The 72089-nt window shown below is 37.6% G+C and overlaps 1 protein-coding gene and 1 pseudogene across 2 annotated transcripts in view; both read left to right on the top strand.

Moving 5' to 3' along the window:
* LOC107770981 (putative transcription elongation factor SPT5 homolog 1) overlaps positions 1 to 9487 on the top strand; it is an 11558-nt gene extending 2071 nt beyond the window's left edge. Inside the window, exons 2-22 of one of the 2 annotated variants that reach the window (XR_012697284.1) lie at positions 1913 to 2151; positions 2245 to 2391; positions 2517 to 2675; positions 2755 to 2838; positions 3123 to 3193; positions 3279 to 3633; positions 3750 to 3905; positions 3996 to 4093; positions 4186 to 4234; positions 4305 to 4457; positions 4550 to 4693; positions 4805 to 4901; positions 5090 to 5248; positions 5498 to 5546; positions 5620 to 5714; positions 5809 to 5878; positions 6289 to 6402; positions 6485 to 6602; positions 6702 to 6845; positions 7847 to 7947; positions 9032 to 9487. Coding sequence is in view for 1 of the 2 variants with exons in the window: in XM_075226466.1 (XP_075082567.1) it covers positions 1913 to 2151; positions 2245 to 2391; positions 2517 to 2675; positions 2755 to 2838; positions 3123 to 3193; positions 3279 to 3633; positions 3750 to 3905; positions 3996 to 4093; positions 4186 to 4234; positions 4305 to 4457; positions 4550 to 4693; positions 4805 to 4901; positions 5090 to 5248; positions 5498 to 5546; positions 5620 to 5714; positions 5809 to 5878; positions 6348 to 6402; positions 6485 to 6602; positions 6702 to 6845; positions 7847 to 7947; positions 9032 to 9277 (2789 nt within the window). In the remaining variant the exon portion in view is untranslated. The remainder of the gene's footprint in view (positions 1 to 1912; positions 2152 to 2244; positions 2392 to 2516; positions 2676 to 2754; positions 2839 to 3122; positions 3194 to 3278; positions 3634 to 3749; positions 3906 to 3995; positions 4094 to 4185; positions 4235 to 4304; positions 4458 to 4549; positions 4694 to 4804; positions 4902 to 5089; positions 5249 to 5497; positions 5547 to 5619; positions 5715 to 5808; positions 5879 to 6288; positions 6403 to 6484; positions 6603 to 6701; positions 6846 to 7846; positions 7948 to 9031) is intronic. The other variant, XM_075226466.1, reaches the window with a different exon arrangement.
* A 25487-nt stretch (positions 9488 to 34974) lies between these two features.
* Positions 34975 to 60067, top strand: LOC107816595 (putative transcription elongation factor SPT5 homolog 1; annotated as a pseudogene).
* Positions 60068 to 72089: the final 12022 nt, after the last annotated feature.

The raw sequence follows: 72089 nt of genomic DNA, 5'->3' as shown, positions 1-72089 counted from the left end.
AGAGAAAAATCCGTATAGGTGATACCTACTAGTTGGGAATATGTTTTAGACTGGATAGAAAACTTCTATTGTTATTGTGATTGTTATTAATATCATTACCATTACCATTACCATTATATATATTGGTTACTTGTATTTTTATTTATTTTGGTAATGATGATGAGTTGAGCTAAATGAAGGAATGAGGATTCATATCGCCGACCCCAACTTGCTTGGACTGAGGCGTAGTTGTTATTACTGATGTATAGGAGAATTGGGACTAGTGGAATATGGTGCAAGCGTGTGGAAAGGAATTAAGGAGAAGGCAGTAATCCATAACTATTATGTGACTGCAACTACAACTTGAGAAAGAAAATTCAGCTTTTCTGTAGTTAGTACAAGGATTTTGTGGCAGACAGTTCTTGTCCATTGACTGTAGAACAAGGATGGATGCTGAAGGCCAGAAAACAGGAAATAGAGAAGGGTACACAGATTTATCATTGAGGTGTTTTACCTATAAATTTGTTAGCAAAAAATAAATAACCCCTAAAGACAAGGTACATAGGTTGAATAAGTAGGCGTTTGGACATAGAAAAATGTACAATTTGAAAAAAGTAATTTTTGAAGTTAAGTTGAGAAAATGTATTTGAAATTTGAGATTGTGTTGACATGTATTTGACTTGGAAAAATGTTGTACTTTTGTGAGGAAAAACATTGTTTACTTCACCACATTTTCAAACTTGAAACTCATCTTCTAAAATTTCTGAAGCTCATTTTCAAAACTTCAGTCCAATTTACAACCAAACAATAATTTGAAGATGAGTTTTGGAGAAAAGGACAAATTTTTTATGGACAAGTGGATTGTTAGAGTCCGCAAGAAGTAACACATGTTTCACAAAGAGGAAACTACTTTAGATAAATTAGGAAAAAAACTACATTAGTTTTGTCATTGAGGTGTTTTCCCTATAAATTTGGTAGCAAGAAATAAATAGACCCCTCAAGACAAGGTACAAAGGTTGAATAAGAGTATGCAAGAAGTAACACATGTTTCACAAAGAGGAAACACCAACTCTAGATGAATTAGGAAAAAACTACATTAGATTTATCTTTGAGGTTTTTTGCCTATAAATTTGGTAGCAAAAAATAAATAACCCTCAAGACAAGGTAAAGGTTGAATAAGAGTGCAAAAGAAGTAACACATGTTTCACAAAGAGGAAAAAAGTGTTGGAGATAAATTAGGTCCCAATTTGAGCAGAATAAACTGAAAGAAGAGGAAACAGTAAAGAAAAAAGCAGCCCTGGATTGTAAATTTGACATTTCCAAGACTGACCGCTAAGGTAAAGCTTTATAAAGCACCTAAAAATCTGCAAAAATTCACAAGACAACATTGAAGATCAAACCGTAACTCTTAGCCTCTTATTATTATGAATTTATGATTATGGTTATTTGGGAAAGCCGAGTTTAAGATAAGACCATGGAGCTTTGAGATTGGGTACCCTGAGTAGATTTATCTGAAGCTTAGTAGGTCCAAGAGAAAAAGCAAAATGCATGCATAATTGTCAGCAAAAAGGGAAAAAGCCATAATTACCGGGGTCCCTGAAAAGAATGTTACTAAAATATTAGGGACATGAAGTAAAGGACACTAGCTCGAGAATTGAAAACACATTTTAATAAGCGCCATATGAAGGGAAATCTTCAGTAGGAAATACTCCATATAGTTTATGTGCAGTCCACTTTGTGGTTGCTGAAGTTCGTTTTCCAATTTATGAGCTCCAAGCTAGTGGGGCTTGAATTTTTGTCTGTCTAGAATGAACTTATCAGACACTTTGTTGTTAATTAATGTTAATAGGTATTAACTTTTTCTATTCTTCTGTATCTCTCTCTGCATGGCTTTTTTTGGTTGGTGTTGATTGTTAGATTTTTCGGTTTGCAGATTTCATAGTAGATGGGGGAGCGGAGATACCTGACGAGGATGGTGCCAGACGTGAATATCGTCACCGGATGTTGCCACATGATGACCAAGAAGAAGACCTTGAGGAGCTTACGAGAAGCATTCAGCAAAGATATGCGAGGTCAGCTCATGTGGAGTATGATGAGGAAGCAACAGATGTTGAGCAGCAAGCTCTCTTGCCATCTGTCAGGGATCCTAAGCTGTGGATAGTGAAATGTGGGGTATGGTATTGGTTATCTTTTATTTTATTTTTTTTATTTTTTTTAACCTTAAACATTTAATCTTCTAATTTATTTCTACATCGTATTTTGTAGATTGGTCATGAGAGGGAGGTCGCTGTTTGCCTAATGCAAAAGGCGATTGATAGAGGATCAGAATTGCAAATTCGATCAGTTGTAGCCCTCGATCATCTTCAGGGCTATATATATATAGAAGCAGACAAAGAAGCCCACGTGAGGGAGGTACATTATAAGAGGATACATTATGCATTGTTATGACTCAAATTAGAGCATTAATGTTCTATACAAAATAATGCGTCTGTTGAGTAACAATAACCGATTATTTGTACGCTGCCTATCTGCTATAGGCTTGCAAGGGTATGCGCAGTATATATGCCCAAAAAGTAACACTAGTTCCTATCAAAGAGATGACTGATGTCCTTTCCGTTGAAAGCAAAGCGGTTGATCTTACGAGGGATACTTGGGTCAGAATGAAGACGGGAACTTACAAGGGAGACCTTGCGAAGGTTGTCCAGTACTCTACATTATGTGTTTCAATGAGTAAATTTGACGTCTCATCTGACATTCAACGATTCTGCTTTGTAGGTTGTGGATGTATATTATGACACACAGAGGGTCACTGTAAAATTAATTCCACGGATTGACTTACAGGCTCTCTCTAACAAGTTGGTATGTTTACTTGATGGATTCTTGTATTTTGACATTTACTAGGTCTTTATTTGGCTGGAGAGACTGATAGGTTCAGTATTCTTGAGATACATGATTGTTAAATGTCAATGTTGTAAGAACTTTTTGACTTCCTAATCTCATTATAAGGATCGTTAGTACCTGGCCGACTTATACACCTTTTGTAGAGCATTACTAAAAATTTTGCTTACCTGTTCAAAAGAAATATTGATGTCCTAAGAGCCAGTTGATATGCCGCCTTGCATTTGTTGATACTGTTTTTGTAGGAAGGAAGGGAAGTTCAAAAGAAAAAGGCATTTATTCCTCCGCCACGCTTTATGAATATTGATGAAGCTAGGTAATTGTTCCTTGGCGTCTCTTGTTTCAACAAGAGCACAACCCATGGTCTTTATATTGTTAAATTTGTTTCTCATTGGCTGCAGAGAAATGAATATACGTGTAGAGCGTAAGCGACACCAGTCAGGTGACTATTTTGAGAATATCGGAGGTATGCTGTTCAAAGATGGTTTCTTATATAAGACAGTAGCTATGAAATCAATCAGCACCATGAACGTACAGCCAAGTTTTGATGAACTTGAGAAGTTTCGCCAACCTGGTGAGGGTGGGGATGGTGATATGGCTAGTCTATCTACTTTGTTTTCCAATAGAAAGAAAGGTCATTTTATGAAGGGTGACCGCGTTATTGTGGTGAAGGGGGATCTCAAGAACTTGAAAGGATGTGTTGAGAAAGTTGAGGAAAATACTGTTCATATCAGACCAAGTGTGAAAGAACTTCAGGTGGATAGTATTCCCCTTCTTTAAATACGTGTTAAATATGTGTCATTCATTCATCAAGTGTCTCAGAAGGAGTGAGTACTATATTTTTCATCAACATGTTTCCCTGACTTTGGCAGGACACTCTGGCTGTTAGTGACAAAGAGCTCTGCAAGTACTTTGAGCCCGGAAATCACGTGAAAGTAATATCTGGTTCATCTGAAGGTGCAACCGGTATGGTTGTTTCTGTTGAGGGGCATGTGGTAAACTTGGTATCAGATACAACCAAGGAGCTTGTAAGTCGAGCAAGTCTGGCAATTTGAGTCTCTAATCTGAAGTCCTTCATAATAATCTGATATATACCATATATTTTTTTATATCTGCAGCTCCGTGTATTTGCTGATAATGTTGTTGAGAGCTCTGAAGTAACATCTGGTCTCACTCGTATTGGGGAGTATGAGCTCCATGACCTTGTAATACTAGAGTAAGCACTTTCTTGTTATAAGAGTAACATTAAACAGTTTAGTCCTTTTCGAACCAATAGCTAATTTTCTAAATTGATTTTTTTTTGTGCAGCAATAAGAGTTTTGGTGTGATTATACGTGTAGATAGTGAAGCCTTCCAGGTGAATACTATAATTTTGAGGTTGGAATTATTCTGTTAATTGTGTTGCTCACATTTGAGTGATATTATAGGTCCTTAAGGGAGTACCTGATAGACCTGAGGTAGCACTTGTTAGACTTAGAGAGATCAAAGGGAAAATTGAGAAGAAAGGGAATGCCCAAGATCGGTTTAAGAACCAGTTAGCGGTGAAAGACGTGGTAAAAGTTCTTGAGGGTCCATGCAAAGTGAGTAATTGGCGTTTCAAAAGATTTTCTAGTTACTAACATTGTTCATATGTGGTGTTTGTTTTCATCATAACCATTCCTGTTACTTGTAGGGAAAACAAGGTCCTGTAGAACACATCTTCAGAGGAATTGTTTTTATTTATGATCGCCATCACCTTGAGCATGCTGGTTATATTTGTGCCAAAACACAATCTTGTGTGTTGATTGGTGGCTCGCGGGCAAATGGTGATCGAAATGTATGTCTGTATTTTCTTGCTTCTGGAAGTGTGAGCTCATCTGATCTTGCACATCTATCTTAACTATTGTCTTGCGGGCTGAATTTTGTGCTTACAATGGAACTCCTTTAGGGTAACCCCTTCTCATCAAGATTTGCGAATCTCAGAACTCCACCACGTGCTCCTCAATCTCCCACAAGATCTTTTAGAGGTGGCCCACCTATGAGCTGTAAGTTTCTGATAATGGTGCTATCTTGATGTTTTAAGTTATTTCTTTTTAAATTTTATTCCCCCCTGTGGAGTCCATCTGATCATCTGGCTATTATATTAAATGCTATTTGTTACATTTGTGATCTTTATTTTGCTGTTCTCCGTTTAATCATTAGTCTCTGAGCTATCATGTTTGGTGTGCTCTAGATGGAAGAGGGCATAGAGGTGGAAGAGGGCATGATGCTTTAATTGGAGCTGATGTGAAAATTCGTCTTGGGCCATTTAAAGGTTGCAAGGGGCGTGTTAAAGATATTAAAGGAACTTCAGTCCGTGTTGAACTGGAAGCCCAGATGAAAGTTGTTACAGGCAAGTGTTTCTTCAATGTCAGTAATTGCCCTCATTTATTTTTTTCCTTTTTTTGGGGAGGAGGGGGGCAAAAGTGATTCATTATAAACAAAGGGCCCTTTTTGTAATTTTTGTGGAGGGAGGCTTTGCTGAATCTGCATTTTGGACAGAATCATCTAAATTTAGGCAGAAATTTCCTTTTTGATTTTTTTTTTGTTTTTCCAAGTTTTGATTGCTTACATTCATTGCTGACTGCAATGTTTCCTGCAGTTGATCGCAATCATATTGCGGATAATGTGAACGTGACAACACCATTCCGGTAAGTATATTTCCGATTGCAAACTTTGAGTTATTGAGTGTTCATCGTCTTACTGTTGTTCTGTTTATTATAGGGAACCATCTAGATATGGTTTGGGAAGTGAAACACCATCACATCCTTCAAGGACTCCACTCCACCCATTTATGACACCTATGAGAGATCCTGGAGGTCCATTTTTCTGCTGTCATGTTTCAATGGTGTTTTTCATCTCTTTTTTTCCCACTTGTTTGACTTTAGCTCTTTTAATCAATTTCCTCTACAGCAACACCTATCCATGATGGCATGAGGACGCCAATGCGTGACAGAGCATGGAATTCAATGAGTCCGCCTAGGTATGTTATATCACTGGCGAAAACAATCCAAATGGCTTAAGCTTTTGAAAATAGAAGTAGTGAAGGCCATGTATCTGTCTAGTTCTTACTTTACATGAACTAATTGATCTCAGGTTTGAAGAAATGAAAAAGAGCTTTTTCTTTACTTGAAGTATGACATTATGGAAATAGGGATCTGTCCATGTACTTTGATGCGTGACTTTCTCCTCTTTGTATGGCTGAAATTCTTTTCTTTGTATATAAAGGGGTGAGGATCGGGCTTGGTCTTGAACTTGAAAGCCTTTGTGTGTTAGCTAGATAGTGAGTGCTGATTTTTGGTCTTCATTTGTGTTCATGATTACACTTTTAAGTGGCATGCTCTCCCTTTAGATTAGTCTTGTTATTTCAGTTTGTTGCTTTTACTGTCATAGATTTAGTGAGCTGCAATTCCATTCTCTTGATGTTAAATGGTTGCATGGCAAAATACCAGGGACAATTGGGAAGAGGGAAACCCTGCTTCCTGGGGGTCAAGTCCACAATATCAGGTTTTCACTCTTTCCACTTTATTTCCATATAAAATGAAGTTTTCTCTTTTAATGTGATTATGACGCTTCCTTCATGTTTCAGCCGTCTAGCCCTCGTTCAAGGGCTTATGAAGCACCTACTCCTGGTTCTGGTTGGACCAACACTCCCAGCGGTAATTACAGTGATGCTGGGACCCCAAGAGACAACGGTTCTGCATATGGTAATGAACAGTTTCCGTTACAGGAGTGAAAACCTATTACATTGTCTTTTTCAGTTCCTTGTTGGAGAAAATAATGCCATTTTCCTTTATTCCATATAGCTAATGCTCCAAGTCCTTACTTGCCGTCAACTCCTGGTGGACAACCACCAATGACACCGAGCTCAGCATATATACCTGGTACTCCTGGCGGGCAGCCAATGACTCCTGGAAGTGGTGGGCTGGATATGATGTCACCTGTAGGAGGTGAATCCCCTGCTCGACACCATAATTTGTGTATTTTTTGGAATTACAAATTACTATAATATATCTTCATTCAAAAAAAAGAAATTACTATAATATCAAAGATCAAATGAGAAACATTTTATTCTATTGAGCTAGTAAACTTGTGATCGCTGCAGAATTAGTTATTTACCCATAATCTCTTGCATTCTAGGGAAAGAAAACATTTTATTGAGATCAGCTGATCTCGTTTCCACTTCCGAAGGATGAACTAGTGGGCGTTGTAATTCATGTTCATGCATTTTAATTTAATGTTTTAGCGTGTAGACGTCTTCCATGTTTTTGATGGTATTTATAGTGTGTGTTTCAGTAATAGACCTTTGCAGTATTAGATTGAAAATTTGTCTTTTAGCTTAATGTGCTAAATTTTTGCATATTCACAGTGATATTTGTTGAGTATTAATGTCAAAATTGCTCTAATATTAATCAAAATCACAATGTGGGTAATACAAAGAAGTCCCGACAGTTGTGTATTTACAGCTTGAAGCTTTAGGCATAAGAGGAGAATGACCTGTAATGCTGTTCATTATTGCAAATGCATCTTATTATTTAAGCTTTGGGTGTATAGTTTGGTAAATTCAATATATGTGGATTCTCTTGGAATTAGTCGAGTTGCGCTCTAGCTGGCCCGGACACCATGGTTATAAAAAATATATATATCTGGATTCTCTTGGATAGTTCTATACAAATTTTTACTTTATTGGCTTGTGTTTGACCTGTTATACAGTAGGAAGAGAGTTGCATGAAAATGTCTGATGTTACTGATGATGTATCTCTATAGTCAAATGTGAGCCCCCAAATGTAAATCATAACATCATTGTAATTGGATTTGCTTGATGGTTAGTTGAAGAACCTGTCTTATCCTTGATTGAGACTCTCGTGCAACTTCACTCTTGTCGTCTAGTAGAGTGTTAGATAATGATGTTTTCAACTTTCAGCAATGGTTGGTAACTTTGTAATTGCAGGTGGGGATACCGAAGGTCCTTGGCTCTTGCCTGATATCTTGGTCAATGTACGGAAGTCCAATGATGATACTGTCACTGGAGTTGTCCATGACGTGCTAGCGGTATGTATATTCTATGATGATTTGGCTTCCCTTTAGAAGGCATTTGCTTCATAAACTATGGCATGGGGTGTGCATGTTATAAATATTAACATGTAGAGGGTGTTAACTTTGGGAAGGGCATATATACCTCTTAACCACTTCCGAGCAGATGCATTCAACGTGTAAATATTAATTTGGAAAGTGATTATTAAATATATATTCAAGGTATCCTAGGCAATGGTAGTGAAAATGGCGAACTTATAATTTATATTTGTATTTGAATTCGTACCTTTTAATTGCTGGTTCGATGTTTATGTTAGAAGAATGAATTTTAATCATCTCTGATTTTGCTGGATTAGATCTTGAACTTTGTAATATACCATCTGCTCCACTTTGCTTACACTCTCGAGTCGTATCAAATGATTGATATCATTCTATTCCTATACAATATTCACAACTTTCAAGCATTTAAATTCATTAAACTATTCACGCTTCAACTTTGATGAGATCATGAGATGTTTTTCTTTCAAGGCACTTCTTTTTATATTTTCTTCCGTCATCAGTAATATATATATACATACAAACACACACACAAAAGCCAATAAGGTTAAGCAGACTGTTTATTTTAGCTTATACTCTCTCTGTTGCAGTTTATGTGAACCTATTTCCTTTTTGGTCCGTTCCAAAAAGAATGACCCCTTTCTAAATTTGGTAACAATTTAGCTTAAACTTACAATTCTACCCTTAACGAGAAGCTTTTATAACCACACAAATACTCTGGGCCCCTTTTTAATTTGTTTAGGACCACAAATTCTAAAAGTCTTCATTTTTTCTTAAACTCCGTGTCCAGTCAAATAGGACGGAGGGAGTATAAAAGTATGTTAATGGCTACACATGTCATAGCATACCAACAGACTTGTGCACTTGTTATACATATTCCTGTGAAGGTGATTGGTTGATTACGTTGATTGACTTCAAGAGGTTTTTTCTTCTGCTTCTTGGTCTTCTGGCTGCGAACCTTAGTTAAAACCTCCTTTTGAAGGAGAATAATTTGTCTTTTTCCGCGGAAATTAATCCAACATTCTTTAACTTGCCGCTGGAGCAGGATGGTTCTTGTAGCGTTGGTCTTGGATCGAGCGGCAATGGTGACACTATCATTGTACACCCAACTGAAATTGAGATAGTTGTACCAAAGAAGTCGGATAAGATCAAGATCATGGGTGGTCCCCAACGTGGTGCCACTGGTAAGCTTATTGGTGTTGATGGCACTGACGGGATTGTAAAGGTTGATGATACTCTTGATGTTAAAATTTTAGACATGGTACTTTTGGCGAAGTTAGCGCATGCATAGGGACTATTCAATTCTAGTTAGCGAGCACATTGTGGTCAATAGCAATAGTTTGCATTTGTATTATATTTTTCATGTTATGCTAATCATGAGTTCAAGGCTCAATCTTTATGTGTAAATCTTTCCTTCAGAGTTACTGTCCTTTCAATTTGGTCTGTTATGTATGAAAGGACGATATAAATGCATTTCAAAAGAAAAAAATGTTTAAAAGGACACTATTAGTGCAGCTCACATTTTCTCTCATAGTTAAGTGTAAGACGTGGAAGGTCTCATTCAACATCATAACTGATGTGTTCTTTATTTGGGTTTTAATTGAAGGCCTTAGTGATCTTGTATAGAATTCGTTCTAGTTATTGCTTTTCTCTGGCAGTTGTATGGTTGTATTTTTAAAAACAACAGAAGACGATCGCTGACATCTTATTTCATGTTTACTGCGAATTTCTGTATGGGGCAGGCCTCTTTATTCTTGGCTAATTTTAGACACTAGCACAAGGTTATCTTCACATGGTGCTTTGCTCCTGTTGCTACTTGGTTTCGACTTTATAGGGTGAATGTGGGGATGAGGGATGCGGCAAAGTGAAAAATTCTATAGCAAAATAGATGAATAGAGAATAAGAAATGATTGAATTTTGTTTACATCCAACGCTGCTTTCAGTAGGTGGGAATCATCTGTAGGAGCGTGGATGGTAGTAGCGGTCGATTATAGATTTGCAAGCGGAATGCAGATTTTGCACCGTGTGTTAGTAATATGATGTTGTGCTATCTCATTATTTGGAATTATTTTTGTTCTTTTCCCTAAACTAGTAAACTGTGTAAAAGTCCAAGCACGTGAAACCAGCGGAATTTATTGCGCACAGGAGAATTTCATTTATTTTCGCGGATCAACTTCTATAATTTGCTGACTATGACAAAAATATAATATTAACTAGTTTATGCTTCACGGTGTGTGTTTTTCTCCCCATTCAAGGCTATGGACAAGTAAAAAAAAAGACCAAATTCTTGCTTGGCGTAAGATAATTTGCATGCCCTGTGACAGATAAAGCGACAAGGATTAATTAGAATAAACAATTTATTTAGTGCACCATAAGTTTAAGACTAACATGAGTTCAATTTATAATGAGAACACGGAGATAGAAATAGGACCAATTAACATCAGAACTTCATCGCAAAGAGGATTAGGAAACATGAACCATCGTAAGCCTGGGACATGGACTCGGTGTAACGATCCGGCCGGTCGTTCTGACTATTGCAATCTCGTTCCTCCATTTACTGCTCAAATTATGAATTACTATTGTTATTTGGCTTGTTAGGGTAATTGGTTTGGGTTCGGTGAGGCTTTGAAATGATTTAGAGCGCTTAGTTCCAAGGTTTAGAATTTAAGTTGAAAAGGTTGACCGGATGCTAACTTATGTGTAACGACCTCGGAGAAATTTTGCTAAGGAAATTAAGTTTTGGTGGTGCCGAGGTAGATCAATTAGTACAAGCTCGCCGCGGCTCGGACTTTCTGGGTTGAACAATGCACCAAAGTGTAAAGGAAACTTTTATCGGAAAATGGTCATTTCTGTGACCACTATGCGGTCGCAGAATCACTCTTCGGACCGCATAATGGTCGCAAAGTGGAACAAGAGGAGGGCAAGATTTGAGGAAAATCTGCGGCGCACTATGCGACCGCAGAACAAGTATGCGGACCGCATATTGACCGCAGAACAGGTCAGTAACGCCCAGCTTTGGAGGCCAAATTATGCGGACCGCATACCTGTTATGCGATCGCATAACTGCGTCGGAGCTTCCATTCTTTCTAATTTTTGACCTGACCCAACTTCAATTTATAGCCCTTGAAGCTCATTTTTGAGCCAAAAATCTGATATTTTAGAGAGAGGTGAGACCATTTTAGAGAGAGAAAGTGAAGACATAGTGATTTATCCATCAATTCTTGTTCAAGGTTTGAAGATTTCACAAGGATCTTGCTAGGGCTTCAAAGAGGTAAGAATTTCTTTCCCTAATTCTTCAATTTCGGGTTTGAAGTAAAGATGGGTGATTGATAGTATGATTCTTGGGTGTAAGAGTATTATGTATACATATCAATAAGGTTGTGGAAAGATTGTTAATTCAAATGGGTAAGGATTGGGTTGAAAATGTTAGAAATTTTTATAGGCTTTAATTGAAGATTTGAGGGTCGAGTTGGTGTCGGATTTTGGTGAAATTTGTATGGTTGGACTCGTGGTTGGATAGACGTTCATATTCTGTAACTTTTGTTGGGTTCCGATACGTGGTCCCTACGGTCGATTTTTGAGTTAATTTCGGATTTTATTGGAAAAATTAGTATTTTCTTATGGAATTAATTACAATAATTTATATTGACTGAATCGAATTAATTGTGGCTAGATACGAGGCTTTCGGAGACCAATTCTCGTGGCAAGGGCATAGCGGAATAAATAATTACACGGGTTGAGGTAAGTAACAGTTATAAATCTGGTCCTGAGGGTATGAAACCCCGAATTTTATGTCATGTGATTATTTTGGAGGTGACACACATGCTAGGTGACGGGCGTGTGGGCGTGCACCGAATGGATTGTGACTTGGTCCATCCCGTGAAACTGCAAGGTTGAATAACCTTTTGTTAGCTATAAGCTCTCCTTGTGTTGAAGAAATTTGACTGTAAATCATGATTAAAATCATGCTTAGGTTATGTGTTAGTACTGTTGGGACCACAGAGGTCGCGTACTTGTTGAATTATTTGCTAATTATTATCATGTACTCAGTCATGATTTTTCTTGCGTATTCTACCTCAGTCTTTCTGGATATTTATTGATATACTATGTTATCTTTGTTTGGACTGATCTTTGTGATTTCTGAGAGCCCGAGAGACTTGAGAGGTTGAGGACTGAGTAAGGCTGAGGGCCTGTCGGTGAGGTAAGTATATTATGGCACGTGAGTTGTCCGTGCAGGATATTATAGCACATGAGTTGTCCGTGCAGATTATGGCGCTTGGGCTGTAGGAGCCCCTCCGGAGTCTGTACACACCCCCAGTGAGCGCGAGTACCCATTGAGTGTGAGTGCTGAGGGCTGAGAGCCGAGTGGTTGAGCTATTGTGATGAGCTGAGTGACTGTTGCCTGAGAGGCTGTACTTGCTTTGAATATGTTGTTGCACTTGGTTGCTATTTGTCATTGTTGTGAAATCTATGAAAGAATTTATATCCAGATTACTTGAAATTGAACTGTATAAAATTGATTTGACTTAAACTGCCGGATTTGAAAGCATGTCTATTCTTTGCTGGAACTACTGAAAGTGAACTATGACTGTGTAGCTCGTCATTATCTTCAGTTCCTTAGTTATTATTGTTACTGGCTGAGTTGGTTGTACTCATACTACACCCTGCACTTCTTGTGCAGATCCAGGTGTTCCTGAACATAGCGGGTGTTGATCATTTCGCGCAGTTGATTTTCAGGAGATTTTGAGGTAGCTGCCGTGTTCCGCAGACCTTGTCTCTCCTTCTCTATCTCCTTGTTTACTATATTTGGTCTAAGACTATTATAAACCGTATTTTCCAGACTTGTACTCATATTAGATGTTTATGTACTCAGTGACACCAGGTTTTGGGAGTGTTGTATCGAAAATTGCTAGATTTTTTGTATTGTACTAAACATTACGTTTTTAAATTTAAAGGAAATCGTGGGTTATCGATGTTGTCGGCTTGCCTAGTACTGAGATAGGCGCCATCACGACAGGTTAGGATTTTGGGTCGTGACACTCGGCCTAACCAAATTACATCTAATCATCAAATATTTCATTTTCTGGTTATATTACATCTGATGAATTTGCACTTGGACTCGACCTAACCAAATTACCATGTTGAGCTATATATGATAAAGCAAACCATAATTTTGAGAAATAGTGCAAAATTTATATGACTCTATTGACTGATTAATTAGGTTTTTGGTTATATTCGAGTAGTTCACTAATCAACTGTTTATTGTACCTTGTCAAGTCGTGACAGATTAGTAATCACTAACCATCCATTAATTTGTTGTCATATTTACAAACATCATCAACAAGAAAAAGAGATGTATAATACTCACGGATATAACTTCCTTAACAATTCAACAGAAATGCAAAAATGTAACGATCCGACCTGTCGTTTTGAGCTTTAGCAATCCGTTCAGTTGTTCGAGGTCTTGAATGACTTCATATTGTGTATTATGACTTGAGTGCATGGTCGGATTTGAATTTCGAATGTTTCGAGACGAATTTGGATGAGTGATTCTCACTGTAGAAGCTTAAGTTGAAAATAATGACCGAGGTTTGACTTTTGTGAAAACGACACCGTAGCGGTGTTTTGATGACTTCGATATGTTCGTATCGGGATTTTGGACTTGGGCATATGTCCATAATCGAATTCGGAGGTCCGTAGGTATTTGTGTTGTTTTGTTGAAAGTTGGCAATTTAAAGACTTATAGTTTTTACAAGTTTGACCGTAGGTTGATTTCATAGCTATCGTGTTTGGATTTCTGTTTTAGGACTTGGAATAGATCCATTTTTTCATTTGGAACTTGTCTGCAAGTTTGGCGTCATTCCGAGTTGGTTTGATTCCATCAGACGCGCGATTGTGTTTTTAGAAGTTCTTGAGTTTCATGTTGTTTTCATGTGTTTCGGATGTCCGATTCATAGTTTCGGATGTTATTTTTGATGATTTGATCGCACAAGTGGTTTCAGATGTTATTTTTAATGATTTGATCGCACGAGTGAGTTCGTGTTATGTTTTTAGACTTGTGTTGATGTTTGGAGCCCCGAGGGCTCGGTTGAGTTTCGGACGCGTTTTGGAATGTTTGGAATAGTTTGGAAATTGCTGGTGTGATCGGGTGTTGCAGGTCTCGTATTTGCGAGATATATGTCGCATTTGCGATGCTAGGCTAAGTTTGCCAGGTTCTCATTTGCGAACCCATAATTCGCATTTGCAATGGGGGGCCTGGGCGAGCTTGTTTGTAAGGCCCCGTAAAAAATTTCCTAAAAATCGAGGTTCCATGATGACGGGATAGGTGTAGAGGTTAATAATAGTAGAAAGTTCGAACTTTTTGGATTGAACAGTGCACTGGGGAGTTGAAGGAAAATATTTGGCAGAAATAGGCATTTCTGCGGCCCATTATGCGGCCGCATAATCACTCTGCGGGCCGCAGAATGACCGCAGAATGAAGCAGCTATTTGGGACATTTTTGATGTCAATTTCGCGGTCGGTTATGCGACCGCATAACCATTTCGTGGGCCGCACTCTTGTCGCACAATCAACTTTGGAGTTTTTGCGGAGGGAGGTTCTGCGGCGCATTATGCAACCACAGAACAAGTCTGCGAGCCGCATAGTGACCGCAGACCCAGTCAGTTGCTTTCCAGTTTTTGGCACCAAATTGTGCGGCCGATATGCGGTCCATATATCCGTTATGCAGTCGCATATGCGATCGCATATCCTGTCCCAGAGCTTTATTTTTGGGGTTTTTAAACCCGACCCTTCTTCATTAAAACATATGCTATAGCCCATTTTGAGCACATTTCTGATATTTTTAGAGTGAGAAAGAGTTCTTAGAGTGGGGGAGTAACCTTCAACCTATTATCCATCAATTCTTGCTCAATCATTGAGGATTAACAAAGAAAATCTTCATCCTAAAGGTAAGAATCTATGTCGTAGCTCTCAATTTCAAAAATTTACAAAAATGGAATAATTAGAGAGACAATTATTGGGTGTGGGGGTTGTTGTCTTGCATGCATGTATTCTTGAAGTATGTGGGAAGGTTGTGAGCTAAAAATGGTAGAGAATGGGTTGGGGAATAATGAAATCTTTCACAAAAGGGCCTTAAAACATCGATGCACACCTAGTGTTTGATAATATGCTCAAATAAGCTAGAATCATGACCATCTTCCTAATTTTGGTCCAACTTGTTATATTTCTAAAATATATCGAAGTGCTAAGAATTCCGGAACGTTTTAGAGTTTAAAGGAAGTTCAATTGAGGTATGTTGGCTAAACTCCCTTCTTCTTAGAATCGAATCCCACAGTGTTCATGTAATTGGTGTAAGTCCCAAATTGATCATAATAGAATTGGCTATTCCGAATGTACTTGTGTTGAAGGATATATGCTCAATATGTATTGTAAATGCTTCATCATATCACCTTATCATTGAAAATGTGCTCAAAACATGGAATATGTGTTAAAGATGTTAAGATTTCAAGTCAAGGTCGAAATAAAGGTTGTTATGCCAAATTGTATGAAAAACCTCTATGTGCCTAAGATTCCCAAATTGCTCATACGTGAATTTAATGTCTTGAATGGAAAGCCTTATAGTTTTTGATAATGATAATGATGTTTGAATGTGGAAAACGGAACTGGAATTATGAAATACGGCCAAGTGCCAAGAATGACTTTATAATTGTGGCCACTAGTGCCAATGAATCGAAAAGATATGAAAAAACTCGAAAAGATATGAAAGAAGTATGATGTGAGATGATTGACTGAAAAAGGTAATGTCTTGGGTGAGACGGCCTAGCCGATCGGGTCGTGATCGGATGCCGTGCCGCACACATGGTAGTGACTGTGTTGGAAATGATAATTGAAATTGTGGTTATGGTTGATGTCTCAAATGAGACGACCTAGCCGATCAGGTCGTGATCGGACTCCGTGTAAGAATACGGTGGTATGGTGAATTATGGTATATCGGCACTAAAGATCACCCAAGCTAATAACATGGAAATTGACTTGAAAACTTATGTGATCCTTAACTTGGTGTTTTAGTGTTATTTGAAGCTCTTATTGAATTCTTCACTGTTCCCCCTTGTATTAATATTCATTCTATTGAGATGGTGTTTAGTTTTACATACTAGTACTATTCGACGGTACTAACGTCCTTTTTGCCGGGGGCACTGCATCTTTAAATGGATGCAGGTGGTTCCTTAGCAGGTAGTGTTGATCAGCGATAGCGGTGCATCCTCTTCTCAGCAAACTTGGTGGGCCCCACTTTATCCCAGGGTCACGTATTGTATCTTTTGTTCATATTATTATTATTATCACGTCTCAAGGTATAGCCGAGGCCTTGTTGCCGGCACTATCATAACACTTTTTTGTATTTTTTAAAGGCTCCGTAGACACTATGTGGGTTGTACATGAGTGTTAGAAAAGTCAAACAAGTTATGTTGTGTTTTGATCACTTGTTCCACTCAAACTATAAGAATATGTGTATTTTGAGACTTAAAAGTGAAGTAACTAATGAAATTATTTAGTATTGTATACATGATCTCCCTACTGTCTAATTAACAAAATTATTTCTTCTCTTGATCATGGGTGAGTTGGGTAGAAAATATCTAACATGCTTTCTCGACCGGGTTCACTCGGTTGAGCGTCGGTCACGCTTCCTGAGGTTGGGACGTGACATTGTTCGCATTTGCAATCTTAAGGGTTGCATTTGCGAGGTGTCCAAAGTTCGCATTTGCGATGACAGCAAGGATGTGAGGTTTTTCGCTTTTGCGATTGATTTCTCGTATTTGCGAACCCCAGTCGCATTTGTGACACCTGTGCCTGGACAAAAAGCTGAGGGACGAGATTTTTAGTCTCATTTTCATATATTGGAACCCTAGACTCAGTAGGAGGCGATCTTGAAAATGGATTTTCATTTACAATTATTGGGTAAGTGATTTTGTTCAATTTTCAACTATTTTACATGATTATATGTGAGTTTTAACATCAAAATTTTGATAATCAAAGTGAACATTTGTAAAACTTTGTCAAGTTTTTGAAAAATAAGAATTTGAGTTTTGAGAGTCTATTTGGACTCAGATTTTGAAACAAAGCACATGCATAGACTCGTCGTGTAACGACCTGACCGGTTGTTTTACTTTCTAGAATCCCGTTTCCCTAAATAAGACTTGCCGTACATGCTTTTACTGTTTTATGACTTGCGGGGATGGTTAGTTCGGGATTTGGAAGGGTTCGGGTTGAAATCGGAATACTTAGTTCCTTAAGGTTGGCTTAAAAGGCCAAGTTTGACTTCGGACAATATTTTGAGTAAACGACCTCAGAATCGGGATTTGGCGGTTCCAATAGATTCGTATGATGATTTCGGACTTGGCCGTATGCTCGTATCGGGTTTTGAATGACCCGGGAGCATTTTAGCGCCTAATAGTAAAAGTTGGTTCTTGAAGGTTAAAAAAAAAAGTTCTTTAAATTTGTTTTGGAGCGGATTTTGGTGATATAAAGTTCCAAACGGAATTCCGAGACTGGGAATAGCTCCGTAATGTCATTTAAGACTTGCATGTAAAATTTGGTGTCATTCCGAGTAGTTTTAGTACGTTTCGGCGCGTTGGAAGTAAATTGAAGAACTTGAAGTTCTTAAGTTTGATTCAATGGGTTTTGGGGTGTGATTATTAGTTTTAATGTTGTTTCGGGCGTTCCGGGAGTTCGAGCAAGTCCGTTTTATGATTTCAAACTTGTTGGTATGTTCGGGCGGGACCCCAAGAGGGGGGGGGGGGGAGGAGGGTCAATCAGACGAGGCTCGGGCTAAGTTAGAAGTTGGGAGTAGCTGCTGAAGCTCCAGTTATGTCATAACCGCACCTGCGACAGGCCAGCCGAAGGTGCGAGCCATGAGCCGCAGAAACAGAAATGCGAAGGAAGCCCAGGCACCGCAGGTGCAGAGGAATTTACGCACCTGCGTGACCGTAGGTGCGGGCACTATTATCGCAGGAGCAGAAATGGCTCACAGATGCGGCTCCTTGTGTACGCAGATGTGGAGCCCGACCAGGCGAGGAAAAGGCGCACCTGCAAAGGTCTTGCCACAGGTGCGGGACCGCAGATGCGGCCAATGCACCGCAGATGCGAAAATCGCTGGGGCAATGCATTTCATTTAATATGGGACTTAGGCATTTTTCTCCCATTCTTTACACAATTGGGCGATTTTAGAGCTTCAAAAGGGAATATTTCAACCTAGCTATGGAGGGTAAGTAATTCCTACCTTAATGTGAGTTTAATACATAGATTTTGGGTAGATTTCAACATAAACATTTGGTAGAAATTATGGGTTTAGATGAAAAACCTAGGGTTTAATAAAAATGAGATTTTACTATGAAAATGATTATGAAACTTAGTGAAAATCATATATTTATATTCCTAAGGTTATGGGTAACAACTTTCTTCAAACATTTCCGGAATCCGGACTTGTGGGCCCGATGGTGAATTTTAGGAATTCTTATAATTTGGGTTGGGTAATCATTTTAATAGTGGGGATATAAACTTTTGAGCATAGATTGATCGATTTATATAATGTTTGGCTAGTTTCGAGTCGCTTGACATCAAATTTGGATGCTTGAGCGCATTCTTGAATTGGGAAGTAAGCTTTGAGACGAGGTAAGTCTCTTTTCTAATCTTGTGAGAGGGAATTTAACCCCATAGTTGAACTTAATCAATATGTACTTCTATTTGTGGGGGGCTACGTACGCACGATATGACGAGAGTCCGTGCGTAGCTACTATTTATGCTTATGTCCAGGTAGATTTAGGCTTACACCATGCTTTGTTGATACCGTTGCTTGTTTATACTTACTAGTTGTTGGATTAAAGTGGAAGTTGAATTCCTTATTTTTAGAAAAGAATTGAGAAATACCATGATGAGTTGAGAAATTATATGTTCAGCCGCTTCGCAAATATATTCCGCGAGCGGGGTAAACTTCCACTACTCTCATGGGAGCGGGCCGTTCGCCTCGGCATGATTTATTGATATATTATATGGTTCGGGCCATTCGACCAACGACATTGTACAATATATTATTATGTATATTTGGATCTGGCCGTATGTCCTCGGCATAACTCGTGCGTAGTAATACCGAAATCCTTTCTTGTATTTAATAATGTTTCATGGACTTGAAAAGAGAAAGGAATAGAAGAGAGATATGGTTTGAGTTTTACTTGAAAGAAAGATTTACTTACTTACTTCTTGTTTTGAGCGCTATTATTATTGTATATTACCTTCTTTATACATTATTATGTTTTTGGCCCTTAGTAAGTGTCGAAGTCGACCCATCGTCACTTCTTCTTCGAGGCTAGGCTAGATACTTACTGGGTACATGTTGTTTACGTACTCACGCTACACTTCTGCACTTGGTGTGCAGGATCTGAGGCAGGTGCATCTAGTTACAAGTCCAGCGCACACGTTTGACTTCTAGCTCGAGACTATACGGTGAGTTGTCCTTCCGAGCAGTTCAGCAGCAGCCGGAGTCTCTCTTTTCGATTTATATTTCTGTGTATTTTCTTGAGACAGTAGACTAGTATTCTTTTGTATACTCTGCTAGTAGCCCACATACTTGTGACACCAGGTCTTGGCACACACTAGTAGACTTATGATTTTGGATTTATTATTATGACTTTGATTTGCACTCAGTTTCTTTTGTTTAATTACTTTACAACAGTAAATTTCTAAATCTTTTATAAATGCGAAAAATTATTACTTTGCAAATATATTAAAAGTGGAAACCACTAGATTTATCAGTGTTGGCTTGCCTAACAACGGTTTTGGGTGCCCTCACGGCCTATAATGAAATTGGGTCGTGACACGTGGGGTTATGGGTAGTCGGAATCTACCCTTAGACCCGAGTTTTGTGTTGACTTTTGTTAACTTTTGAAAAATTATGTAAAGGTCATAACTTTAATTATTGGAATTAATTTCTCTTGCATTATTTGATATTATTGAGTCGATTTCGGTTAGATTTGAGTCGAGCAGAGGTGAATTGTAAAGGAAAAGCTATTTTAGAGTGTTGATTGAGGGCTTTTGAGGTTAGTATCTTACCTAACGATGTGCGGGGGAACTACCCCGTAGGGATTGGTTTGTTTGTACTATTTGAACTACATGAAAGACGTGTACATGAGGTGACAAGTATGTACAAGGCTTATATGTGGAAATTTGACCCACTTAGATTCTTAGGTTCTCATGTACATTAAAAATGAAGCTGTCTCATCAAGTTATATCATCTATTGCTAAATTTACCCTTACATGTCTTATTTGAAGTTGATTGGTTCATGTTCTACCTTTGTTGCCAAATATACCCTTATATGCCTTAATTGAAGTTGTCGCCTCTTTTATTGACATGTTATCTCCTCCCTAATTATCCTTAATTGAAGTTATTGCTATCGCTTCCATGGTTGACTTATCTTTATCGAAGTCATTGTTATATGTTACCTCTTTCATTGTTGACTTATCCTTATTGGAGGTCATTGTTACATGTTATCTCTCTTATTATTGAGTTATTCTTATTTGAAATCATTGTTACATGTTATCTCCCCTATTGTTGAGTTACTCTTATTTGATATCGTTGCTACACACTATCTCTCTCATTATTGAGTTATTCTTGTTGAAACCATTATTACTTGTCATGTCTTTCATTGTGAGCTCGTTCTTCCATTCTTTGTGTTTAGTAATTCTTATGTTGATTTACTTGCCGTACTCCCATGTTATTATTATTTTTGTTGTTGTTGTTGTTGTTGTTGTTGTATTGAGCCGAGGGCTACGTGTGATTTTTTATTTGAAATTTATGTGGAGGAAATGTTGTGGCATATGGAAACATGTGGTGCGAGTTGTTATATTGTGTTGTTATATTTTTGGCACACGTGGTATTGTTGAGAGGATTGTTGGGGTGTTCGCATGTGAGTTGTTCGTGCTATTGTTATTATTAATATTGCACATGTGGCGTGACAAGGTGGACTATATATGTGGGTTTGCGCATGTGGCGAGACAAGGCGGGAATATTATTAAGCGCGTGTGGCAAGACAAGGCGGTATCTACTTTATTATTACGCACGTGGCGAGACAAGTGGGGTTATATTGGGGATTATTTGTGATGATTTGTGATGGCCTGAGGGCATTGTTATTGATAATATTTGTGTAGTGGTGTGCCTACTTCGTGTGAGTCATGCACTTTACGTTTTGTTGTGTTGTTTCTTATGTGTCATTCCATTCATTGCTCTTACTTGTTGACTTGAGTTGTAATAGAATATTTGCACCAACATACATGTAATTAATCACTCATATCAGTTTAAGAAGATGAACCCTGATGTTTATTGATAATTTACATGTATTCTTGTATACCTGCCTTCCGTGCGTGAGTTGTACTATTGGCACATGAGTTGTCCGTGCGGTTATGAGATATTGTTATTGCTAGCATGCGAGTTGTCCATGCGGATATGAGGTATTATCACTCTCTTAGTACGTGAGTTGTCCGTACACATATAAGGCATTTATGGTATTGGCATGTGAGTTGTCCGTGCAGCACGTGAGTTATCCGTCCAGCACGTGATTGTAATATGGGCACAAGATGCCAAGTGATTAAGGTTTGTGAATTGGGACCCGTGATTTTTGACTTTGAGGTGTAGTACCTCGGGGTAATTCTTGTATAAATCTTGAGTGAAAACGGTTGTTTATTGGGTTGTTACCAGTTTTTCCTTACTTGATTTCACCGGACTTTAACTGTATTCAGCTTATTCTACGGCGTTATTACCTCTTTGTTCCTTGCTGCTAATTGTTGCTTCTAGTTTTCTATTGCAAGTATTGTTTGTCGTTTGTAACATGCTTAGCTTTGTTTTGATATTGTTCCCTGTTAGTTTCACATTCATACTTATACATGTTATTAAGTCTAGTAGGTGTCTTAATTGTTCTTCGTTACTACTCCACCGAGGTTAGTTTTGATACTTACTGGGTACCGTCGTGGTGTACTCATGCTACGCTTGCTACACATTTTTGTACAGATCCAAGTACTTCAGAGTTTGTTGATCATTAGCTAGCTGATCGGGCATTGATGCGGAGACTCAAGGTATACCTGCCGTCGCGTTCACAGGTCTCAGAATCACCTTCTGAAGTTTATTTTGTACAGTTTATTTCTATTCCGGAATAGTTGTACTTAAAAATTTTCTAGTGAACTCATTAGAGCTTATGACATGTTCTACCGGTTTTGAGGTATTGTATATTATATCTGGTTCATGTTTAATGGTTGTTTGGTTAAAACCGATTATTAAATTCAATGAGTGTTAGGCTTACCTAGTCTTAGAGACTAGGTGCCATCACGACTCCTAAGGAGGGATTTGGGCCGTGACAAAAGATACCTTTATTATGTCAGTATTATACCATGTATATTTATTCTACAGATAAATTCTTGCAACAAATAAAAAAAAGGTAAGAGAAAGAAACATTGTTCAATTATGCAACTATGTATTATACCAGTATTATACCATATATATTAATATACTAAAAAAATCTTTTTTAGTTATGCACATACAGTGAGATCTCTCTATAAAAGCATCTATATATAACGGTCATTCACTATAAAAGCCAAGTTTTCTTCAAAACCGACTTTTTAAGTTATATTTTAACTCTATATGATAACTTTTTACCGATAACAACAATAACCATATTTATAACATAACACTCTTTGTAAATTATCCCTCTATAATAATCATATAGAATCTTTAAGATCACTAATAATAATTTTAAAAATCTGCACCCAATCTTTTTCATTGAACAAAGTTTCTAACTTGCATATAAAATAAAATTTGAAGATTTGCATATGATATCTTTTTCATTGGACAAATACCAAAAAATATTAGATAGAAGATTCAACTGTTAAACTCTTCGATTGCCTTCAAGAAAAAACTATCGAATACCCTTTTGCTGAAAGTTTGGCACAAATTTTTGCCAATTGTAGTATTATATCGCTAGTAGGAGAATCAAACATACGAAACAAACTATAATTACAAAGTTCTTTCATCAATCTTGTAAGAATTTACTTTTCTAGTAGCTTTAAATGTGTGCCTTAAAGTTTAAATCTTTATAGGTTTAGTTACAAATTTATTTATATTATATTATTTTTTAAAATAATTAATTAGTGAAATATGTATATCTATTGCGATTTTAAATTTGAATAATTTTCTTATCTTTTATATGTAATACTAAAAAAGAAAAAATATTTAATTTTTGGATAATTTTGTCTATAACAAAAAAAAAAAATTTAAACGTCAAATGTTGTTATCGGTGTATAACAACCATTCACTATAAAAGCAAAAAAATATCAAAACAAACGATGCTGTTATAGATAGGTTTGAGTGTATATTAATATACAAGATACAAGATTGGCCTTGGAAAGTGATTTGGAGGAACAAAGCTCCTGTAAAGGTTGCATGTTTTGGTTGGACTGCAGCTTGGGAAGCTTGCCTTACTCAAAATAATCTTCAAAAGAGAGGCTTTATTCTGTGTAGCAGATGTTATTTGTGTGAAGAAGAACTGGAGACTACTAATCACCTTTTCTTGCATTGTAGATATGCTAGACAATGCTGGGAGCTTTTTTTCAATTTATGTGGGATTTTTTGGACCATGCCTTAGAATGTCAGGAGCCTTTTGAATGGTTGGCAGCATCAGAAGACACATAAAGCACTTAAACAGATTTGGAGAACCATACCTCTGTGCATATTCTGGACTATTTGGCTAGAGAGAAATAGGGCTTGCTTTGATAGGTAGAAAGATCATATTTCTAGAATAAAAAATGAGTGTCTGTACAATCTATTTCTTTAGTGTAATAGTAGTTTGGTAGATAATATTAATCATTACATGAATTTTATGGAGTTACTTAGAAAATGTTGTAATTAACTGCATGGATATTCCCAGCAGTTTTGTACTCTTTTCTGGTACCATCTTGGTATTCAGTTAATAAACCTTTACCTTTTCAAAAAAAAAAAATTATATATACAAGATACAAGATATAGATTACAAAACAAGATACAACTATCATATCAAATTATGCATTCAATATGTAAAAATATACAGTAAAACTTTCAGAACACAGTGACCCTTTTCTTTTTAGGGTATATTTAATATTTTGAGAAAGAATCGGGAGGGATTCGTTGTAGTGATCTCAAATCTAATGTAACAGAAACCTAAATTCTCAACTGTATTAATAAGACTAAAGTACGATTACAACTCAATAACAGAATTACAATAGGAATTGCATGAAGTAAGGTAACTAGAAATAGATATAAAAAGAAAGATGAGAAGTTAGACTCAGAATTGGGGATGAGTGGAATCAGACATTTTCTTCAACATAATTCGCATAACCTCCAAATCACATACCATTACGCCTTTTATCATAATCGTCCTTGCGCACACAACTCAACCTCGATCCCAAATTAATTTGGCCCTATTGCTTATTCTTGGCCCAATAGCTCTTCTAAGCCCAATAGTTACATCAGTGACATTGGTCTTGGGATGATTCATAACAATATTCCCGTCCTCAATAAGAACCTTGTCCTCAAGGTTCAAGTCAAGAACAGGGATACTCACGAGCTCCCAACCAACTATATCAATACTAAGTCATTCGTTATGCCTAAAGGAAAATATAGAATCTAGTGTACCTTTAACGAACCAATCTAAACCTTGTCCTTTGTGGCTCTCGAACATTAGCAATGTTATCAACTTGAGTGCCATCATAACCTGCCCTGCGTATTGACATGATCTTGTTTGCCCTCTTCGTGAAACAGTTAGCGTAAAGAGTAATGAGTGAATCAAGGCAAACTTTTCAGAAGCAATTCCTCACAAAAGCAACCCATGTAATGTGATCAGCAACCCGTTAATTTCCCTCAAACATCTTAGTATCCTTTCTTTAGTAACCTTAGAGCAATCATGATACTTTTTGTTGAGTAATGGCCATCAAGGATGGTATCATACATCATCTCTTTTGGAACATGCTCCTTGTTAGTTATGTTTGTCAACACCCACTCAGCATCATCACATTCCATAAGTTTCAGCAGAATAAGCATCCTAACATGACATTTCTTGACGTTATACCATTTAATCTCATTGCTTCCTTCAAAATGAGTGGCTCTTCCAGATTATCATTCTTGCAAAGCCCATGAATGTAGATATTATAAGATACAATACGATAATATGTAGTTGTAGTTTTCCTTACCCTCAGGTATCGTGTAGTCTCCACATAAAAGCCATTAGAAAGCTTTACTATGCTTGAATCCACTTTGACCTTCTTCACACAAACCTTATCAACTACCTCGACCACATACTTGGAAGCAATACGTTCTCTAATGAGTCGAATGAATACGGATGTCTGGATAGCTCGTTGTTCATCATTAGCACTAGTATGTCTCTGCTCTATTTTATTCATGGTTGAAGAAAAACTATTCAAGTCTTGTGCAAATACAAAATGAATAGAATATCCAAGAGTGTTATAAAAGACATGTGGGGAACCAAACGTTTGGTTTGAGGTGGCCACAAGATCTGCAATGTGGGAAGATGACCTCAAAGGTTCAGCTGGTACCCATGTCAAGGCATTTGTTGGTGAGTGCAACCCAAACCAAGAAAGTTCGAATCCTTCCACTTGTGAATCAACGTTGTCACATTCAATTGCCTTTAGCGATATATCATTAATCTCTACGCCAATAATTATATTTCCAATTATTTCACTGACATAAGAATTCACACACCATTGTCGTCCGGGATCCCACACTTTAATTATAGAGTAAGAAGATGCATATGAGCAAAACTTGCCAGTAGATTCCAACAATAGTAATGCCTTACACTCCGGAGTCCAGAAATCCTCCATATGTGTTGTGGAAACCAGTGCACCACCAGTCCATGGATCATGGTCCCCCAATACGAAAGTTCCAGCAATTTGCTCAACTATGGGTACTACAGACTCTCGGCCACCGCAAGGGAATGGATAAGCAAGTCTAATAGAACTCGCACTGGAAGATGAGACTACCAATTCACTGCTATCAATAGAAAGCAAACATGATTCCATGATAACATCACCAAACATAGAAAGTTTTCATCCATCAAAACTGTCTCCTTAGAAGTAGCATAGCCATTTAGTACTATGTAACTCAAAACTTCAGGTCAAAAATCACATAGTGATGGCTGCTTAATTATTAACGCGAACTCTTCATCCCGGGCTATTTTTTCATAACCAACAAATAAAATTTCGTCAGGAACATACCGCTCAATATTTAAGACCTCATTAGCCATCATAAACTTCTTATCAAAAAAATTCCACTGACATGGACTCTTGTGAATGTGAAGCAATATGACACTTTCAAATGCATGTGTGAATTGAGAAGGGCCCGCAATCTCTTTCAGCACTACATCCTCTCCGCTAGTAAAAGGAACCAAAAAATTGGTTGCCGTATCAGTTGGAGAGACATAGTTCTTGTCAATGGTTCATTTGGGATTTCCATCAAGCACATTGTCCACGTTTGAGTTGCCATCTTCCAAGTCAGATACAACAGCTAGTACCGTGGAGCCGCAGTTATGTGATATTTCATTGCACAACTGGTTTTCAATATGACTACCATTAGCGATATTGTACGTGGAAGCGACATCAATATGCTTTTCTGGTAACTCACTAGTTTCAACAACTGCTTCATTATCGTGAATGGTGTTCGACATTTCCTCGAACACCTCGTATTCCAGGTTCAAGTTGTTCCTGTCAGAGTGCTTCTTCCAATATTGAGGTGAGGATGAGGTGTTAATCTTGCACCACGACGGAATAACCGCAGCTCGTGCTAGAAAATCTGCCACTGGCTTGCACTGCTGGTGAACGGCTAAGCATCCGCCACGTGTTTCTCTAGTTTGGGTGCGAAAATGCAGCTTCAGTTTCTCCTTAAAATGATTCCACTAAAAAAATTGCTTATTTCGAAACAACCAATCAAACCAAGCAAGAGCTTCGCCATCAAGGTAATGGTAAGGAAGAGGTAACCGATCCTTCTGGGAGAAGCCAAGGTAGGTGAAGTATAGCTCAACCCGAAAAATCCAACCCTCTGGGTTTCCACCACTAAATCGATCTAATACCACCATTGCTATTGGAGTACGAACGATGAAAGCACCAATGTAATGATCTCAAATCTAATGTAATAGAAACCTAAATTCTCAACTGTATTAATAAGACTGAAGTGCGATTACAACTCAATAGCGGAATTACAATAGGAATTGCATGAAGTAAGGTAACTAGCAATAGATAGAAGAAGAAAGATGAGAAGCTAGACTCAGAATTGGGGATGAGATGAATCAAACATTTTCTTCAACATAATTCGCATAACCTCCCAATCATAGACCATTACGCCTTTTATCATAATCGTCCTTGCGCGCACAGCTCAACCCGGATCCCAAATTAATCTGGCCCTACTGCTTATTCTCGGCCTAATAGCTCTTCTAAGACCAATAATTACATCAGTGACATTGGGCTTGGGATGATTCATAACATTCGTTTGGATTGGTATCAACGTGATTCTCGGTACAACTGGTATTTCTTTGATTGATTGTAATCTTGGTTGTTAATTCATATAAGGCAAAAGGGCCAAATATACCCATCTACTTTGATATATTGTTCACATTTACCCTCCGTTATACTATCAGGTCAAATCTACCCTCACCGTTAGCAAAGTTTTCAAATTTGCCCTTTAATCTAACGGAAAGCCTCCAAATCCCAAATTCCTTATATTTACTATAATTTATTCTCACAAATTACTTATCCCTGCGTGTGGTCTACCAGATAAGAAAATATCCTCGATAAGTTGATTTTTTATTCCACTTGATTATTTAGAGCAAGAAGACTTAACAAACTCACCACCTTCAGGCATGAGAACACTAGCAAATATTCATTTGAAAAAATATTCTGAAGTTGGATATAATTTAAGCAGATCATTTAATTTAGGATTTTTCAAATAATGCTAAAGAATAATATGTTACAAATTTCATGCAGAAGTGCTTGCGCAAGTAAAATTTGCATCAAATGACATGCTAAATCCAACTCCGAAAGGGAATTCATTTATATGGATACCTACGACCTTGTTATGCATGTAGTTCATAAAAATAGTAAATATTGGTAACAACTTCATAAGCGAATGCATTTCGATCACCTGAAGAATCAAATAAATCTCTTCCAAATTATCTATGATATTTCACTCATCCTCATTCCGTTGGAGACATACCCATAAGACTGTGAATTTTGCATTTCATTTATGGTTTGAACATAATCAAAGACAAGAAAAATAATTATGATGTAACTCCACACTCCCATTTCTATAATATGAATATTTTTCTTCTCTAGTGGATCACACGAATGAGATGACTGATTTGTGAGAAGAATTGCAGTAAATAGAAGGGATTTGGAACTTTCCGTTAGGTTAAAGGAAAAATTTGAAAACTTTGCTAACGGTAATGGTAGATTTGACCCGATAATATAACAGAGAATAAATATAAATAATATATCAAAGTAGAGGGGGTATATTTGGCCCTTTTCCCTTTATATAATTATTGAACAGTTACGTTTTCCCCCGCCTTTTTAGGCCTCTCTCATCAGCTCAGAACTATCAACATAGAGTTGTGAACTCCATTCAAATCAAATCTTCTCATCTCTCACCTAGGATTTAATTACACTTAATACATCTACATAACCCCTCAGTACCAGTAGACTGAAGCGCTTTCCCAATGGCCTTAGGCGGCCCGAAATTGGATTGGTCGGGCCACTGGACTGTATTGTTACAAAGGAAAAAGAGAAACCCTCTATACTCTACACTCACACCTACATGGATTTTCGAAACCTATAACTCCACAAAACTCTTCAAATTTGACCCAATTTCACTATGAAGCGGCAACAAGACATAGAAACAGAGGAGGATTTAGGCATTTTATGTGGGTGTTTATCTGGGTTATCCTTCAACACCATTTCTCGATCTCTATACAAACATGATACAAACATACAGAATTAGAAAGAGACTAAGCTTAACCTAAGGAACAAAAATGGAGAATTGTTCTTGAAGAGTTGAGCTCGAGAAAAAAAAAGAGTAAGAGCAGAGAAGAATAAGAGATTTGATTCTTATTTCTATGATTCTCAATGACCTCATACAGTTAGATTTCTGCTATATATAGAGCAATTGAGGGGAAGGGAAGATTCCAGAATCTAGTTATAACTAACTTCTTAACAGCTTTACTAACAGACTACTAACGGCTTAACAGTCTCACTAATGGTCACATGTGCTGCACATGCCACTTAACTAACAACTATCTATTAGCTAATTATAATGGTTTAGAATCTGCAATCAAAATAGGAAATTAGTAAGTGGATTCTAATTGAACTTGTATCAATGCTCCCCCTTTGAGACAATCCTTGTCCTCAAGGATTGAATTGAGGGAATTGGTGGCAAAAGGTCTCATAGTCTTCCCATGTACAATCTTCCTCAGCAACATTGAGCCACTTAATTAGTACTTGAGTTGCAGGCTTGCCATTATTTTTGACCAATTTTCTGTCAACAATTGATTCATGCATTAGGAGGGTAGGACCAACTTCAGAGTGGACCAATGGTAGTGTCACATAAGCTGTGTGAGATCCCAATTTCTTCTTGAGTTGTGAGACATGGAAAGTTGGATGAATTTTAGCATCCGGGGGTAGATTCAAAGTGTAAGCCACATATCCCACTCTTACAATGATCTGGAAAGGACCAAAAAACTTGGTAGATAATTTTTGCACGTTATGGGGCTCGAGTGATAACTGTCTGTAGGGTTGCAACTTGATGTATACCCAATCTCCTATAGAAAAAGACCTGTCAGTTCTTCCCTTGTGAGCTTGAACTTTTATTCTGTTCTGAGTTCTTCGAAGGTGAAATTTGAGACTTCATAGAGTTGATTCTCTGGCTTGCAAGCTTCTATCCACCAAGTCCAACTGAGAATCAAAAGCCATATGGGGCAGTAGTGGGGGTGTATTTTGACCATAGACAGCTTCATAAGGGGTCATATTGATGGCAGAATGAAAAGTGGTGTTATACCACCACTCTGCTAGTGACAACTAGTGAGGCCACTCTCTAAGTTTCTCAAATGTCATACATCTTAAGTAGCATTCCAAACATCTATTCACTACCTCTGTCTGCCCATCAGTCTGTGGATGGTAAGAAGTTGATGTTAGGAGAGATACTTTTTGCAGTTTGAACAGTTCCTTCCAAAACCTACTAGTGAAAACTGTGTCTCTATCAGAGATAATGGTTTTAGGCATGCCATGCAGCTTGAACACATTATCCATGAATGACTGGGTAACATCTAATGTTGAATAGGGATGATTGAGTGGCCTAAAGTGGGCAGCTTTGCTTAACCTATCCACCACCACAAAAATGACTTCCTTACCAGTTGCTTTAGGAAGTCCTTCTATGAAATCCATTGATATATATTGCCAAATTCTACCAGAAATTGGCAAGGGTTGTAACATGCCAGGATATGCAATATTTTATCCCTTGCATTTTTGACAGACATCACAACACCTAATGTAAGAGTACACATCTTGTTTCATTTTCCTCTAGTAAAAATCCTGCTTGAGTCTTTGCAATATTGTTGTGATACCAGAATGGCCACCACCTGGGCTATCATGGTAAAAGGATATTAGATCTTTTCTGAGCTCAGCCATATTACCTACCATCATCCTGCCCTTCCTTCTTAGAATGCCGGCTTGGTACTTGTAGTATGACTTGAGTTTCTTGCCTGCCTGAATGGATTGAACTAGCTTATGCAAATTGTCATCTTGATCCCACGTGTCTTTGACAACATTCAACAATTGAGATTGCACTCGTGAGATGCTAAAAAGTTGGATATGCTCATCTTTTCTGAAGAGTGTATCTGCGACTGTATTGTCCTTACCGCTCTTGTAAGAAATAGTGTAGTCATACCCCAATAACTTCACCAACCATTTCTGTTGGCTAGGAATTGAAATCCTTTATTCCAACGGATATTTCAAACTGTGGTGGTCAATTTTAATAGTGAATTGACTTCCCAACAAGTATGGCCTCCATTTTTGTATATCAGTAACCGGTGCTAATAATTCTCTTTCATAGACTGAAAGAGCTTTGTTCCTTTCAGATAAGCCTTGGCTAAAGAAGGATATATGTTTATTATGCTGGGCTATCACAGCTCCAATTCCTCCACCTGAAGCATCTGTCTCCACCATAAATTCTTGAGAAAAGTCTGGAAGAGCTAGAACATGTGCTGTAGTGATTGCTCTCTTCAGCTGTTCAAAAGCGTGTAAAGCTGTTTCATTCCATTGAAAATTATCTTTCCTTAGCAGGTCATTCAATGGTCTTGCAATGATACCAAGCCCCTTGATAAACCTCACGTGGTACCCAGCCAGTCCTAGGAACCCTCTCAAGCTCTTAGGAGTGGTTGGTTGAGGCCAGTTGACCACAGATTCCACCTTCCGTGTGTCCATGAAAACTCCTTCCTCAGAGATGATATGGCCTAGATAGTTATTTTCTTTAACTCTAAAGGTACATTTGCTTTTCTTTACATATAGGGTATGGTATCTCAAGATACTGAAGGTTTCCTTTAGGTGAGAGATGCGGTCCTGCCAGTTTGGGCTGTAGACAAGGAATCATCAAAGAAGACTAAGATAAACTTCCTTAGATGAGAGTGAAAGATCTTGTTCATCAAACTCTGAAAGGTTGAGGGAGAATTGGTTAAACCAAAAGGAATTACAGTGAACTCATAGTGACCATGGTGAGTTTTAAATGCTGTTTTTGGAATGTCTGGTTCAAACATCCTAATCTGATGGTAGCCAGATCTGAGATCCAGCTTAGAAAAGTATTTGGTACCATACAACTCATCTAATAACTCCTCAATCACAGGGATAGGAAACTTATCCTTTACAGTGTGGTTATTCAGTCCACACACATTCTTCAAGATCCATCCTTCTTCTTTATCATAACAATTGGTGAAGAATAAGGACTAGTGCTGGATCTTATCACTCCAGATTCCAACATTTCATCAACCGTTTTTTCTATCTCATCCTTCTGTACTGAAGGGTACCTATAAGGCCTGATATTGATAGGTGAAGTGCCTTCCTTTAAGATGATTTTGTGATCATGTTCCCTGGGTGGGGGTTATTCCTTAGGTACTTCAAACAAGTCTTCATACTATTGCATGATATCCTGCAGTTCCTGTGCCTCTCTTAGTTGTTTAGTGTTTCCATCCATTGACAGTAAACTGGCTTCAACACTACCTTGTTGCTCTTCTTTGAAGACTCCAATGGATATCATTCATAGTTTAGCTGGATTGGCTAAAAGTTTCTCCATGCTGTGATGTTGGATCATCTTGACAACTGCAGGTTGCATTCCTCTCAGTGACACCTTATGCCCCAAGACGCTAAACTCCATCTTAAGTTTCTTAAAGTTCCACATGATGTCACCCAAGGTAATCAACCATTGGATCCCTAAGACTATGTTGCAACCTCCAATGGGCAATACTAGCATGTCAAAGTCAAATGTCACCCACTGCATTTTCCAATTCAACTTCTTACACACATAGTTACTCTGCACCTTCTTCTCATCATCTAGATACACACCAAATGGTGCTATAGCAGTCAGAACACACCCTAATCTTTTAGCAGTATTGAGATCTAGAAAATTGTGGGTGCTGCTAGTGTCAATAGCACATGAATTGCCCCTCCCTTCACAGATACAGTGACCCTCATGCACCTAAAATCATCTAAACTATTCATAGCATGTACTAACACACGGGGCAAGATGGATCCCTCATCATCAGTCTCAAATCCTTGGCCAATCATTGTTAAGAAATCAGCAGTCTAGCATTGCATCCTTATCCTTTAGTTCTTTTATTTCTTCACATCCTTCTTCTATTTCCATATAAAATAATTGCCTTCTATTTTTACAAACATGACCATAGGTGTATTTATCATCACAGTTGAAGCATAATCCCTGTCTTCTCTTTTCATCCATTTTAGCAGGTGTTAGGAGTTTAGCATATTTAAAGTTTAGTTTAGTATTTGAGTTACTGTTTGGTTTGGTAATTGGGCTATTAGGGGTGGCGTTCTGGGTTCTTAGGAAATTTTGAGTGGGTTTGACATGCTGGGTGGATCCATAAGAGAAGGCGTGACTTAATTTGTTATTGTTCTTTGAAGTATGAGGTGAGGGATTAGAAAAGATTTGTTTCTGAACCATCAAAGTCTGTTCCTGCATCCTAGCTAAACTTACATCCTTAGCTAGTGATCTAGGACCTAACATTTTCATAGTTAATCCAATTTCTGGTTTAAGACCTCTCACAAAACAGCTCACAACATAATCTTCAAAGAGTTCTACCCTCGTAAGCAATTCATCAAAGGCATCTAGATAATCCTGAACAGAAGTTACCTGATGTAGTTCTTTGAAGTCTCCCATCAAATCATCAAATAATTTTGACCCAAACCTTGCGTACAAGCTCCTGACATACTCCCCCCCCCATCTTGGCCATTCCCTTGTGATTCTGTGCTTCATGTAAGATTAGTGCAATTGTAAAGCCCTTCCTTCCAGCTTGCAGGAAGCCAACTTTACCTTGACATCTTCAGGTGTTTCATCCACGTCAAAGAATTGCTCACAATTGTAGAGCCAATCCTTTAACCCATACCCATCAAACTTTGGAAAATTCACCTGGTAATTTCGAGTGGTCACTTGGCAGTGACCATCTAAGCCATTAGATCTGTAGCCATTCTCCGTTGGAGCATCATTGTTACCCTCGTGATCTACGCCATTAACAGGAAGATTTTGAACCATATGAGGGTTCAAATTCCTTGTCATCAACCTCTTAATTTATTCGATTGCTTGTGCCACTTTTGCATCTACTGCTTGCTGCAGATCAGTAATGGAACCAACCACACTTTCCATATATCCCTTCAATGAGTCAACTTCTCTCCGTAATTCTTGCATATGAGTGTTGTGATCACCCATGACAGCAGATCAGAGGAATACTGCTATGATACTAATGATACAAACACACAGAATTGGAAAGAGACTAAGCATAACCTAAGGAATAAAAATGGAGAATTGTTCCTGAACAGTTGAGCTCGAGGAAGAAGAAGAGTAAGAGCAGAGAAGAATGAGAGATTTGATTCTTATTTCTTTGATTCTCAATTACCTCATAGAGTTGGATTTCTGCTATATATCGAGCAGTTGAGGGGAAGGGAAGATTCTAAAAGCTAGTTATAACTAACTTCTTAACAGCTTTGCTAACAAACTACTAACGGCCTAACATTCTCACTAATGGTCACGTGTGCTGCACATGCACTTAACTAACAACTATCTATTATCTAATTACAATGGTATAGAATCTGCAATCAAAATAGGAATCACTAAGTGGATTCTAATTGAACTCGTATCAAAATGCCAATATACAAGTATGATTCCCTTCACCCTTGGACCATTATTATTATAATATAATTTTATGTATCAATGAAGTGTCTCTATTTCTAATTTTTCAATTGGAAAAGCAAAATTTGTCTATCATTCCAATATTTTGACATGTTATGTGTAGAAGATAGAAATGGCAGAGAAAAAATGTCTACTTTGCTTACATGCCATTGTTGTTGAGTTTTATCTTTCTGTTCCACCATCACATGGTTAAAAAGCTATACAACACATTTTTGTACTCTTCCCGTGGAGCCCACATTGTGTTTGCTGAATTTTCTTTTTCCATTCTATGAGATCGAAGCTAGCGTGTCCTGAATTTCTCCCTGTCTAGAATAAACTTATCGCAAAAAACATTGTAGTTAATAAATCTTACTTTCATAAGTTTGAACTTTTCCTATTCTTGTATATCTATTTTTCCCCGCATGGTCCTTTTTTATTTATTTATTGGTGTTGATTCTTAGATTTTTTAATTTAATTTTGGTGGAGCAGAGATACCTGATGAGGATGGTGCCAGACATGAATATCGTCATCAAGAAGAAGACCTTGAGGAGATTACGAGAAGCATTTCGAAAATATATGTGAGGTCACCTCATCTGGAGTATGATAAAGAAGCAGCAGATGTTAAGCAACTACCTCTCTTGCCATCTGTCAGGGATCCAAAGCTCTGGATAGTGAAATGCGCGGTATGGTGTTGACACACTGCCTTAACGTTCAATACTTCTAATTCATTTCTACGTTGTGTTTTGTAGATTGGTCATGGGAGGAAGGTCGCAGTTTGCTTAATGCAAAAGGCCATTGATAGAGGACCAGAATTGCAAATTCAATCAGTTTTAGTCCTTGATCATCTTCAAGGATATATATACGTAGAATCTGAAGAAGAAGCCCACGTGACGGAGGTATGTTATAGACGATACATTATGCTCTATTTTGACACATATTGAGCATAATGTCACTCGTGAACTAATGCGTGTATTGAGTAACCGACCAATAACCCAATTATTTATATGCTGCCTATATGTTACAGGCATGCAAGGGTATACACAATATATATGCCACTAAAATAATGCTAGTTCCCATAGAAGATATGGCTGATGTCCTTTTCGGTTAAATGCAAAGCAGTTGGGCTTGCCAGGGATACTATTGTCATAATGAAGATGGGAACTTACAAGGGAGACCTTGCAAAGGTTGTCAAGTATTATGCATTATATGCTGCAATGAGTAAATTTGATCTTCTCTTCTAATATTTAGGGTGTGTTTGGTACGAAGGAAACATTTTCCATAAATTATTTTTTAATTTTTCTACGTTTGGTTGGTTTAAATGTTTTGGAAAACAGTTTTCTTATAAACTCATTTTTCTCAAATTGGAGAAAATATTTTTCTTATCAAGAGAAGGGAAAACATTTTCTAAAACTCCTTCTCAACCTTCCCCACCCTATTCCCCACCCTCACCAACCCACCCACACCCCACACCCACCCACCTAACCCCACCCCATGCCTACCCGCCCACTCCTCTCTCCAAAATTTTTTTTTTTTAAATTTTAGTTTTTTTTCCATCACCACATATCCTACTATCCCGCAAAATTTTTTTTTTTTTTTACTTTTTTTATTGTAATTTTCAAATTTCTATTTGTTTTCTGCACCCTTCTCCCCCGCCAAATCCCACCCCCACTGCCCTCCACCCACGCACAAAAAAAGTTTTTTTACTTTTTTTTTTGTAATTTTCAAATTTCTGCGCCCCCACCCCACCCCACTTCCCCCACCCTGCACAATTTTTTTTTTTTTTTTTGTAGTTTCAATTTTCTATTTTTTCGTTTATTTGCACACACACCCCCTCGCCCCCCCTCTCCCCCGGGAAAAAAATAAATATTTTTTTTATAGATTTTCAGTTTTAGTTTTTTCTATCTTTCGGTTTACTGGCTCGAAATTTTACAAGTTTCAAAATTATGAGTTCGGAGGTTTATGTATTTGGAAGTTTACGGGTTTAGAAATTATAAAGTTTACGTGTTCGAAATTTCACGGTTTCGAAAGTTTAGCCGTTCAGAAGTTTATGAAATTTGTGGGTTCGGAAGGTTTTTGGTTCGAATTTTATGGCTTCATGTTTATTGTATCTAAATTATTTATGAATACTCTTGAGAAGTTATTTTCCTTAATTTGCGTACCAAATACCGAAAAATAAATAAGATTACTACTTGTTTTCCAAGAAAATGTCTTTGGAAAATATTTTCCACGGAAAACATTTTCGGTTATACCAAACACACCCTTAATCTTTCTGCTTTGCAGGTTGTGGATGTATATTATGATACACGGAGAGTCACTGTAAAATTAATTCCACGGATTGACTTACAGGCTCTCACTAACAAGTTGGTATGTTTACTTGATGGATTCTTGTACTTTGACATATGCTAGAGCCTTCATTTGGCAGGAGAGACTAATAGGTTCTGAATTCTTGACATACACGAGTGTTAAATGTTAATGTTGTAAGAACTTTTTGACCTCCTAATCTCATTAAAGGGATTGCTGGGACCTGGATGACCTCTACACCTTTGTAGATTCCCAGCATTACTTAGTGCTGGTTTTTGACAATTACGAGAATTTCTGTTAACCTATCCAAAAGAAATGTTTAATGTTGTAAGAAAAAGTTTGACATTCCTTCTGGCATTGTTGATAATGCTTTGTAGGAAGGAAGGGACGTTCCAAATGAAAATCCATTTATTCCTCCGCCACGCTTTATGAATACTGATGAAGCTAGGTAATTGTTCCTTGGTATCTCTAGTTTCAATAAGAGTACAGTCAATGATCTATATAGAACTGTTAAATTTGTTTCTCATTGTTTGTAGAGAGATGAATATACGTGTAGAGCGTAAGCTAGACTTGATGTCAGGTTACTATTTTGAGGATATTGGAGGTATGAAGTTCAAAGATGGATTCTTGTACAAGACAGTAGCAATGAAATCAATCAGCACCCTGAATGTACAGCCAACTTTTGATGAATTTGAGAGGTTTCGCCAACCTGGTGGGGTGGGGATGGTGATATGGCTGGTCTATCTACTTTGTTTTCAACAACAACATCAACAACAATCCAGTATAATCTCACCAGTGGAGTATGAGGAGGGTAGTGTGTACGCAGACCTTACCCCTACTCTAGGGTAGAGAGGTTGTTTCCGATAGACCCTCGGCATCCCTCCCTTGCTTTTGCGGTGACTCGAACTCACAACCTCTTGGTTGGAAGTGGTGGGTGCTCACCACTAGAGCAACCCACTCTTGTCCTACTTTGTTTTCCAGTAGGAAAAAGGTCACTTTATGTAGGGTGACTGCGTTATTGTGGTGAAGGGGGATCTCAAGAACTTGAAAGGATGTGTTGAGAAAGTTGAGGAAAATACTGTTCATATCAGACCAAGTGTGAAAGAACTTCAGGTGTATAGTATTCCCCCTTCTTTAAATATGTGTCATTCATTCATCAAGTGTCTCAGAAGGAGTAAGTACTATATTTTTCATCAACATGTTTCCCTGACTTTGGCAGGATACTCTGGCTGTTAGTGACAAAGAGCTCTGCAAGTACTTTGAGCCCGGGATTCACGTGAAAGTAATATCTGGTTCATCGTATGAAGGTGCAACTGGTATGGTTGTTTCTTTTGAGGGGCATGTGGTGAACTTGGTAGCAGATACTACCAAGGCGAGCAAATCTGGTAATTAATTTGAGTCTCTAATCTGAAGTCCTTCAGAACAATGCTGATATATACCATATGTTTTTTTAAATATCTGCAGCTCCGTGTATTTGCTGATGATGTTGTTGAGAGCTCTGAAGTAACATCTGGTCTCACTCGTATTGGGGAGTATAAGCTCCATGACCTTGTAATACTAGAGTAAGCATTTGCTTGTTATAAGAGTAACATTAAATAGTTTAGTCCTTTTCGAACCAATAGCTAATTTTCTAAAGTGATAACCTTTTGCAGCAACAAGAGTTTTGGCGTGATTATACGTGTAGACAGTGAAACTTTCCAGGTGAATGCTATAATTTTGAGGTTTGAATTATTCTATTAACTGTGTTGTTCACATTTGAGCGATAATATAGGTCCTTAAAGGTGTCCCTGATAGACATGAGGTACAGGGGCGATCCAAGAAAATTGGTGGCCTAAAGCCAATTTTTAATTTGGGGTCTTTTAGAAGGAAAATATTTTTTATCATAACATCGATGATTCATTCCGATGTTCCTACACATAGAACAACACAATTTAGCGTAATTGTCGCACAATAACTCACTTAAACCAATAAAATATAAAGCGAGTAATGTGCTAAAAGTATAAAATTTTGGCCTAATATCAGTTATTAATAGTTTCTTTTATAAATAATTTAGTCTCTCCTAAGATATTGTTGATCTTAGATAATAGAACCAAATTCATATAGATACCTCACTAATGATGTCACTCGTAAAATTTAAATAATGAAAAAATTTATATTCGAACAAGGGTTTAGGAGGGTGATTCTCTTTCTGCATTTTTTGCACAAACGGTTACATCACTACTAAATTAAAAGTTATCTTATTTTTTTATAAAATATTTTATTTTTTATTTTAACATATCCAATATATTTAGACCCTACCTCTAAAGATTGTTGTGAGATGTATTTGATCCAACTTACCTTAATTAGATATATTGGGTTCGAGTCCTGCGGTTAAAAAAAATTCTGTTAAAATGTGTTCTCTGTTTTACTAGGCCTTACGCGGTACGAATCTAGATTAGTCGGGGTCTTAATACAAATACGAGTAGAAAAATAAAAGAAAAATTTAGGGCCCAATTTGGGGGCCTAAAACCTTTGCTTTAGTGGCTTGACCCTTGGGCCGCCCCTGCTGAGGTAGCACTTGTTAGATTTAGGGAGATCAAAGGGAAAATTGCGAAGAAAGGATATGCCCAAGATTGATTTAAGAACCAGTTAGTGGTGAAAGACGTGGTAAAAGTTCTTGAGGGTCCTTGCAAAGTGAATAATTGGCATTTCAAGTGAAATTCCTGTTACTGACATTGTTTTTAAGTGGCGTTTGTTTTCATCATAACCATTCTCGTTACTTATAGGGAAAACAAGGTCCTGTGGAACACATCTTCAGAGGAGTTGTTTTTATTTATGATCGCCATCACCTTGAGCATGCTGGTTTTATTTGTGCCAAAACACAATATTGTGTGTTGATTGGTGGCTCACGGGCAATCGGTGATAGAATTGTATGTCTGTATTTTCTTGCTTTTGAGGATTTGAGCTTGCTTTTGATTTTGCAATTCTTGAAGTTTCCAACTCATTCAAAAAAGTCAAAGTTATAGGCCTAAAGATTTTTTTTTTTGGTTTGGTAGCCAATTTTGTTAAATTTTTTTGATTTGGCAGGCAATATTGTTGAATTTCTTTAGTTTGATAGCTAACTTTGTTGAATTGTCAACATTGAAGAAAAAGAAGGAAAAGTGTGCAAATTGTCAAATATAGTAGGCTTTAGAGAGTGAGGCTTCGGCTATAAAAGGAGAGCTTTAGCTCTCATTTCTATACACCAACAAAGAGAGAATGAAAGAGTGAGATATCATAGACAGGGTATAAGAAAATAGTCTGTGCGAAAAATAGAGGGTGAGCGATATTGAAGTGAGGTGTGAATATCAAAAGAAGGTTATTTCTTTTGAGTGTTGTAGTGGTATTTGGAGTATTTTACTCGGACCTACAAAGTTTAAAATTTCTTGCTATAGTGATATCAGTTGCTCGTCTCGGGGCCGTGATTTTTTTCCTTATTCAAAAGGGTTTTCCACGTAAAAATCTTGGTGTCGTTGTCACTCTTTTATTCTTGTTAATTACCGTATCTTGGTGCTACGTTATTATTCCACTTTTATTACCGTGAATATTATTTCTGTGAAGGGTTTATTCCCAACAACTAGTATCAGAGCACATGTTCTACTCGTTCACAGAAATACTATTCACTGTCGGTAGTACTATAATCGGGGAAAAATAAAAATATCCGAAGTAAAATACGAGATAGAAAAATTTAACGGAGATAGCGGTTTCTCAACATGGCAAAGAAGGATGAGAGATATGCTCATCCAACAAGGATTACACAAGGTACTAGATGCTGATACCAAAATGCCTGATACCATGAAAGCTAAGGATTGAGCTGACTTAGATGAAAGGGCTGCTAGTGCAATCAGGTTGCACTTATCAGATGATGTGGTAAATAACATCATTGATGAAGATACCACATATGGCATTTGAACAAGGTTGGAAAGTCTATACATGTCCAAAACGCTAACAAATAAATTGTACCTGAAGAAGCAGCTATACGCCCTACACATGGGTGAATGTATGAATTTTTTGTCACATTTAAATGTGTTTAATGGACTAATCACACAGCTCGCCAATCTCGGAGTGAAAATCGAGGAAGAAGATAAAGCCATCTTATTGTTGAACTCGTTACCATCTTTGTACGATAATCTGACAACAACCATCCTGCACGGTAATACTACTATTGAGTTGAAAGATGCCACATCGGCTCTTCTACGCAATGAGAAGATGAGAAAGAAACCTGAAAATCAAGGACACGCTATCATCACAGAAGGTAGAGGCAGGAGTTATCAAAGGAGTTCGAGCAACTATGGTAGATCCGGAGCTCGTGGGAAGTCTAAGAACCGATCCAAATCAAGAGTTAGAAATTGCTACAATTGTGATCAACCAAGTCACTTCAAAAGAGATTGCTCAAATCCAAGGAAGGGCAAAGGTGAAACTAGTGGCCAGAAGATAGACGACAACACAACTGCCATGGTGTAAAATAATGATAATGTTGTCCTCTGTATAAACGAGAAAGATGATTGCATGCACTTATCAGGTCCAGAGTCAGAATAGGTGGTTGATACAACAGCATCTTACCATGCCACACCGGTAAGAGATCTTTTTTGCAGATATGTAGCAGTTGATTTTGGCCTTGTGAGAATGGGTAACACAAGTTACTCAAAGATTGTGGGGATTAGTGACATTTATATCAAGACAAATGTCGGATGCACATTGGTTCCGAAGGATGTGCGACATGTACCTGATTTGCGGATGAACTTGATCTTGGAAATTGCTTTAGACCGAGATGGATACGAGAACTATTTTGCAAATCAAAAGTGGAGACTCACCAAGGGATCATTGGTGATTGAAAAGGGAGTTGCTCATGGCACGTTGTTCAGGGCAAATGCAGAAATAAGCTAAGGTGAATTGAACGCGGCACAAGATGAGATTTTTGTAGATTTGTGGCACAAAAGAATGGGTCATATGAGCAAGAAGGGATTGCAGATTCTTGCCAAAAAATCACTCATTTCGTATGCCAAAGGTACAACGGTAAAACCTTGTGACTACTATTTATTTGGTAAGCAGCATAGAGTCTCATTTCAGACATCGTCTGAAAGAAAATTAAATATACTTGATTTGGTATATTCTGATGTTTGTGGTCCAATGGAATTTGAATCGATGGTCGGTAACAAATATTTTGTTACTTTTATTGATAATGCTTCACGAAAATTATGGGTTTATATTTTGAAAATCAAAGATCAGGTATTTCAAGTTTTTCAGAAGTTTCATGCTATGGTGGAAAAAGAGACAGGCCAAAATCTAAAGCGTCTCTGAAGTCACAATGGAGATGAGTACACTTCAAGGGAATTTGAAGATTACTGTTCGAGCCATAGGATCAGACATGAAAAGACAGTTCCTAGAACCCCACAACACAATGGCGTAGCCGAAAGGATGAACCACACCATAGTGGAGAAGGTGAGAAGCATGCTCAGAATGGCTAAACTGCCTAAGTCATTTTGGGGTGAAGCAGTTCGGACAACCTGTTACCTGATCAATAGGAGTCCATCAGTTCCGTTGGCATTTGACATCCTAGAGAGAGTTTGGACCAACAAGGAGGTGTCCTACTCGTATATGAAGGTGTTCGGTTGCAGAACTTTTGCGCATGTACCAAAGGAGCAGAGAACAAAGCTAGATGATAAATATGTTCCCTGTATATTGATCAAATACGGAGATGAATAGTTCGGATACAGATTGTGGGATCTTGTAAAGAAGAAAGTCATCAGAAGCAGAGATGTAGTCTTCCGAGAAAGTGAAGTTGGAACTGCCGATGATATGTCAGAAAAGGCCAAGAATGGTATAATTCCTTATCTTGTTACCATTCCTTATTTTTCTAACTATCCCACAAGTGCAGAAAGTACGACCGACGAGGTTTTCGAGAAGGGGGAGTAACCTGGTGAGGTTATTGAGCAGGAGGAGCAACTTGATGATGGTGTCGAGCAAGTGGAGCACCCCACTCAGGAAGAAGAACAACCTCAACCTCTGAGGAGATCAGAGAGGGCAAGGGTAGAGTCATGCAAGTATGCTTTCATGGAGTATGTCCTCATCTGTGATGAAGAGGAGCCAGAAAGTCTTAAGGAGGTGCTGTCTCATCCAGAAAAGAACTAGTGGATGAAAGCCATGCAAGAAAAGATGGAATCTCTACAGAAAAATAGCACGCACAAGCTGGTTGAACTTCCAAAGGTAAAAGATCACTAAAATGCAAATGGGTCTTTAAACTCAAGAAAGATGCAAATGACAAGCTGGTCAGACACAAAGCTCGATTGGTGGTAAAAGGCTTCGAACAGAAGAAAGATATTGATTTTGAAGAAATTTTCTCACCTGTTGTAAAAATGACTTCTATTCGAACAATTTTGAGCTTAACAGCTAGCCTAGATCTTGAAGTGGAGCAGTTGGATATGAAAACTGCATTTTTTCATGGAGATTTGGAAGAGGAGATTTATATGGAGCAGCCAGAAGGATTTGAAGTAGCTGAAAGGAAACACATGATGTGCAAACTGAATAAGAGTCTTTATGGGTTGAAGCAGGCACCAAGGTAGTGGTACAAGAAGTTTGACTCATTTATGAAAAGTTAAACTTATACAAAGACATATTCTGATTCATGTGTATACTTCAAAAGAGCTTTTGACAAAAAACTTTTTTATTTTGTTGCTGTATGTGGATGACATGTTAATTATAGGAAAAGACAAGGGGCTGATCACAAAGTTGAAGGGAGATTTGTCCAAGTCATTTGATATGAAGGACTTCGGTCCAACACAATAAATTCTGGGTATGCAGATAGTTCGAGAGCGAACAAGCAGAAAGTTGTGGCTGTCTAAGGAGAAGTACATTGAACGTGTACTGGAAAGCTTCAACATGAAGAACGCTAATCCAGTCAGCACACCTCTTGCTAGTCATCTAAAGATGAGCAAGAAGATGTGTCCTACAACAGTGGAAGAGAAAGGGAACATGGCTAGAATTCCTTATTCTTTAGCAGTCGAAAGTTTGATGTATGCAATGGTATGCACCAGACCTGATATTGCTCATGCAGTTGGTGTTGTCAGCATGTTTCTTGAAAATCCTAGAAAAGAACACTGGGAAGCAGTCAAGTGGATACTCAGGTACCTGAGAGGTACCACGGGAGATTGTTTGTGCTTTGGAGGATCTCATCCAATCTTGAAGGACTATACAGATACTGATATGGCAGGTGACATTGATAACAAAAAATCCACTACTGGATATTTGTTTTCATTTTTAGAGGGATCTATATCATGGAAATTGAGGTTGCAGAAGTGTGTCGCACTCTTTACAACGGAAGCGGAGTATATTTTCGCTACTGAAGCTGGCAAAGAGATGGTATGGCTCAAGCGGTTTCTTCAAGAGCTGGAATTGCATCAAAAGGAGTATGTCGTCTATTGTGACTGTCAAGGTGCAATAGACTTGAGCAAGAACTCCATGTACCATTCAAGAACAAAGCATATAGATGTGAGATATCATTGGATTCGTGAGTAGGTGGAGAACGAATCTTTACAGGTCAAAAAGATTCACACGAGTGAAAATCCTACTGATATGTTGACCAAGGTGGTACCAAGAGACAAGTTCGAGCTATTCAAAGAACTTGTCAGCATACACTCAAACTAGAAGACAATACTACCTCCTCTAGATGAATGAGACTGTATGGGGATATTGAAGTGACCCATCTCATTCAAAAGTCAAAGTAATAGGCATGTGCCTAAGAAAAAATTTCTTTGGTTTGGTAGCCAACTTTATTGAATTTCTTTGGGTTGTTAGCCAACTTTGTTGAATTTCTTTAGTTTGATAGCCAACTTTGTTGAATTGTCAACATTGAAGAAAAAGAAGGAAAAGTGTGTGCAAATTGTCAAATATAGTAGGCTTTAGAGAGTGAGGCTTCGGCTATAAAAGGAGAGCTTTAACTCTCATTTCTACACCCCAACAAAGAGAGAAAGAAAGAGTGAGGCATCACAAACATGGTATAAAAAATAGTTTGTGAGAAAAATAGAGAGTAAACGATATTGTAGTGAGGTAGAAATATCAAAAGAGGGTTATTTCTTTTGAGTGTTGTAGTGGTCTTTGGATTATTTTACTCGGACTTACAAATTATAAAATTTCTTGCTATAGTGATATTAGTTGCTCGTCTCGGGGCCGTGGTTTTTTTCCTTATTCAAAAGAGTTTTTCATGTAAAAATCTTGGTGTCGTTGTCACTTTTTTTTTCTTGTTAATTATCGTATCTCGATGCCACGTTCTTATTTCGATTTTATTACTGTGAATATTATTTATGTGAGGTTTATTCCCAACAATTCTATCTTAATTATTGTCTCGCGGGCTGAATATTGTGCATACGACGGAACTCCTCTAGGGTCACCCCTTCTCATATATAATTACCAATGGTATACTGTATAAAGTAACAAATTGGACTCCAATCTTCTCCATTTTCTATTTTTCTTTTTCCTCCCCAAAATTCAAACCTCTTCATCCAAAATTGAGTACACTAATTCCACCATTCAAATTTAATACGCTATTAGAATCGGGGATTATGACAGCGAGTTAAATGCAGGACGTAAATTGAAGTTTTTAAAGACCAAAGGCATAGTTTTTATGTTAACAGAGTGATGGACTGGGTCAATGCCTTATTTCCATTTTAACTCAGTTGAAGTTTCAATATCCAAATTGAAATCGTTCTTATTTACAGCATAAACAAAGTCATACGATTAGTTAAGAGCTTAAACCCCATCGGCTGCCTAGTAAAAAAGTTTGAAGCTTTGAATTTGAAAATCGTGTTTTATAAAATTGTTATTTGTTTGGATTTGATATTGTTGAAAATGATTGATAATATCCTATGGAGCTTATATCTCAATTTTGAGTGAGTTTGCTAAAGATTAGAGTTGGGTTTAATTAAAATTTCAGACTGAAACACGGAAAGGAAGAAGAATAATATTGTATAGTCAGACCTCTCTATAACAACATCCTTTTTTTTTATAATTTTTTTAAAATGTAAATAACAGTCATTCACTATAAAAGCTAAATTTTTTTCGGAACCAATTTTATGTTATATTTCACCTTTCTATAACAACTTTTTACCTAAAAGCAATATCTATCTTTATAGGAGTACGCTCTTTGTAAAATTATCCCTCTATAAAATCCATGTAGAATCTCTAATAAGATAACCAATAATAAGTTTAAAGATTTTGACCTCAACCTACTGCTACTTGGACTGAGATAGAAGATTCAATTGTTAACCTCTTAGATTACCTTCAAGTGAAATCTATTGGATATCCTTTTGTTGAAAGTTTTGATTTCTTCGCTAATTCAAGCGTTATATCGCTAGTAAGAGACTGGATTATTAGAATCCACGAAACAAGCTACAATTACAGAGTTTTTTCATCAATCTTAAAAAGAATTTACTTTCTAGTAGTTTTAAAATGTATGCTTTAGAGCTTAATTCTTCTACAAATTTATTGATAATGTGTTAGCTTTCTTTAATATTTAATTAGTAAAATTTACATATCTTTTGAGTATTTAAATTTGAATAATTTTCTTATCTTTTATATGTAACACTAAAAAATTAATTTTTGGATAATTTTTGTTTATAACAACTAAAATATATTTAAACCTTAAATGATGTCATAGGTGTATAACAAACATTGCTATAGAGAGATTTGACTGTATATATAAATTGGGTTTATGTTGTTTGTATAACTGCTACAAAAATATTGAATTGAGATTGAAGATTGAAACTACTTGGGCAAGTGTAATGACCCGACCAGCCGTTTGAGCTCTAGCATGTCGTTCGGCGATTTGAAACTTTGAGTAGCTTCACTTCATGTATTATGATTTGCACGTGTAGTTGGTTTTGATTTTCGGAAAGTTCGGAGTTGATTTGGAAGGATAATTCTCAATTCTGAAGTTTTAAGTTGGAAGAGTTTACCAAGGTTTGAGTTTTGACTAAACGACCTCAGAATTGGGATTTGAAAGTTCCTATAGGTTCGCACGTTGATTTCAGACTTGGGCGTATATTCGGGTTGAGTATCGGATGGTCCGAGAGCGTTTCAGCGCTTAATACCGGAAGTTTGTATTTTGAAGGTTTTGAAACTTGGTAAGTTTGACTTGGAGTGAGTTTTGGTATTATCGGACTCCGAACGGTGTTCCGAGACCTTGGATATGTTCATTTTATTGATTGGAACTTGTGCGTGAAGTTTGGTTATGATCCGGAATGTCTAAGTATGATTCAGACGCATTCGACGAAGTTTGAATGTTTGACAGTTAAGAGAAGGTTTTGATCGTCGATTCGTGGATTTGATTTTATTCGTGGCATTTCTAGCCTTTGGACAAGTTTGAATAAGGTATTGAGATTGTCTTGTATGATTGGACGGGTCCCGGAGGTCTTAGATATGTTTCGGGGTGGTTGTGGACCAAATTTGGATAATTTGTTGCTGTCGGTGTTGGTTTCTGGTGTTATTCTTCGCGAACGCGATGGGATACACGCATTCACGAAGAAGGATTTTTGGCTGCTGGGAATTTGTGCTCCGCTTTCGCGATGGAGGACTCACGTTCAAGAGGTGTGTGTGGGGGAGGGGGGAGGGGCAGAGGTGCATCACGTTCGCATAGGTGAGGCTGGGTCTGGAGAATGGCCTTCGCGTTTGCGAAGGTCAGGTCGCGTTCGCAGTGTTCAGTCCAGGTAAGGAATCGTATTCGCGAACCTGGTCTCGCGATCACGAAGAAGGATTTGGATATGTTGCTTAGTTTGTGCTTCGCGAACGCGAGGCACATGCCGCGTTCGCGAATAAGGACGCCTGTCAGATTATATGTTAGCCAAGTCGGGAATTTTCTCATTTCAACTCATTTCTCCCTTGCTTGGACGATATTTAGGTGATTTGGAGGAGCCATTTTCATCATCTATCATGAGGTAAGTTATTTCCACTTGTTGTAAGTTAAATACATGGATTATATATGAATTTTAACATAGAATTTGGTAGATATTGTGGGATTTTGGAAGAAAACCTAGAAATGGTATTTATGAGTTTTGAACATGAAATTGGACATAGAATTGAGAATAAATTATATATTTGCGTTCGTGGTGCTATGGGTAATAATTATCTTCGAAATATTTTGGAATCCAGGCGCGTAAGCTTAGGGGTTGACTTTGTTGACTTTTCGGGCGGAATTGAGAATTGTTATTAATTGTTAAATTATGAGTCTTTGGGGTATATTTTGATTGATTTGCACATTATTTGACTAGTTTCGAATAGTTTGGCATTGATTTGAGGAGTTAGAGAGGCATTGGAGCCGGTTATCTGATTTTGAAGCGAGGTAAGTCTCCTCTCTAACCTTGTGAGGGGGAATTTACCTAGTAGGTGCTATAATTGTTATATGCTACATGTTGTGAGAGCTACACACGTATGAGGTGACGAGTGTCAGTGCGTATGCTAGAATTCCTAATTAGGTTGGGGTAGACTTAGACACACCCCAAGCTTTAATTGTAATATTTGAGTTATTCTTGCCTGTTTAATTGCTTTAATTTACAATTTTTCCCGAGAGTAGACTTGGGTAAATTATCGGACTTGCGATTTTAGATATTTGACGAGCTACTTGATTAGCAGTAGAGAGTATACTTCCTTTTATGGATTTTCCTCGTGTTGTACGGATTTGTCCGAAAGTTTCTTGAATCTCATAACTCACACATATATTCGTGAGTGAGGCTAGTGACACGTCAAGTTTCACTATTCTTATGGTATGGGGCTGAATGCCTCAGCAGTATCATTATGGGATCCGATCGTTCACCTCGGCAATATTATGAGATACATCTATGGTTCGTGCCAGTCGACCATCGCCAGTGTACATGATTATGGGATCGGACTGAACCCCTCAACAATACTATTATGGGATCGGGCCGTACATCACGGCATGTAAATCATGCCATTACTCTTATGAGATTGGGTGGCTCTCCTCGGCAGCATCATGCGCAATACTTGATAAGAAGTTTGTGTACCCGTACGTTTTTCTCACTTGAGATGTGACCGTTTATTTGGTGCTGACCATTATGTATTCCATTTGAGGAAGTACTTGGTATTTGAGGACTTCGTGTTTACTCTTCAGTTGAGGATTACATTATGTACTTATATTTGTGCTCACTGTTTTACCTGCCATGCCTTATACCTATTTATTTTTATTATATCTGATTTATTGGACCACTAGTAAGTGTCGATGTCGATTCCTCGTCACTACTTCTTCGGGGTTAGGCTAGATACTTACTGGGTACGCGTTGATTTACATACTCATGCTACACTTCTGCACTAATTGTGCAGGCATTGAGACAGGTACATTTGGCGGTCATCTTGGCGCATAAGCATAACTGCCGAGGAAACTTTGTAGTGAGCTACATTCCATGTTACGATCCGCAGCACACGGAGGCCTCTTCTTATTCATTTATTTTATCATGTCTATTTTACATTCCTGATCATCATTAGGAGTTTGTTCAATATATTCATTGGGCTCACCCCCGGAGTGCATCCCAAAAGCATCCGCAACCATATCCTGAATTCTAGAATCATGATTTCTATTCTCTACTGACCTACTACTTTCACCAACAACCATGTTATGAAATATTCTACGGCTACCATCGATCTCTCCATGATTAGTCCACACAAAAGTAATTCTCTATAACCCCTTCCTATAAAGATGAAACTTAACTTTCTCCAATTTTTTAAACTTCACACAATCGCACTTGACACAAGGGCACCTAATTACTCCTTCAATTTGGTATGATGAAAGTGACATTGCAGGTCTAATAAAGTCATCAACCCTTTCTACAAAATCTTCCAGCAATCCCCGTCGATTAGGATAATTTCTATTGTACATCCAAGTACGATGTTCCATCTATACAAATAAAAACAAATTGAGATATTTCCATAAGTATTACAACTACTTAATATATTCTATAATTATAAATTAATTAAATTATTTTTAGTTAATTAAGATAATTACTTTTTAATAATTACACCTAAAAGGTTCAACAATTGTTACAACCCGGGCGCGAGTAATAGCCTCGATCCTTTATTTACTACTTTTCCCATATCTATTTCTGCTATTGTGACTTGTCGGGAGGTTTCGTTTTGGTTTTTGGAGTGTTTTGGGACACTTAGTCCCTAAATGGAGGTTTAAGCCTTAGGATTTGGACTGTAGTCTGGACTGTATAAAAACGACTCCGGAATGAAATTTCGTCTGTTCCGTTAGCTCTGTTAGGTAATTTTGGACTTAGGAGCGTATCCAGATTGTGATTTTGGAGATCCGTAGCTTATTTAGGCTTGAAATGGCGAAAATAGAATTTTTGGAGATTTGGACCGGTAGTGAAAATTTTGATATCGGGGTTGGATTCCGATTCCGGAAGTTGGAGTAAGTCCGTAGTGTTGAATATGACTTGTGTACAAAATTTGAGGTCAGCCGGACGTGATTTGGTTGGTTTCGGCATCGGTTGTCGAAGTTGGAAGTTTCAAGTTTCTTTAAGTTTTAATTGGAGGGTGATTCGTGATTTTTGCATTGTTTGATGTGATTTGAGGGATCAAAGAAGTTCGTATGGTATTTTAGAATTGGTTGGTATATTTGGTTGAGGTCCCGGGGGCCTCGGGTGTGTTTCGGATGCTTAATAGATGAATTTTGGACTTAGGGAAGTTGTTGAGTTTTGCTAGTTCTGGTGTTTCGCACCTGCGGAGGGGAGACCGCAGGTGCGGGCTCGCACGTGCGGAAGACCAGGCGCAGATGCTGCATTTGGAGGCTTGACCAGGGCTAGCAGGTGCGAGAAATTTCCGCATCTGCGAGCGCAGATGCGCCCAAAGATTCGCAGGCGCGGAGGAAGACCGCAGAAGCGGACAGTGTTCCGCAGGCGGGAATGCGAAAGTGTGGCCCCCATTGCCGTAGATGCGGACCCAACCCTCTTAAGTGATTTCTGCAGCTGCGGGGGATTTTCCGCAGATGCGGCGTCGCAGCTGCGACCCAAGGCCCGCAGGCGCGAAGATCGCTGGCAAAAAGGGGCAGAATAGAGGGTTGTGGTTCATATTCACAAATTTGATTTTTGAGCTCAAGAGAAGGTGATTTCTTGAGGGAGTTTCAGAGAAAGCTTTGGGGTAACGATTCCTAACTTGTTTTTAGTTGTATTTCATTAATCTAGTTGTTTTCTTCATTTAATTAAGGATTTTGAGTGAGAAAGTTGGAAAAATGGGGGAAAAGTTCCCCAACCGAATTTCTTAGTTTTGAGTGGGATTTAGACATCGGATTTGGATAATTTTGGTACGAGTGATATCGTGAGTGAATGGGTGTTCATATTTGGTAAATTTTACCCGATTTCGAGACGTGGGCCCGGGAAGACTTTTTGGGTGTTTTTCTAATTTCTTGCCTTAGCTTTGATTTCGTTAGCTAAATTAGTTTCTTGTAGCTATATTTATGTTATGTAATTGGTTTTAATTAGATTTGGGCCACTCGGAGTTGGATACTCGTGTCAAGAGTGTGATTTCGGATTTGATTTGAGCTTGGTTCGAGGTAAGTGACTTGTCTAACCTTGTGTGGGGGAACTCCCCTTAGGATTTGGTACTGTTTTTGATATATGAGCGCCGTGTACGTGAGGTGACAAGTGCGTACACGTGCTATTGTTGCAAAACTCCATTTTCATTTAGTAAAATACGTGTCTTCCTTAACTGAGCTACACTAGCATATGTAATTATCCTGTTTAGTTTAGAACAACATGTCTACGTGTCTTAATTGTTTATGTGAACTCTGTGCAACATGCTTAATGAATTTCTTACTTCTTCATTGACTTGTACTTAGTCTAAATCATAAGAATTCGTGATGTAGTTGTATTTCTATTATTTGCGCTGCATATTTACTTTGGGACTACGGAACGGTATTCCGGTAGATCCCTCTGTCTTGCATATTTACTTGGGACTACGAAACGGTATTTCGGTAGATCCCCCTTGTCTTGCATATTTACTTTGGGACTACGGAACAAATATTTTGTTACTTTTATTGATGATGCTTCACGAAAATTATGGGTTTATATTTTGAAAACCAAAGATCAGGTGTTTCAAGTTTTTCAGAAGTTTCATGCTATGGTGGAAAGAGAGACAAGCCAAAATCTAAAGCGTCTCCGAAGTGACAATGGAGATGAGTACACTTCAAGGGAATTTGAAGATTACTGTTCGAGCCATGGGATCAGACATGAAAAGACAGTTCCTAGAACCCCACAGCATAATGGCGTAGCCGAAAGGATGAACCGCACTATAGTGGAGAAGGTGAGAAGCATGCTCAGAATGGCTAAACTGCCTAAGTCATTTTGGGGTAAAGCAGTTCAGACAACCTGTTACCTGATCAATAGGAGTCCATCAGTTCCGTTGGCGTTTGACATCCTAGAGAGAGTTTGGACCAACAAGGAGGTGTCCTACTCGCATATGAAGGTGTTCGGTTGCAGAGCTTTTGCGCATGTACCAAAGGAGCAGAGAACAAAGCTAGATGATAAATCTGTTCCCTATATATTGATCAAATCTGCAGATGAAGAGTTCGGATACAGATTGTGGGATCTTGTAAAGAAGAAAGTCATCAGAAGTAGAGATGTAGTCTTCTGAGAAAGTGAAGTTGGAACTGCCGATGATATGTCAGAAAAGGCCAAGAATGGTATAATTCCTTACCTTGTTACCATTCCTTATTTTTCTAACTATCCCACAAGTGCAGAAAGTACGACCGACGAGGTTTTCGAGAAGGGGGAGTAACCTGGTGAGGTTATTGAGCAAGAGGAGCAACTTGATGATGGTGTCGAGCAAGTGGAGCACCCCACTCAGGAAGAAGAACAACCTCAACCTCTGAGGAGATCAGAGAGGGCAAGGGTAGAGTCATATAAGTACCCTTTCATGGAGTATGTCCTCATCTGTGATGAAGAGGAGCCAGAAAGTCTTAAGGAGGTGGTGTCTCATCCAGAAAAGAACTAGTGGATGAAAGCCATGCAAGAAAAGATGGAATCTCTACAGAAAAATAGCACGCACAAGCTGGTTGAACTTCCAAAGGGTAAAAGATCACTAAAATGCAAATGGGTCTTTAAACTCAAGAAAGATGCAAATGACAAGCTGGTCAGACACAAAGCTCGATTGGTGGTAAAAGGCTTCAAACAAAAGAAAGATATTGATTTTGAAGAAAGTTTCTCACCTGTTGTAAAAATGACTTCTATTCGAACAATTTTGAGCTTAACAGCTAGCCTAGATCTTGAAGTGGAGCAGTTGGATATGAAAACTGCATTTTTTCATGGAGATTTGGAAGAGGAGATTTATATGGAGCAGCCAGAAGGATTTGAAGTAGCTGAAAGGAAACACATGGTGTGCAAACTGAATAAGAGTCTTTATGGATTGAAGCAGGCACCAAGGCAGTGGTACAAGAAGTTTGACTCATTTATGAAAAGTCAAACTTACACAAAGACATATTCTTATCCATGTGTATACTTCAAAAGATCTTTTGACAAAAACTTTTTTATTTTGTTGTTGTATGTGGATGACATGTTAATTATAGGAAAAGACAAGGGGCTGATCACAATGTTGAAGGGAGATTTGTCCAAGTCATTTGATATGAAGGACTTCGGTCCAACACAACAAATTCTGGGTATGCAGATAGTTCGAGAGCGAACAAGCAAAAAGTTGTGGCTGTCTAAGGAGAAGTACATTGAAAGTGTACTGGAAAGCTTCAACATGAAGAATGCTAATCCAGTCAGCACACCTCTTGCTAGTCATCTAAAGATGAGCAAGAAGATGTGTCCTACAACAGTGGAAGAAAAAGGGAACATGGCTAGAGTTCCTTATTCTTCAGCAGTCGGAAGCTTGATGTATGCAATGGTAAGCACCAAACCTGATATTTCTCATGCAGTTGGTATTGTCAGCATATTTCTTGAAAATCCTAGAAAAGAACACTGGGAAGAAGTCAAGTGGATACTCAGGTACCTGAGAGGTACCACGGGAGATTGTTTGTGCTTTGGAGGATCTCATCCAATCTTGAAGGACTGTACAGATGCTGATATGGCAGGTGACATTGATAACAAAAAATCCACTACTGGATATTTGTTTTCATTTTCAGGGGAAGCTATATCATGGCAATCAAGGTTGCAGAAGTGTGTCGCACTCTCTACAACTGAAGCGGAGTATATTGCCGCTACTGAAGCTGGCAAAGAGATGGTATGGCTCAAGTGGTTTCTTCAAGAGCTGGAATTGCATCAAAAGGAGTATGTCGTCTATTGTGACTGTCAAGGTGCAATAGACTTGAGCAAGAACTCCATGTACCATTCAAGAACAAAGCATATAGATGTGAGATATCATTGGATTCGTGAGTAGGTTGAGAACGAATCTTTACAGGTCAAAAAGATTCACACGAGTGAAAATCCTACTGATATGTTGACCAAGGTGGTACCAAGAGACAAGTTCGAGCTATTCAAAGAACTTGTCAGCATACACTCAAACTAGAAGACAATACTACCTCCTCTAGATGAATGAGACTGGATGGGGATATTGAAGTGACCCATCTCATTCAAAAGTCAAAGTAATAGGCATGTGCCTAAGGAAATTTTTTTTTGGTTTGGTAGCCAACTTTGTTGAATTTCTTTGGGTTGTTAGCCAACTTTGTTGAATTTCTTTAGTTTGATAGCCAACTTTGTTGAATTGTCAACATTGAAGAAAAAGAAGGAAAAGTGTGTGCAAATTGTCAAATATAGTAGGCTTTAGAGAGTGAGACTTCGGCTATAAAAGGAGAGCTTTAACTCTCATTTCTACACCCCAACAAAGAGAGAAAGAAAGAGTGAGGCATCACAAACATGGTGTAAAAAAAATAGTTTGTGAGAAAAATAGAGAGTGAAAGATATTGTAGTGAGGTAGAAATATCAAAAGAGGGTTATTTCTTTTGAGTGTTGTAGTGGTCTTTAAATTATTTTACTCGGACCTACAAATTATAAAATTTCTTGCTATAGTGATATTAGTTGCTCGTCTCGGGGCCGTTATTTTTTTTCTTATTCAAACGAGTTTTCCATGTAAAAATCTTGGTGTCGTTGTCACTTTTTTTCTCTTGTTAATTATCGTATCTCGATGCCACGTTATTATTTCGATTTTATTACCGTGAATATTATTTATGTGAGGTTTATTCCCAACAATTCTATCTTAATTATTGTCTCGCGGGCTGAATATTGTGCATACGACGGAACTCCTCTAGGGTCACCCCTTCTCATCAAGATTTGCGAATCTCAGAACTCCACCACATGCTCCAACAAGATCATTTAGAGGTGGCCCACCTATGAGTTGTAAGTTTCTGATAATGGTGTTATCTTGATATTTTAAGTTATATTTTTAAATTTTATTCACATGTGGAGTCCATCTGATCATCTGACTTTTAAGTTAAATGCTATTTGTCACATTTGTGATCTTTATTTTGCTGTTCTCTGTTTAGTCATTAGTCTCTCAATTTTTATGCTTGGTGTGCTCTAGATGGAGGAAGACATAGATGTGGAAGAGTACATGCTGATGCTTTAGTTACCAAAGGTGATTCCTTAAACACAAAGGGCCCTCTTTCTGATTTTTGGACAGTCATCCAAATTTAGGCAGAGATTTCCTTTTTCAACTTTCTGTTTTTTCCATCTTTTGATTACTTTCATTCTTTGCTGACTGCGATAATTCCTGCAGTTGAACGCAATCATTTTTGGGATAATGTTAACGTTTCAACACAATTTCGGTAAGTATATCGCTGCAAACCTTGAGTTGTTGAGTGTTTTAGTGTTCACTGTCTAACTATTATTCTGTTTATTTTAGGGAACCATTTAGATATATTTTGGGAAGTGAAATACCATAGACTCCACTCCACCCATCTATGATGAAGACAACTTCTAAACATTACTGGATGAAATAATCAAATTAGTTTAATTTTTGAATGTTGTGCTACTTTTTAATTGTTTAAAAATCTTGGTTGCATACAATTTTGCCTGGGGATTGAACAACATTTGATGGGTGGCACAAAAGAAAAAAAAGTAAGTTGGTTTTAGGGGTGGCCCAAAAGAAAAAAGAAAACCCTCTAATTTTCAGGAAATTTTATGCGGTGGCAACCAAAACTTTTATTGTGTGAAAAAGAAATATTTTTTTTAAAAAAGGGTTAGTAAGTCGGGAAATCTTCCCTCTTAATAGAAATATATAATAACGTGTAAAATAATACAGCCTTTAGTTTTAGGAATTTTTACGTAGATATGCTTAATTATAAACATATTATTACTTTTATAGAGGTTCTTTTTTAATTGCATATCTCATATATAATTACCAATTGTATACTGTATAAAGTAACAAATTGGGCTCCAATCTTCTCCATTTTCTGTTTTTCTTTTTCCTCCCCAAAATTCAAACCTCTTCATCCAAAATTGAGTACACTAATTCCACCATTCAAACTTAATACGCTATTAGAATCGGGGATTATGATAGCGAGTTAAATGCAGGACGTAAATTGAAGTTTTTAAGGACCAAAGGCATAGTTTTTATGTTAACAGAGTGATGGACTGGGTCAATGCCTTATTTCCATTTTAACTCAGTTGAAGTTTCAATATCCAAATTGAAATCGTTCTTATTTACAGTATAAACAAAGTCATACAATTAGTTAAGAGCTTAAACTCTATCGGCTGCCTAGTAAAAAAGTTTGAAGCTTTGAATTTGAAAATCGTGTTTTGTAAAATTGTTATTTGTTTGGATTTGATGTTGTTGAAAACGATTGATAATATCCTATGGAGCTTATATCTCAATTTTGAGTGAGTTTGCTAAAGATTAGAGTTGGGTTTAATTAAAATTTCAGACTGAAACACGGAAAGGAAGAAGAATAATGTTGTATAGTCAGACCTCTCTATAACAACATTCTTTTTTTTTATAATTTTTTTAAAATGTAAATAACAGTCATTCACTATAAAAGCTAAATTTTTTTCGGAACCAATTTTATGTTATATTTCACCTTTCTATAACAACTTTTTACCTAAAAGCAATATCTATCTTTATAGGAGTACGCTCTTTGTAAAATTACCCCTCTATAAAATCCATGTAGAATCTCTAATAAGATAATCAATAATAAGTTTAAAGATTTTGACCTCAACCTACTGCTACTTGGACTGAGATATAAGATTCAATTTTTAACCTCTTAGATTATCTTCAAGGGAAATCTATTAGATATCCTTTTGTTGAGAGTTTTGATTTCTTCGCTAATTCAAGCGTTATATCGCTAGTAAGAGACTGGATTATTAGAATCCACGAAACAAGCTACAATTACAGAGTTTTTCCATCAATCTTAAAAAGAATTTACTCTTCTAGTAGTTTTAAAATGTATGCTTTAGAGCTTAATTCTTCTACAAATTTATTGATAATGTGTTAGCTTTCTTTAATATTTAATTAGTAAAATTTACGTATCTTTTGAGTATTTAAATTTGAATAATTTTCTTATCTTTTATATGTAACACTAAAAAATTAATTTTTGGATAATTTTTGTTTATAACAACTAAAATATATTTAAACCTTAAATGATGTCATAGGTGTATAACAAACATTGCTATAGAGAGATTTGACTGTATATATAAATTGGGTTTATGTTGTTTGTATAACTGCTACAAAAATTTTGAATTGAGATTGAAGATTGAAACTACTTGGGCAAGTGTAATGACCCGACCAGCCGTTTGAGCTCTAGCATGTCGTTCAGCGGTTTGAAACTTTGAGTAGCTTCACTTCATGTATTATGATTTGCACGTATAGTTGGTTTTGATTTTCGAAAAGTTCGGAGTTGATTTGGAAGGATAATTCTCAATTCTGAAGTTTTAAGTTGGAAGAGTTTACCAAGGTTTGAGTTTTGATTAAACGACCTCAGAATCGGGATTTGAAGGTTCCTATAGGTTCGCACGTTGATTTCAGACTTGGGTGTATATTCGGGTTGAGTATCGGATGGTCCGAGAGCATTTCGGCGCTTAATACCGAAAGTTTGTATTTTGAAGGTTTTGAAACTTGGTTAGTTTGACTTGGAGTGAGTTTTGGTATTATCGGACTCCGGACGGTGTTCCGGGACCTTGGATATGTTCATTTTATTGATTGGAACTTGTGCGTGAAGTTTGGTTGTGATCCGGAATGTCTAAGTATGATTCAGACGCATTCGACGAAGTTTGAATGTTTGACAATTAAGAGAAGGTTTTGATCGTCGATTCGTGGATTTGATTTTATTCGTGGTATTTCTAGCCTTTGGACAAGTTTGAATAAGGTATTGAGATTGTCTTGTATGATTGGACGGGTCCCAGAGGTCTTAGATATGTTTCGGAGTGGTTGTGGACCAAGTTTGGATAATTTGTTGCTGTCGGTGTTGGTTTCTGGTGTTATTCTTCGCGAACGCGATGGGATACACGCATTCGCGAAGAAGGATTTTTGGCTGCTGGGAATTTATGCTCCACGTTCGCGATGGAGGACTCACGTTCAAGAGGTTTGTGTGGGGGAGGGGGGAGGGCAGAGGTGCATCACGTTTGCATAGGTGAGGCTGGGTCTGGAGAATGGCCTTCGCGTTTGCGAAGGTCAGGTCGCGTTCGCAGTGTTCCGTCCAGGTAAGGAATCGTGTTCGCGAGCCTGGTCTCGCGATCACGAAGAAGGATTTGGATATGGAGCTTAGTTTGTGCTTCGCGAACGCGAGGCACATGCCGCATTCGCGAATAAGGACGCCTGTCAGATTATATGTTAGCCAAGTCGGGATTTTTCTCATTTCAACTCATTTCTCCCTTGCTTGGACGATTTTTAGGTGATTTGGAGGAGCCATTTTCATCATCTATCATGAGGTAAGTTATTTTCACTTGTTGTAAGTTAAATACATGGATTATATATGAATTTTAACATAGAATTTGGTAGAAATTGTGGGATTTTGGAAGAAAACCTAGAAATGGTATTTTTGAGTTTTGAACACGAAATTGGACATAGAATTGAGAATAAATTATATATTTGAGTTCGTGGTGCTATGGGTAATAATTATCTTCGAAATATTTTGGAATCCAGGTGCGTAAGCTTAGGGTTTGACTTTGTTGACTTTTCGGGCGGAATTGAGAATTGTTATTAATTGTTAAATTATGAGTCTTTGGGTATATTTTGATTGATTTGCACGTTATTTGACTAGTTTCGAAAAGTTTGGCGTTGATTTGAGGAGTTAGAGAGGCATTGGAGCCGGTTATCGGATTTTGAAGTTAGGTAAGTCTCCTCTCTAACCTTGTGAGGGGGAATTTACCTGGTAGGTGCTATAATTGTTATATGCTACATGTTGTGAGAGCTACACACGTATGAGGTGACGAGTGTCAGTGCGTATGCTAGAATTCCTAATTAGGTTGGGGTAGACTTAGACACACCCCAAGCTTTAATTGTAATATTTGAGTTATTCTTGCCTTTTTAAGTGCTTTAATTTACAATTTTTCCCGAGAGTAGACTTGGGTAAATTATCGGACTTGCGATTTTAGATATTTGACGAGCTACTTGATTAGCAGTAGAGAGTATACTTCCTTTTATGGATTTTCCTCGTGTTGTACGGATTTGTCCGAAAGTTTCTTGAATCTCATAACTCACACATATATTCGTGAGTGAGGCTAGTGACACGTCAAGTTTCACTATTCTTATGGTATGGGGCTGAATGCCTCAGCAGTATCATTATGGGATCCGATCGTTCGCCTCGGCAATATTATGAGATACATCTAAGGTTCGTGCCAGTCGACCATCGCCAGTGTACATGATTATGGGATCGGACTGAACCCCTCAACAGTACTATTATTGGATCGGGCCGTACATCACGGCATGTAAATCATGCCATTACTCTTATGAGATAGGGTGGCTCTCCTCGGCAGCATCATGCGCAATACTTGATAAGAAGTTAGTGTACCCGTACGTTTTTCTTACTTGAGATGTGACCGTTTATTTGGTGCTGACCATTATGTATTCCATTTGAGGAAGTACTTGGTATTTGAGGACTTCGTGTTTACTCTTCAGTTGAGGATTACATTATGTACTTATATTTGTGCTCACTGTTTTACCTGCCATGCCTTATACCTATTTATTTTTATTATATCTGATTTATTGGACCACTAGTAAGTGTCGATGTCGATTCCTCGTCACTACTTCTTTGGGGTTAGGCTAGATACTTACTGGGTACGCGTTGATTTACATACTCATGCTACACTTCTGCACTAATTGTGCAGGCATTGAGAGAGGTACATTTGGCGGTCATCTTGGCGCATAGGCACAACTGCCGAGGAAATTTTGTAGTGAGCTACATTCCATGTTACGATCCGCAGCACACGGAGGCCTCTTCTTATTCATTTATTTTATCATGTCTATTTTACATTCCTGATCATCATTAGGAGTTTGTTCAATATATTCATTGGGCTCACCCCCGGAGTGCATCCCAAAAGCATCCGCAACCATATCCTGAATTCTAGAATCATGATTTCTATTCTCTACTGACCTACTACTTTCACCAACAACCATATTATGAAATATTCTACGGCTACCATCGATCTCTCCATGATTAGTCCACACAAAAGTAATTCTCTATAAACCCCTTCCTATAAAGATGAAACTTAACTTTCTCCAATTTTTTAAACTTCACACAATCGCACTTGACACAAGGGCACCTAATTACTCCTTCAATTTGGTATGATGAAAGTGACATTGCAGGTCTAATAAAGTCATCAACCCTTTCTACAAAATCTTCCAGCAATCCCCGTCGATTAGGATAATTTCTATTGTACATCCAAGTACGATGTTCCATCTATACAAATAAAAACAAATTGAGATATTTCCATAAGTATTACAACTACTTAATATATTCTATAATTATAAATTAATTAAATTATTTTTAGTTAATTAAGATAATTAATTTTTAATAATTACACCTAAAAGGTTCAACAATTGTAACAACCCGGGCGAGAGTAATAGCCTCGATCCCCTATTTACTACTTTTTCCATATCTATTTCTGCTATTGTGACTTGTCGGGAGGTTTCGTTTTGATTTTTGGAGTGTTTTGGGACACTTAGTCCCTAAATGGAGGTTTAAGCCTTAGGATTTGGACTGTAGTCTGGACTGTAAAAAAATGACTCCGGAATGAAATTTTGTCTGTTCCGTTAGCTCTATTAGGTAATTTTGGACTTAGGAGCGTATCCAAATTGTGATTTTGGAGGTCCGTAGCTTATTTAGGCTTGAAATGGCGAAAATAGAATTTTTGGAGATTTGGACCGGTAGTGAAAATTTTGATATCGGGGTTGGATTTCGATTCCGAAAGTTGGAGTAAGTCCGTAGTGTTGAATATGACTTGTGTACAAATTTGAGGTCAGCCGGACGTGATTTGGTTGGTTTCGGCATCGGTTGTCGAAGTTGGAAGTTTCAAGTTTCTTTAAGTTTGAATTGGAGGGTAATTCGTGATTTTTGCATTGTTTGATGTGATTTGAGGGATCGAATATGTTTGTATGGTGTTTTAGAATTGGTTGGTATATTTGGTTGAGGTCTCGGGGGCCTCGGGTGTGTTTCGGATGCTTAGCAGATGAATTTTGGACTTAGGGAAGTTGTTGAGTTTTGCTGGTTCTGGTGTTTCGCACCTGCGGAGGGGAGACCGCAGGTGCGGGCTCGCACGTGCGGAAGACCAGGCGCAGATGCTGCATTTGGAGGCTTGACCAGGGCTCGCAGGTGCGAGGAATTTCTGCATCTGCGATGCTCGCAGATGCGCCCAAGGATTCGCAAGCGCGGAGCAAGACCGCAGAAGCGGACAGTGTTCCGCAGGCGGGAACGCGAAAGTGCGGCCCCCATTGCCGTAGATGCGGACCCAGCCCTCTTAAGTGATTTCCGCAGTTGCGGGGAATTTTCCGCAGATGCGGCGTCGCAGCTGCGACCCAAGGCCCGCAGGCGCGATGATCGCTGGCAAAAAGGGGCAGAATAGAGGGTTGAGGTTCATATTCACAAATTTTATTTTTGAGCTCAAGAGAAGGTGATTTCTTGAGGGAGTTTCAGAGAAAGCTTTGGGGTAACGATTCCTAACTTGTTTTTTAGTTTTATTTCATTAATCTAGTTGTTTTCTTCATTTAATTAAGGATTTTGAGTGAGAAAGTTGAAAAAATGGGGGAAAAGTTCCCCAACCGAATTTCTGAGTTTTGAGTGGGATTTAGACATCGGATTTGGATAATTTTGGTACGAGTGATATCGTGAGTGAATGGGTGTTCATATTTGGTAACTTTTACCCGATTCCGAGACGTGGGCCCGGGGAGACTTTTTGGGCGTTTTTCTAATTTCTTGCCTTAGCTTTGATTTCGTTAGCTAAATTAGTTTCTTGTAGCTATATTTATGTTATGTAATTGGTTTTAATTAGATTTGGGCCAATCGGAGTTGGATACTCGTGGCAAGAGTGTGATTTCGGATTTGATTTGAGCTTGGTTCGAGGTCAGTGACTTGTCTAACCTTGTGTGGGGGAACTCCCCTGAGGATTTGGTACTGTTTTTGATATATGAGCGCCGTGTACGTGAGGTGACAAGTGCGTACACGTGCTATTGTTGCAAAACTCCATTTTCATTTAGTAAAATACGTGTCTTCCTTAACTGAGCTACACTAGCATATGTAATTATGCTGTTTAGTTTAGAACAACATGTCTACGTGTCTTAATTGTTTATGTGAATCTGTGCAGCATGCTTAATGAATTTCTTGCTTCTTCATTGACTTGTACTTAGTCTAAATCATAAGAATTCGTGATGTAGTTGTATTTCTATTGTTTGCGCTGCATATTTACTTTGGGACTACGGAACGGTATTTCGGTAGATCCCTCTGTCTTGCATATTTACTTGGGACTACGAAACGGTATTCCGGTAGATCTCCCTTGTCTTGCATATTTACTTTGGGACTACGGAATGGTATTCCGGTAGATCCCCCTGTCTTGCATATTTACTTGGGACTACAGAACGGTATTCTGGTAGATCCCCCGTCTTGCATATTTACTTTGGGACTATGGAACGGTATTCCGGTAGATTCTCCCCTGTCTTGCATATTTACTTTGGTACTACAGAACGGTATTCCCGTAGTTCCCCCTGCACATTTACGTTTGGGACTACAGGACGGTTTTCTGGGAGATCCCCTGTTGTTATCACTGTGTTCTAAGCTATTGTCTTTCATTGATTCTATTCCTGTTAGATTTCTGTATTTATTTTTATTGCAATATTTTATTCTGTCTTATTTCATTATATTTATACCAGTAGGGCCCTGACCTGATCTCGTCACTACTCGACCGAGGTTAGGCTCGACACTTACTGGGTACCGTTATGGTATACTCACGCTCTTTCCTGCACATATTTTTCATGTGTAGATCCAGGTTCATTTTACTAGCCTTATCACTAGTTGCAGTCGCTGCTGCTTATTGGAGACTTCAAGGTATATCTGTTCGCGCCCGCAGATCCTCAGAGTCCCCCTCTATTCACCTATGTTCATTTTTCCTTCCTTCTGTAGAAATGATGTATAGAACAGTTAAGATTTCTCAGTAGCTTGTGACTTGCGGGTTTTCGGGTTTTGAAAAAATATTTTTCGTACATTTAGAGGTGATAATTGTATATACCGAGTGGCATTCAGTTGCCTATTAGATATTTGTTACTGTTAGTAGTTAATGTTCATGCTTTTGTTTCATTTCCGCAAAGTGTTAGGCTTACCTAGTCGTAGAGATTAGGTGCCGTCACGACGGTTCACGGAGGGAGAAATTGGGCCGTGACAACAATTATCCCTAAAAATTTAATTCACATCCAAAAAGTTCAACCATTACCTCTAAAAGTTCAATTCATATCCTAAAAGTTCAACCCATACCCTAAACAATTCAATTAATACCCTAAATAATTCAATTACCCCTAAAAATTTAATTCACAAGAACAAATCCTATGAACACAATTCAATTCCTAACAAAACTACTCAGGTCAATACAAACTTAAACATTGAATTTACAGTCTAGATAATCAATTCAATTCACATCAATTTTAACATGACCTAAACCCTAGATTTCAATAAAATTCAAATTTAAACAATAATTAACTAATTCATAACGAAATAACAAGATATTAAAATTATACAAACAATGTAAGTTCAAATCGAAACCTGAGATTTTTAAGAGGTGGAGGGGGAGGGGCAGTGGCAGCAGTGGAGGCCGTAGCAACGGGCACCGGTGGTAGCGGCGGGGGGCAGTGGCGACGTGGGGGTGGGGAATAAGATTTGTGTGAGGGAAATAGAGAAGGAGAGGGAGAAGGGTGTTGTGTGTGTGAGGGAGAAGAGAGAGGGGAGTTAGAAAATTTTAAGAAGAGAGTAAGAGAAATGAGGGGGAAATCCCGTATTAGAGATCTGGGTTTAGAATTACCGACCAACGTTGGTCGATAATGTTGGTCGGTACACTAAGTGACCAGGCGTTGGCTGTGTTTGACCATTAACCAACCAAAGTTTTAAAAAAAAAACTAAATTATTTTTTTTTTATTTTTATTTCTTAAAATATTATAAACTATAAAAAATTAATATAAACTATAAGCATTTATTTTACGGAAAAGGGTCAAATATGTCCTTATACTATCAAAAATAGTTTAAAAACATCCTTCGTTATACTATCTGGTTATATCAAACCCTGCTATTATACTATAAAATAAATATACCCTTATTTTTAACGAAGTGCCACGTGGCTGCACCAGATTAAATTGACCCATTCTTTTATTTTTATCCGGTTCACTTACAAAAAATACCACCCGACCCAATGTCCACCCCAATTGCTTCTCTCTCTCCTCTCTTCTCCTCACCTTACTGTTATGACCACGACCGGAATCTCCATCGGCGAACTCGTCGTAAACCATGGAGAACCTTCAGATTTGTCAACTCACACCTTCTCTTCTCCTTTCTCTATACCTATATACACATTTATATGCGGATATGGAAAAATACATAAAAGAGGCCGGAGATGTGAAAGTTTTGGGTCTGGATTTTACTGGATCTGACCGGAAATACATTTTCCCAGCGAGTCATTTGCTCTTTTTTTTCCTTCATATTTTCCTTTTATTTTACGGATCTGGAAGGGAAACGAAATAGATAGCTGAAACTCCGACCTTGGTGTTTGGTCGGAATCTTGTCGAAGAATTTTCCGGCGACCTTTGTGCGCATGTTCCCTCTGACCGCTGCTCCATTGTCTAACGCCTTTGTACTCGGGCGACTTTTAATGTTTGTCTGTTGGTTACTTCATTTTTCAAAACCAAAATTTTGGGCTGTGGTATTGAAATTAATCTAATTGGTTTTGGGATTAGATTTTTGGAAATCTACTAGAATCTTGATATCCAAACTTATTAAATTGCTGGAGAAATTGAAAATTTTTATTATTGCCATGGTCTCATCGACAGTGTTGTTATTGCTTCATCGGGTTTACTAACTTTGTATGTTCTATTTTGATGTTTCTATATAGTACATTTTTAACAGTTCCGGCGAACCTTCGATAATTTATGCACAATCTTTATTTCTTGTTTTTGTCACTAACAAGGGAACTTGGGGCGGGTAGTATTTTTTGTAAGTGAATCGGGTAAAAAAAGAGGAACATGTCAATTTAATCTGGTGTAGCCACGCGGTATTTTGTAAAATATAAGGGTATATTTGTATTATAGTATAAAGGTAGAGTCTGATATAAACAGATGGTATAACGAAGGATATATTTAAACTATTTTTAATAGTACAAGGATATATTTGACCCTTCTCTGCTTATTTTATTCACATATATATATATTTACTATAAATAATTATAAACTATAAGCATAATCTTTATAAATAATTATTTAACTAATTACTTTTCATAAATTATAAGCATATATTTTATTCATACGTATATATATATAATTAATCAATCATAATAAAAAAAAATAAAGGTATATATATGAGACGTTTATTTTATTCGAATTTCACATTTCGTCTTATATATTCATTCGTTTTATAACTAATTATAAATCATATAGATTAATAAATATCGGTCAAGACGTTTTACCGTTTGTATTCATCTATCTAAGTTAATTTTCTAAGTTATAATTAAGTATATGAGTAATTTCACACACACACACTATATTGTAATTGATGATCAATCACATACATTACTACTTACGAAAACTTTATCAATTGATGAATTGATAAACCAATATTATTCTATTTTAAATATGATTAGTCGATTGTTATATTAACTCGTTTACTTAATGCTAATAACTTCTTTCATTTCTTTAATTTGAGATCCATATATACATATCAAAGATGTTTAGTATTAATTCTTCTACATTTCATTCATTCATCACTAATAATGCATGACATAGATTAATCGATATAGATCGAGACGCTTTATTTTTAATATTCATCGATATAGGTCGAGACGTTTTATTTTTAATATTCATCGATACATCTAAGTAAGTTATAAGTTGATGAATCAATTTACAAATAGATATATTTGATGATAATCAATTATATATACTAAATAGATTATTGCTTCTTCACAAGTCTATCCCCAAAAGAACCCGAGCTTGTGGCCCCAGCGCTTCGTGTTCTTAGATGCGGCTATACCTATATATATACACACACACACACACTTCGTTGTACTACTTTAACTATATATAGCTTGTTATAGTATATGTTAGTGTGTTCGTTATTTGTATTTCAAAATAAAGTGTTAACGGATTATATTTATATTATTTAGATAGTAAATATTAATGTGATTCAAAAGTTTGACCATGTTTGATCTATGAACCGACTGAAGTTGGTCGGTTATTTTTCAGAAATTATATTTACCGAACAACGTTAGACGGTAAAATCTTCCCCTGCAATAACCGACCAACTTTGGTCGGTAAATTTAACTATAAATTTTATAAAATATTTTAAATAATAATATAATTATTAAAATTTTAAAAATTGGATCCACATTACCGACCAATGTTGGTCGATAATCAAAAAGGTGCTTTGACTAAGCAAGTCTGACCACTGCGGTCAAATGTTTGACTAATATACCGATCAATTTCGGTCGGTATGTAATTTAAAAAAAATGTAAAATATTTTTTTGGTAGTTTCTGTTCGCGTTGGACGGTTTTTGGGTCGCTTTTGTTGACCGACCAACGTTGGTCGGTATCATTTGGTCGGTTTTTCCCGGATTTCTAGTAGTGTGACAAATATTGTATTAGTATTGTACTTTCGAGTAGATACTCATGCACTTGTGACACCGAGTTTTGGAGATTTAAATTTTGCTCGTGGTTGTATTCTATATGATTTTGGGTTTATATTTCGACCACATTCGAACATTTGAAATAATAACATCGATACTTTTTTATGAAAATGAACGGATTTTCACTCGATTTTTCTTTAATTGTTTTGAAATGTATTTTGGATTTACTATTTACGTATTGATTTAATTATCGGCTTGCCTAATGTTAGTGTTGGACGTCATCACGGTCTATTATGAGATTTGGATCGTGACAGTAAGGGATCACTATGATTGCAAACGTAACCCCAAGATGAGCTAAACCTTATGAGACCGAGAAATTGCTAATTCCAGTTCCTGGTTTGAGTTTGAGCTCGACATTTTGTTCCAAGGTATAATTTTCTGACCTTTCATGAATACAAATACAAGTTAACTTTGAAAATTTAGGAAGGCTTGTCGCATAAGAGGTTTCTGCATATGTAACCATTGAATCAGTAAAACAATAAATATTATACAGAAGTACCAAACAATTAGTGTATTCCCTGAACAAACCAACAGCAGTCAGAAACCACGTAAAGCATGTCCTCCTTCAAAAAACAACAGCAAGAGGAAAGACATTTAACTGTTGCTGAAATAATCTGCCATTCCATGGACGCACACAACTCAAAATAATGATTTTGCTGCTTAGAAACTTAACATAAGAACAAAACAACATCCAATAAGTAGATTGTACATGAAAAGCACTGAATAAATATTGTATAGATGTTCTGTAGAGTACGGAAAACCTTCAAGCGACTAACTTATGCTACAACTTCTGGCGAAATAACCCAGTTCACGAACTAGACACAGTTACACGTCTATTATAAAAACCTAAAAATCACGTTGGTCTGTTCTTGTTCCCAAGTTCTTTCTGTGTTTACCCATTGATTTGGAGTGGAAAAACGAGCTTTTGCAATTTACAAAGTTTCAAAGCTTCGAGTTCAATAATTGGATTTTCGAAATTGGCTACGTTTTGATTGGAAAATACTTTATCAAGTTTATATCTAAATTTTTGGGCAATTTGGTGAAGACTTTGAGCGGGTTTAGTATGATTTTCAGTCATAGGCTGAAGGATGAAGAAGAACATGCTGCAATTTGCTAGATTATATTATATTTTGTAAACTAACTCTAGCTACAACAACACAATATAATTCCACTAGTGGGGTCTGGGGAGAATAGTGTGTATGCAGACCTTACCCCTACCCTGGGTAGAGAGGCTGTTTCCGATAGACCCTCAGCTCCCTCTCTCCAAGAACTCCTCACCTTGCTCTTGGGTGACTCGAACTCACAACCTTTTGGTTGGAAGTAGAGGGGTTACTTCCAACCCACTCTTGTCTGTAAACTAACTCTAGCTACTTTTTGAAAATCCAAAATCAAGCTAAAAACGGATAAATATTATCCTATTTTTGTACCTGTTGGAAAATATCCCTTAGTTTTATCCCTTTTACCCTTCAAAAACAAACCAAAAGAACCGTTCTCATCTAAAAATATGTCAAACCTAAGATAACAATAACGAACCACGACAAATTCAGTGTAATCTTACAAGTGAGATCTGGAAAGGACAGTATGTACGCATACATTATCCTTACCTTATAAAGGTAGAGAGACTGGTTCTGACCATCGATTTAGTAAAAGCATAGGCAACGTTGTTAAAAATGTAAAACCCAAGATAAAATTGAAAAACTAAGTATATTGAAGAAGATAAAAATAAGCCGAGAAGAGAAAGAAGAGGGAAAACGTAAAAAAATGGAAACGGAGGTAGGAGAGAGAAAAATTTGATTTAACTGGGTGTAATTGTATTTATTAATTATTGAGCGATATTAAATAGTGATTTTATTGTCATATTAAATGGTGATTTTATTGTCTTATTGTGCATATCATTGGTTGTTTGATGTTGCCTTGATGTTATTTGTTTCCTATTATTTTGTATATTATATTGCACGGGTTATTAGACTAGTGAGTGTCTTGAATGTACCTCGTCTCTACTCCATTGAGGTTAGTCTTGATACTTACTGGGTACCGACCGTGATATACTCATACTTCACTTCTGCATATTTTTGTGCAGAGCCAGGTATTGGAGATATCGGACTTGAGCACAGTTAAAGCGGGATCATAAGGATTCAAGGTAGAGCTGCTCAGTCGTCGCAGTCCCTTGGAGTCTTTTTATTTCATTGTACTGTTAATTTGTAATCAAACAGTATTGTATATTCGGTTCTCGTGATCATTCCATGTATTCAGTTAGAGTTCGTGATTCAGTACTACCAGTCTTGGGAGGTTGTGTATTGTAATTATTTCCGTTGTTAGTTTTTATTAAAAAAAAATGGCTTCAAAATGAAATTGAAATCGACTTACCTAGTCTCTTAGACTAGGTATCATGACAACGCATGTGGCGGGATTTTGGGTCGTGAGAGAAAGTGAGCTGATTGCAAATTTGATTGTGCTAAACGAATGAGGTTACAATATTTTGATTATCTCGAGATTTAGGAATTTAAACTTCGATTATTCTCTTCGTGAATGATTCAAGAGCTTAGTATGTTCTTGAATTTGTATTTTTCATTATTTGTGGAACTAATCAACAGTTAACTTTTACTTCTCAAACTAACCTACCTTGCTAAATTGACAATTTAGTTTTCCTTTACTTCCCTTTGTTCATTGTTTAGCCAAAGTCTGAACATATGCAGCTAACAACCAGAATATATGCAAGACTGCCTATACTCACAACCTTTCTACTCAAAGCATCGGCCACCACATTGGCCTATCCGGGGTGATACAAAATGGTGATATCATAGTCTTTCAACAAATCCAACCATCTTCTCTGCCTCAAATTAAGATCTTTTTGTTTTAACATGTACTGAAGGCACCGATGATCAGTAAATACCTCACACGAGACACCGTAGAGGTAATACCTCCAAATCTTCAGTGCATGAACAATGGCTGCCAGTTCTAAGTCATGAACAGGATAATTCTTCTCGTGAACTTTCAATTACCGCGACGCATATGCAATTACCTTGCCATCTTGCATTAATATTGCACCAAGCCCAATGTGAGAGGCATCACAATATACCATATACGATCCTGAACCTTTGGGTAATACCAATACTAGCGTTGTAGTCAAAGCGGTCTTGAGCTTCCGAAAGCTCAACTCACACTCGTCTGACCATCTAAATGGGGCACCCTTCTGGGTCAATCTGGTCTTAATAGTTGTTCATAATCAATTACAGAATCGTCAATTAACTTCATGTTAACAAAAATCTCATTTCAAACCTTCACAATACTAATAACGAGATGTGAGGCATGAAGACCTCATAATTATTTACCCGAATTAACGAGTCACATTTAACACCACCTGGGCGGGCACCTACCTCGTAGGTTACAACTCACTATTACAACACGAATTTGGCAAGTATGCACAGAGAATTTCATACAAAATTTTTTCAAATAAGCCTAGCAGGCATGACTCCCTATTAGTACTATAGCACAAATTTAATTTTCACAAGGGAGAATTTAAACACAAGAATTTTTTATCACAAAGATCTCGTCCTTATATAACTTCCACCGCAGCTCATAGCCCGGTTTAAACATATCAATTTATTTTAAAATACGAGGACCTCGGCCTCAGTTCTGAATCACAAGTAATATGCACATCTTTCCAATCGAAACTTTTCATTTTCTCCTTTTAAATAACTTTCGTTAAACAAAATCACAACACATAATGAACCACACACCGGTAGGGCATATAATTCACAATTTGTAATTAATTATCCGAAAATACATCAAAACATACTGAAATAAGTAACAGAAAGGCACCTTTAGCCTCACAGATCTTATTAGAGTCCATCATGGAATGATAGGTGTAGTTATCTCCATAAAACCTCCCAACAGAAGTAAACACATAAGTAGATTATAGAATTACGAAGCTCACTCATAAGTGGAGCACAATAGGAGGAATCGTCTTGATACTCAGAACCGAATCAAGTTAAGGAAATTATTCCTTTATTTTAAATCGAGGTCACACCTATAACAATACCATCTAATGTAACGACCTCCACCATACCGTAAAACAAATATAACAACGGCCGGGTCTCCACCTCTAGGACGCCTTCTACCCGCCTGTCCTCCACCCTTAACTAGTCGTGTGGGTGGTGTAGTAACTGCAATAGGGCACGTAGCCTGAGTGCTTTGATGAAATATGCCTCTCCCAGGTTTGGGATAATTGTTTCATCATGTGCCTAATATCACCGCATTCATAACAACCCATTTGCGGGCTTGGCTGCTCATACTGAGTTTGTGCCAGATAACTAGAATAACCATTGTAGGACACTTATGTCTGTGGTGCATTAAAAGAACTTACTGGAGCACCTCGATTAATCGATGTGCGAACTGGGCTGGCCGACTACCCGAGCCCCCGCCATAATGATTTATACTCGCAGAGAAGATTCCACTGAATCCCCCAGAACCACGAGATGTCTTGGTCTCCTTAGTTTCCTTTTTTTTCTCACCCCGAACACGTTCTAATATCTTGGCAATTTCTACCACTAGCAGAAATAAAGTATTAGTATGTAGCTCCCGAGTCGTACCAAATTTTACAATTATAATTGGGTCCTTCAATGAGTCTGCAGACTCGCTCTCTGGCTGTAGGAAATAAAGTAGGAATATGACGGGCTAACTTATTGAACCTGTTGGCATATTATGACACCGTCTTGGTAACCTGACGCAATCGTTCAAACACTATGCGCCATGCATTACGGAGAGTCCGGGAAACAAACTCTTTCAAAAGTATTTCTGAGAATCGAGCCAAGTGGGCGGTGTTGTATTGGCTGGTCTGCCCTCTTCATAGACTTGCCACAAACACCTGTGGAGAATTATCTCTCCCAAGGCCAATTTCTCCTTTTGTTATGCTGACTCAACACTGTTGAGCTGACCCATTTCTTAACATACTCTTTGATTCTTCTTTGGGGTAAACT

Source organism: Nicotiana tabacum, chromosome 12 (assembly GCF_000715075.1).
Source record: "Nicotiana tabacum cultivar K326 chromosome 12, ASM71507v2, whole genome shotgun sequence".
In the NCBI taxonomy this organism is placed as follows: Eukaryota; Viridiplantae; Streptophyta; class Magnoliopsida; order Solanales; family Solanaceae; genus Nicotiana; species Nicotiana tabacum.
Note: the sequence above shows the minus strand (reverse complement) of the source record. Positions and strands in the feature narration are given on the sequence as shown.